This window comes from Nannospalax galili, unplaced genomic scaffold (assembly GCF_000622305.1).
Source record: "Nannospalax galili isolate Female #2095 unplaced genomic scaffold, S.galili_v1.0 scaffold106, whole genome shotgun sequence".
NCBI lineage: Eukaryota > Metazoa > Chordata > Mammalia > Rodentia > Spalacidae > Nannospalax > Nannospalax galili.
This window is the reverse complement of record NW_008354872.1, coordinates 121,355-183,110: the sequence shown is the minus strand read 5'-3', so window position 1 is coordinate 183,110 and position 61,756 is coordinate 121,355. Positions and strand designations below refer to the sequence as shown.

The window sequence follows — 61,756 nt, the reverse complement described above, 5'->3', positions numbered from 1 at the left end:
TATCACTATAGTTTTTTTTTAATTTTATTATTTTTATTTTCTGTGTATGAGTGTGTTGCCTGCATGTATATGAGTGCACCCGTATCATGCAATGCCTCAGAAGTCAGAAGAGGGCTTTGGATTCCCCTGGAACTGGAGTTAAGGATGGTTTGTAGCTGCCGTGTAGGTGCTGGGAATTGAACCCGGGTCCTCTGCAAGAGCAGTCAGTGCTCTTAACTGCTGAGCCATCTGTCCAGCCCCTTTCTTTTAATTTTATATTGGAGTTGCCAGATTGCTTTTGTCTTCAGGATTTCCCACAGAGGCCCAAGTCAGATGAGGATCAGATGCTCTTAGGCTTTCTCCTAAGTTCTGGATCCCTCCAGGAAAGATGTTGTCCTCAGAAATTTGGGGGTTGGACTGGCTTGGGAGCAGGGCCCAGGAAAGATGCTGGTCTCGGGCAGCTGGTTGCAGTGCCACCCAGAGATGCAAAGGGAGATTGGGTGGGAAGAGGCTCCAAGGGTTCCTGGGGACTGCAGGGATGAACTGGGTTGGTCTGGTTGCAAAGGATCAGGAAGGCCAGAGGTCAACCCTGGTGTCCAGGAAAGAGGCTAGTGGGTTGTGCAGTCCAGGGAAGCAGAGGTAGGTGAGGGCTGGATCAGGCCTAGAGGGCTCCTGGGTACCCAGAGAAGGAATTGGGTTGGTCTGGATACAAAGGATCAGGAAGCAGTGGTGGTTCCCTCGGTGTATGGGGTGCCAAGACAAGGAATGGGACAGTATCTAGGCTAGGAGAGATGGGTGGGGGAGATGGGAGGGTGAATGAGGCTGGGAGAGTCAAGTTGTGGAGGGCCCAATGGACTTACCCAGGAGAGAGGCTGGTGGGTTGTGCAGGCCCAGAGAAGCAGAGGGAGGTGAGGGTGGGACCAGGCCCAGAAGGCTCCTCTAAAATATTTTTTTAAGAATTAAAAAAAAAAAATCACTGGCAGGAGGTGTGAGGGGCAGTGCCCAGTCCACAGCAGGCCGGAGTGGCTAGCAGGTTTTGACTTCCTTGTGGGAGGATATCTGATCTTGAAAAATGACTCTTCGGACTCTTATTGAACACCTACTATGTGCCAAGTGTCAGCAGGGTGCCAGGGCTACAAAACAAATGAGGTCATGGCTCAAGCACTCACTCTTGCTAAGACATGGATAATCCTCAACAAAATTATACTAAAAAGCCGGTGTCTGATTACATGAGCTGGCCAAAGACAGCAAATGTATAGCAGTGGGAGTCAGGTGGGCTGGGGCTGAGGACTTCCAAGAGCAGGGGGATCTCTGTGATGGAGAATGTTCTGTCTTTTCTTTTAAATTTATTTCTTTTTTTATATATTTTATTTATTATTCTTATTTTATGTATATGAGTATACTGCCTGCATGTAGGTAGATCCACCCATGTCATGCAATGTCTGCAGAGGTCAGAAGAGGGCATTGGATCCCCTGGAAGTGGAGTTTATAAATGGTTGTTAGCCACTATATGAGTGCTGGGAGTCGAACCAGGTCTTCTGCAAGAGTTGTCAGTGCTCTTAACTGCTGAGTCATCTCTCAAGCCCTTCTTTTTATTTCTTTTTGTTTTATGTGTATCAATGTTTTGCCTGCATGTATGTAAGTGCACCTATATATTTTGCAATGCTCATGGAGGCCAGAAGAGGACATCAAATTCCCTGGAACTGGAGTTACAGGTGGTTGTTATCTGCCATGTGGGTGCTGAGTCCTTTGCAAGAGCAGCCAGTGCTCTTATCTGCTGAACCATCTCTCCAGCTCCATGGAAAATGTTCTAAAACTGGACTGCAGTGATCACTCATACAACCCCATAAATTCACTACAATTGTGAATTTATGTGAAGTTTATGGTGTGTACATTATATGTCAGTAAGTTTTTTTTTTTTTTAATCATGAAATCCTGCCTTGTCTATGGGAAAGTGGACTGTGGCCAAGGACAGGAATCTGAAGAACCTACATTTGACTTTGAGGTGGAGCCAGCATGGGCCAGCACTTGAGAGCAGGCAAAGAGAACAGGGGAGAGCCCTTTCCAGTGTGGAAATACAGGCTGCTCTCACAGCATGTTCTTTACTAGCCCCCAGGCTTTCTGCTCTGTTCTCACTTTGACCTATATTCATTCCCCTAGTGAAAGGAAGTGAGGCCTTTCAACCTGGCTGCCTAGCAAGAGGGAGGTGCCCTGGGTTAGAGAGCACCTGGTTCCAGCCATGACTTGATGATTAGGGAGCTATGGAGGAAGGTGGAGACTGGCAGGTGCCTGGGAGTTGACATAGTGCATCTGCCTCCAGCTCCTAATGACTGATGTGAGCACCTTTCAAGTACCAGACTATACTTCTTAGGTTCTAACTGTGCTGATCCTCCTATGGCCTCTGGACTGGAAGGGACAGCCTGGACCCTGCCAGTGTCTGCTCTGGTTAGTCTGTGCCACCCTGGTAGGTTTTTGTTTGCTTGTTTGTTTTGGAGATAGGTTTTGGTCGGGTTGCCCAGGTTGACACTGAACTTTTGCGTCTGTCTCCTGAGTAACTGAGACTATAGGTATATGCCACTTTACTCAGACTCTAGTGATTTTTGATGGTCAGTCCACAATTACCCAGTCTCAGGAGTCTGAGGTCTAGAGAGCAGTGGGCTGGAATGTAGTTCACAGGCTTATGGGTGGATTTAACCTCTGTTTCCAGCCTCTCCTTGGTGGGCATTCTCTCTTGGGGCTCTCTTGGGGTGGAACTCTTGAGGATGAGGCTGACTTAGGACACAGTCTAGCTCTCCTTAGATGGTGGAAATCTGGACTTGAGGCCCGGTTCTGACTTGGGGGGAATTACATTCCTCCTTATGAGGGCCAAGGTCTGTGTTTGCAACATGGGGCGTGGGAAGAGAGAGCTCGCCTGAGCGTTGATCTCCTTTGAATTAAGGCCTTTCCTTGGAGAGTTGGGTGGTTCCGACCTGCCCGGGAGCCTGGGACACCCTTGCCAGTGGGCAGTGCCCTGAAGGTGAGTCACTGGGAAGAAGACTGTTCCACTACGGAAGGAGGCCACCCACTGGGGCTTCATTATCCAGCACAATGTAAAGTAATTGCCTCCATTTAGCCAGTGCCTAATATGCACCTGGCATTGTGGGAGGCTCTTCCTCAGCTTTATCCCACTTAATCTTCCCAGCAGCATAGCAAAAGGTAGGTGGTATTACTCATGTTACCAAAGAAGAAACTGAGGCTCAGGGTGAGGTAGGCTGGTACACATTTCTTGCCTTCTGCTGGTTGGAATCTCAGTCTCACTCAAGACTCATCTCCCTCTCTGCCTCCCTGGGGCCATCTCTGCCCTGTGTCTGCCTGTCTGCCTATGTGCATGGATCCTGGACCTTGTCAGTTGCTGCACTAGATGAGGATCTCCTGGAAGGCAGGAAGTTGGTCCTACTGGGCTCTGTGGGTTGGGCTGATCTCCTGTCTCCAGCCTGGACCAAGATCCATAGGTAACAAAGTCACAAGGGTGAAAGTGAGTCCTGATCCCCACATCACCCTGTGAGGTTGACATGATGGCCCACTGAGAGTCATAAAGGAACAACCCAGCGAGCTTGAGAATGATATCACACTGCTGCAGGGGGATCTGGAATCAAACCCTGGCTTATATGGACCCAAAGCCCTGTTCTTTTCAGCAAGCCAGCACAGTTGTGATTTTTAGTCTTTTGATTTCTTTTATATGTTTTTTGGCGTACATATGCCACCTGTGAGATTAGTCAATAGTTTTCCTTTAAATCAGCTTGCTTTTCAATAAAGCATACACATTTATTCTTAAAAGAAACTTTAGGGGGCTTGGTGTGGTGACTCACACCTTTATTCCCAGAACTCGGGAGGCAGAGGCAGGTGGATTTCTGTGAGTTCAAGGCCAGCCTGGTCTACATAGTGAGTTCCAGGCCAGCTTGGGGGCTACAGGGACACCCTGTCTCAAAAAGACCAAAAAAAAAAAGAAAAAAAAGAAAGAAAGAAAGAAGGAAAAGAAAAAAAAGGGCTGGGAACCCACTATCATTAAACTGATGAACTATTGTATCAGCCAAGTTCATCTGTGTGCACCTGCTGTTGTTTTTAGTGGTGTGAGTTGATGCTCTGTGTGCAACTCCACACCCCACACTCTGCACCCTACATGCTCCACATGGCTCCTAGGGACTCTTTCAAGTCTCTTCTGTCTCCATCCTGTTTACTTGGCTTGCCATATGATGCTCAGAGTCCTGGAGGATGAATGTGGGAAGGGACACAGAGTATAATCATATCCCTGAATCTGAGAGAACCTGTGACATGTCCACAAGCAGGTGAGTCAATGAATACGTGGTCCAAGTTCTTTCTGACTGCTCACATTTCATTGACCAGAACCATCCACAGGGTGCAGCATTACTGCAAGGGGGGCAGGAAGTACAGGCTCCCAGATGCCCAAAAAGGAAAGAACTCAGTACCAGCATGCATTTAGAGGATCTCTACAACTCATTCCCAGGGGAAGAATAAATATGATTGCTCATCTATCCATGAGGAAACTGAAGACCACAGAATAAGTTGACTGAAGCCACACCAATGGACAGTGGTGGGCCAGGGGGCCAGGATTTGAAATCAGGCAGGCTAGTACTGCAGTTCATACTAAACAAACAAGGCCAGATGTGGTGGCACATGCCTTTAGTCCCAGCACTTGGAAGGCAGAGGCAGGCAGATCTCTGTGAATTTGAGGCTACCCTGGTCTAATAGTGAGTTCCAGGCTAGCTGGGGCTACAGGGAGACCCTGTCCCCAAAACACATAAAAACACCAATGAGAGTGTCTCATGTGTCAGCAATCTGTATTAGTTTCCAATAGACACTGAAATGGCTACACTTAGGGTGCACTGGGATAATGTGGGACAGTCTCCCCATATTAAGATTTCTGATGTAATCATGCCTGCAAAGACTCTTTTACCACTCAAAATAAGAGTCACAGGTGCCAGAGATTGGAATGCACACTTTTGGTACCATTCTGTAGCCCACCACACTACCTGGGAGAGCTCTTATCTGGATTCTAGTCATCCTTGCTCTGTCCCTTCCTCCAGGTCCTGACCCTCTTCTACACTGCAAGATAGCCATTTGGCCTGGTTTGTTTATTATGCTGGAATCTGAGCTCTGAGGGCGGAGAATGTGCCTGTTCCATCTTTCATTCCTATAGAGCTGGGCAAATACAAATAATATAGAAAGTGATGGAATGGAGTGAACTGAAAGCTCCTCTGAAAGACTCAGAACCTGCTGTGGGAAGGGAAGAGGCCACAAATGGCCTTCTGAGCATGAAGAGCAGGCAGGCAGCTATTCCCTGGGGATCCTGTAGGACCGCTCGCCTTGCCATTACCTCATGCCTGGGCACTGGGGAGGTGAGAGCTGAGGAGAAAGTTGGCAGGCCTCTCCCTAACACCTTTGATTCATTGACTCATTCAGTGAATGTTTATTGACTATCTCCACAGGTTAGTAACATCCTCAGCTGGGGAGCCATGGCCTCAGGAACCTCTTTTTGGTGCCATGTGGAAAGACTTCAGGCCACACCTACATGTTCAGCACACAGGCCAATTCTCAACCAGTGAGGAGGAACAGGAGGCTCTGGAGAGCTGGGCTCTAGTCCCAAGTCAGCTGATCCTTTTGACAAGTCACATCCACATGTATCTGTTACTGCATTTACTGTACTATTAAGTTGTGATGATGTATGGTTTCTACACAATCCTTCCAGCGGTGTCTTCCTCCAGGAAAAAGTGCCTTTGTCATCTTCATCTTAACATCCACTAGTTTTAAACATTTTTATTTTACGTGTATGAGTGTTTTTCCTGCATGAACGTAAGTGCACTACATGTGTGCAATGCCTGTGGAGGCCAGAAGAGGGCATTAAATCCCCTGGAACTGGATTTACAGATGGTTCTTAGCTACCACGAGGGTGCTGGGAGCTGAACCAGGGTCCTCTACAAGAGCAGCCAATGCTCTTAACTGCTGAGCCATCTCTGTAGCCCAACATTCACTATCTTTAAAGTTTTAAAATTACATTTATTTGTATATATGTATGTATGCATGTACATGTCAACGCATGCATGTGGAGGCCAGAAGACAACCTTCAACGGTTAGTTTTCATAGTCAGGTGTGGTGGGGTGCACACCTTTAATTTCAGCACTTGGGAGGCAGAGGCACGTGGATCTCTGTGAGTTCGAAGCCAGCCTGGTCTCCATAGTGAGTTTCAGGCCAGCCATCTGGGGCTACAAGGAGACCTTGCTGCAAAAAAGACCAAAAAAAAAAAAGAATCATTTCTCTCCTTCCACCATGAGAGTTCTGGGGGTTGAACTCAGGTGGTCAGGCTTGGCAGCAAGCAACTTTTCCTCCTGAGCCATCTCCCAGCATGGTATAATACCATAACTCCTCAGAGCAGTAATAACAGTGTGATGATGATAATGATGATAATAGGATAAGCTCCGTGCTTTTGGAGAGCCTTCCATGTGTCAGGCACTGTTTAATGTGCTTTCATGTTGCATCTCTTTTCATCGTCGCACTATCTATGAATTAAGGACCGTTAGCCACACTCTGCACACCAGGCACAGAGAGGTTTAATGACTTGCCCAAAGTTGCACAATGAGGAAGTGGCAAAGCCAGGATCCAATGGATTTAGAGTTCATGGTTTCAACCATGTGGCTTGAGTAATGGGATGGGTCATGGAATGAGGACACCCCCAGGGACTTTTTAACTCCCCAAATGACATCTCTACAGACTATACAATGGACATAGCTCTGGTGTGGCAATGTGGACCAGGGAATCCTGGGGCAGGGAGTGAATTTGAGTTCTGGTTTTACTACTTGACCTTGAGAAAGTTACTTCCTTGAATCTGTTTTCTCACAAGGCAAAAGGACACTCATACCTATTTGATAGAGAGGATATAATAAAATATATACTTTTTTTGGTCCTTATGAGACAGGGTTTCCTTGTAGCCCCAGCTGGCCTAGAACTCACTATGTAGACCGGGCTGGCCTCAAACTCTGCCAGACTCTGCCTCTCAAGTGCTGGGATTAAAGGCATGTGCCACCACACCCAGCAAAATATATATAATTTAAGAGAATAGTTTATGGAAAAGTGCCTGGCAAGCTCTCTCTCTCTCTACAGGTAACTAGAGATTGGTATCTAATTGTCAGAGAGTTAAACATTTCCTACAGCAGTTTTATGGAGGATCTAAGATGGTCAGCTTCTCAAGGATTAGTAAAATACCTATACATCTGTGTGCATATGTGTGTGTGCTTGTATGGTATGTGTGTGCATGCTGGTGTGTGCATATGTGGTATGTGTTTAATGTGTATGTGTGTTGAGTGTGTGTGTGTGCTTGTGTGAGGTATGTGCATGTGTTTTGTATATGCATGTGGAGTGTGGGCATGTGTGTCACATGTGCACGTGTTGTATATATGTGTGGTAAGTGTGTATGTGTGTAGTCTCACGCCAGTGGTTGGGGATGGGTGGGAACATATATTGGAATGAGCAGCAATCAGGGAGGGAACATATCCAAATTCCAGCTCTGCCATTACCTCCCTGTGTGATCTGGCAGGTCTGGCAGTTCACCAAGTCTTTGGGGTTCCAAGGTGAGGGGGTGGAATTTGAAGATCTCCAAGCATTGATGAATACTACCAGGCTCAAAATTCCCAAGTCAATTTCCTTAGTGAATGAGAATTCCTTCCATACCCATCCTTACCATAGAAGCAGCCTTTTCTTCTCCTAGCATTACTGGGCATTGGAACTGGGCACAGAAGATGTTCTGCCTTGGCATCTAGGCTCCTCCCCTCTTGAGCTGGCAAGGAGCTCCAAAAAGCCCAACTTACCCCAGCTAGGTTACTCTAGGCTTGTGGAGAACTAGTCAACAAACATTAAAAAAAACCCTCATAATTAGATAGCAAATAGATAGGCAAAATGAACACAATTTAAATATAATCTCACTACCCATAGATGATCACTATTAAAATTTTGGCAGATATCCTGTCACAAACTTTAACAGATTTCTTTTTTTCTATATCAGATTATTTTGAGACAGGGTCTCCCTATAGCCCCAGCTGGCCTGGAACTCACTATGTAGACCAGGCTGGCCTTGAACTCACAGAGGGCTACCCGCCTCTGCCTCTCAGGTGCTTCTATATCAATTTTTTTATTAAAATTATTTTTTGAGATAGGGTTTCATTATGTAGTTCAGGCTGGTCTGGAACTCATTATATAGCCCATGCTGACCTTGAATTTTTGGCACTCTTCCTTCCCCTGCCTCCTAAGTACTAGGACTACAGGCATGTACCACCATGCCCTACTCTCTATATGAATTTTAATTAAAAATTATATCCATATAGTTGTATCCAAAAAAAAATTCAGGGGAGCCTTTGCATTCCTACTTTGAGAGCAAATAGGAGGGGTACTTACTTAGGTTAGGGGTTTTGGAGGTCAGGAAGTCCTATGCAGAAAAATAGGTTACTATGTGAAAAATATGGATCCTTATATTTATAGACTAGTACCCCAGTCACCACTCATCAAAGAAGCTTCTTTTTCAACAGAGATTATTACAGAGTTCCACAGCTGGTCACACACAGTGTCTGTGAATTTCCCAAGCCTAAGTGGTACATCTACAATACAACTTCTACACCTAAGGCTCACAGAACATAGAACAAGGGGTAAAGAGAATACCAATGCATCTTTCAATTTTCATCAAGCCCCCTCATGCAACAGAGGGCCAGGAACACAAAAGGTCCAAATTAATGGACCAAATTTGGTTAATGACCAAAACATAGAGAATACGAGTCTGTAGAGTGTGGGCCCTTGGATAGGACTCATATTAAATTCTGCCCACCCAGGGTTCAGGGACCATTGCAGAAGAGGTGGGAGAAAGATTGTAAGAGTCAGGGAGGAGGCGCATGACTATATACCAATAGAGTCCTACAGGCTCCTGGGACCCTGTTCATATGAACCTACAGCAATGGTGTCAGCATGCATAAGACCCATCAAACTCAAGTAGACAAAAACCCAGCACAGAACTGTGGAAATGAACAGCAGGCTCCAATCTTAGGTGAAGAATTATTGGTAGCTGGTAACTGCTGGGTGAGGAAGAGCTGATCTTCTTAAAGGGAGGCACTCTAGATAGGTTCACTAGACCCCAGTGGATGAACTTGCACTAAGAAAATATCTGGGGACACTAACTTGACATGATAGGCCTTAACACAAATGACAGAATGTATCAATTCCAGTGTGGGGGGAGGGGAGGGGAGAGGAGGTGGGGCTATGGGCAGGTGCCAGTGAGGAAGAAGGTATAAGGTTGATTAATATGTTCTGTATGGGGGCTGGAGAGATGGCTCAGCAGTTAAGAGCATGAACTACTCTTACAGAGGACCTGGGTTCAAATCCCAGCACCCACATGGCAGCTAACTGTCCACAACACCAGTTCCAGGGGATCTGACGCCTTCTGACCTCTGAGGGAATTGCGCGACACAAGTACACTCACATACATGCAGGCAGTACATTCACACATAAAATAATAAAATATTTTTAAAAAGCAATGGACTAACAAATCTGCCAGGGGAAATTTCAAGGCAGCCCAATATTCTGGCTGTTGCATAATTAATTAAAAAAAAGATGTTCTGTATGAAATACACAAAAGTTCAATGAAAAAAAGAAAAAAAAGGCATCTTGTACAGAAGGTACAGCATGTGGGGCAGCATGTAAAGGTGCTTGCTATGCAAGCCCAGTGATCTGATTTTGATCCCTGGAACCTACCTAAAGGTAGGAGAGAACCAACTCCACCAAGTTGTCCTCTGACATCCACATATGCACTATGGCACATGCACTCACACATACAGTAATAAAACAAAAATGTTAAAAAGAGGGAATAGCACCTGGAAGACCCTGAGGCATGGCACCCAGGAGAGAAGTGAATTCCACGTGGCTACAATCTGGAGGGCAAAAAAGAGCAGTCGGAGAGATGAGCAGGAAACAGATGTGGAGTGTACCTATTTATTCAGGTTGTTGTAACAAAACACTGTAAACTGGGTGACTTACAAACAACAGAAATGAGTTCCTCACAGTTCTGAGGCTAGGGATTCAGTACCCAGTGCTGACAGACTGGCTAGCCTTTCTTGGTTCACACTTCGGTATTTATGTGTCCCATATGGAGGAAGAGGTTCTTTTATAAGGGCATTAGTCATCTTCCAAATGACCTCACTGCCTAATGCCATCACTTTGGGGATAGGAATTCAACAAGTAAATTCTAGGGGAATGTAATCATTCAGATCATAGCAGAATGACAAGATTTGTGTTTTAAAAAGTGTACTCTGGCTTCAGTGCGGAGTTTATTAGAGAAGCCAAGACTGGAGACCGCCGCTGTCTTCCACATGACTAACATAGAAGTGACGGGGCAGCAAGAGTGAAAGCGGGGGTCTGAAGGACATTAAAGGACAGGCCTTGGGGACTGTCTGGATAGTGGACAGGATGGCACTCCACCTTCCCTGACTAGTAGAGAACCCAGAGTAGTCCTATGGTTTTGGAACAGGAAGATGGCATGTTCAACTTGGGACATGTTGAATGTGAGGTTCCTGTGGGACCCCATTTGAATAAAAGTTTCAGTAAGTACTGAACCCACAAAGGAGAGGTCTGGGCTGCACATAGCTGCTGGGACCCAAAGTCTTTGGTAAGGATGCAGTCACGAATGAAGTCACCTTCATTAAAGGAGTCACACCAACTCTTGAAGGATGTGCAAAGCCACCAGAAAAGAAGGAAATCAGGGCACCTATTTGCGTGAAAGCCAAAGAAAGTGACATTCCAAAGAGGGCAGTGCCAGAGTCCAGTGCAGGTTTGTCCTTCAAATTTATTTATTTTGGTCTTTTTGAGACAGGGTCTCCTTGTAGCCCCAGCTGCCTGGAACTTGTTATGTAGACCAGGCTGGCCTTGAACTCCCGAGTGCTGGAATTAAAGGCATGCCACCACTACACCCAGCTTTTTTTTCGTCTTTTTGAGACAGTCTCCTTGTAGCCCCAGATGGCCTGGGACTCGATATTTAGACCAGGCTGGCCTCAATCACAAGTACTGGTATTAAAGGCGCCGGTCGTCAGGACGCCCGCATACCTCGAACTTTTTCAGGTATCATCCCATTTAAATTAACAGATTGATGAAGCCTGGACCATCATCACCCAATTACAGGAGATAAAAGCCAAGGTCAGAGAAGGGAGGCATAGCTCCAAGGTCATCCAAAAAGAATCAAGTGGCAGAAGCAGTTTGTACCCAGTCTTTTTGTAGGTTTTTTTCTCTTTTTTTTTTTGATAGTCACTCCCTGTAGTCCCAGCTGTCCTGGAGCTCTCTAGACAGGTTGGCCTCCATCTCACAGAGATCTGCCTGCCTCTGCTCTCTGAGTGCACATGCCCAGTCAGACTCCAGTCTCTTAAAGCTTTTTTTGGTTATATTTTGTTTTGTGTGCGAGTGTGTATGTGTGTCTAGCTGTCCCGCATGTATATAGGTCTCATGACCTCCTGCAGGAACCAGTTCTCTTCCACCATGAGGATTCCAGGGGCTGAATTTAGGTAGTCAGGCTGGACCACAGGCACCTCGCTCAGCATCCCCATCCCAATTCCAGTCTTGACGGGCAGCGCGGGGACCACGGCCAGCCAGGCGCACAGAACGTGAACGTGGCCTCCGCTGCCGTCCTAGGGCTCTCCGTGGTGTCTCTAATGCTCACAACAGCCAAGGCCGCGGACCCAGAGTTCAGGATCCTGTTCACCCCCGCTGGTGGCAGGTCCCGGCGAGGACGGAGGCGGGGAGGCCCGCGCAAGCTTGGCGGGCGAGACGTGAGAGCCCCTGCCCCGGGCCCCGCTCTCGCGGCCTTGCACAACCCGCCCGGAAAAGCGCCGCGTCTCAGGGCAATTACCGCTCTGCCGCCGCCGGGGCTGGTTGGGCCGAGGGCCAGAGGTCGAAGGACTCGCAACCACCCAGGGAGCGCCGGGCCGGCCGGGCCAGCGGCCACGAGCGCGCCCAGAGATTTCGCAAGGCCGGGAAGCAGGCCGGGGGCGGCGGCGCGGCGCAGTGTCGTCACGAGAAGCCACGCCCCCAGGGAGAAAGTGGTCCGCAGGCTGCGCAGTCGCGTCCCTTCCCTTCCCTTCCCTGCATCCTTTTCATTCTTGCTGCTCCTGTTTTCGCCTTTTCCGTGTCTGGCATATCTTCTCATCTGCCCCACTTCGTTTCTTCCATTCCTTTCCTTAGTTTTTCCTTCCTTTCTTCTCTCTCCCTTCTTTCCTTGTTTTCTTTTTCCCTTCCTCGTTCTAATCTTTTACAAAAAATTATTAATTTCATTTTTAATTCTAGAACTTGCCACCTTAACTAAGTTCTAAGTGTACAATAGAGGGGTGCTAAATATAGTCACACTGTTGAGCAGCAGAGCTCTAGAACTTTCTCATCTTGCAAAATAAGCCGTTCCCCTTGCCCACTTCCCCTCTCCCACAGCCCCTGCTGACCACCGTCCTATTTTCTGCATTTCAGTTCTTCCTTTTCCCTTTGGTGCCCGTCTTTTCCTTTCTCTTTTCTTCCCCTCCCTTTTTCTAATCTCTCTTTGGCTTCTGAAGAGCCCAGTGGCCCGCCCGTCTTTTCCTTCCTCTCTCTTTTCTTTCCTTCCCTTTTTCTAATCTCTCTTTGGCTTCTAAAGAGCCCAGCCCAGTGGCCCGGCTGCCCTGTTGGCAGCCCTCCGCAGCCCCTGTGGGCCGGGCCAAGAGGCCTGTCAACAAGGCTGTTAGAGGGCTGTGAATCATCTTCCCTCCCCCGTGTGTCAGGGCCAATGGGCGGCCCCTGGAAGCCTCACCTGGCTTTTCCTGGTAGACAGACGTGCCCTGCAAGAAACTCCTGCCAGCAGGAGTTAATTAGAGAGGACCTAATTCCAGTAGAGTCAGAGGGTCGGGTTGGGAGACCCTCTCTTCTCTGGGCCTTCCCCAAGCCTGGGGCTCCCCTGCAAGACAGTACTGATGGTGATGATAACATGGCCCTATAGAGAACCTTGCAGTGTACCAAGCATTCCCAGAGACATGAGCTCATTCTTGTTCTCACAACCATCCTGGGAGGTAGTAGGGCTTCTTGTTCCCATTTTACAGGTAAGCTGAGCCTCAGAGACGTGGCAGGATTTGCCTATGGCCACAAAGCTGCTAAGCTTCAGAGTTGGTAAGGTGGAAACCCAGATTAGTATCACCGAGGCAGAGAGAAAAGCGACCAGATGCAAGCTTAAAATGTTTTTAAGAAGTCATCCCTCCCTGTTCTGCTCCAGTAGCCCCTGTGCAGACCCCCTTGAAGGTAGACCCTGCTTGGCGGGTTTGAGCAAAGGATGGTGAAAAAGTGAATGGCGAAGAATAAGCGGAGAGGCATTTGATGGTACACATAACAAGTAAAAAGCTGGTATCCAGGCAACAAAAAGGCTTTTTAATAAAACAGTGTTGCCACCCAGATATCTCTAGCTATCTGGGGTTTTGGCTCTCCATACAGGGAATGTATTGGGAAGCTAGAGGACTTCTCAGTGAAGCTGGAGTTGTAGCTCTCCCTCCTGCTTGGGGCAGACATTCTGACCCAGGAACTGTTCACATAGTTTGAGTAGGTTCTGTTCCTGTCTCTGCCATATGTTGGTGTGAAAACTTTATTTTTAATTTTTTAAAATTATTTTTTATGTGTATGAATGTATGCCCGCATGCATGTAAATGCACCCATGTCGAATAGTGCTGGAGGAGGTCAGAAGAGGGTGTCGGATCCCCTTGAACTGGAGTTATGGATGGTTGTTAGCTGCCATGTGGGTACTGAGAATCAAACCTGGGTTCTCTGCAAGAGGAGGCAGTGCTCTAAACTGCTGAGCCATCTCTCTAGCCCCATAAAAACATTTTTTATATCATGGATAATTAAGGTCGATTAGTAATGTTCGTGTGTATCCAAACCCTCCTTTATTTCTGGGTACCCAAAGCCTGTACTCTCCTGGTCTCTTGAAAAAGTGTGGTCATGTGACTTTTCTAATCAATTTGATTAGAAGTGGTATTGATAGCATTGAATTGCTGGTGCTCAACTCTTCAGCTGTGCTTGAACCGAGGAGACCACATACTCCAGAATGCTCCAGTTTTATTGGCCTGGGCTCAGGGAGACCACAGTGAATAAAATAAGCAAATATTTTTGTCTTTTAAACTTTAATTTCTTCTTATTTTGTGTGTGTGTGTGTGTGTGTGTATACTCATGTCATGACATATGTATAGATTCGTCTCACCAGCACCCCTCGCCTCTGCAACTTTTCCTCCCTCCCTCCCTCCCTCCCTTCCTCCCTCCCTCCTTCCTTCCCTCCTTCCTTCCCTCTTTTCTTCCTTCCCTCCCTCCCTTCCTTTGTTCCTTCCTTCCCTCCTTCCTTCCCTCTTTTCTTCCTTCCCTCCCTCCCTTCCTTTGTTCCTTCCTTCCCTCCTTCCTTCCCTCTTTTCTTCCTTCCCTCCCTCCCTTCCTTTGTTCCTTCCTTCCTTCCCTTCTTCCTCTCCTTGTCCTTCTTTCCTTTTTTTTTTTTTTTTTGTGTGTGTGTGACAGGGTCTTCCTATAGCTCCAGCTGGCCTGGAACTATGTAGACCAGACTGGCTTTGGTCTCACAGAGATCTGCCTGCCTTTGTTGGGATTAAAGACATGCACCACCACTCTGAGACCAACTTTTCTTTTGACATATTTTATTTAGATAGCAGTCTGATCATACATGGTCCAAGAACATTCAAATAATAAATCAAATAGAATCAGATGTTAAATATTTGGTGTGTGTGTGTGTGTGTGTGTGTGTGTGTGTGTGTGTACATGCATGTGCCACGGTACAGGTGTGGAGGTCAGAGGACAACTTTTGGGAATCTGGTTTCTTCTGCCATATGAGCTCCAAGGATCAAACTCAGGTTGTCAGGCTTGGTGACAAGTGCCCTTACCCACTTTCTGGCCCAGAAGTAAATCTTGGTAGTATCAAGCTACTTGGCTTGGGCTATTTCTTAGGGTAGTTTGATCTATTCTGTTCTGATCAAGACTGTAATGAATACACTTCACCGAGTGCTTAGTAAGTTTTAAAAATATAATTCTGGGGCTGGAGAGATGGCTCAGCGGTTAAGAGCACTGACTGCTCTTGCAGAGGACCCAGGTTTGATTCCCAGCACCCACATGGCGGCTATGAATCATCCTTAACTCCAGTTCTAGGGGAATCCAAAGCCCTCTTCTGACCTCCACGGCATTTCACGACATGGGTGCACTCACATACATGTAGGCAATACACTCATACACATAAAATAATAAATAAAATATTTTTTAAAAATGTAACTGAACTTATGGAACAAACTGTAAAGTCTTTTTTAAAAGGAAAATATTTGTAATTATACAATATAGTTGAAAATATGTTTGAGAGGCTGGAGAAGTGGCTCGGTGGGTACAGTGCTTGCTATACAAACATGAGGACCTGAATTTGGATCCCCAGCACCCACATAAAAAGATGAATATGGAGGCACATGCCTGTAAGCCCAGCACTGGGGTAGGGAGCAGACACAGACAGATCTTGGGGACTCACTGACCAGCCAGTCTAGCTGAAATGGTGAGCTCTATGCCCAGTGAGAGATGCTGTCTCAAAAAATAAGTTGGAGATGCTATTGAGGAAGACATCCTGATGTCAACCTCTGGCATGCATGTAACACACACACACAAAATGTGTTTGATTTATATTATCTTCCATAAACATCTATCATGTACACTTTAAAAATGTTTGTAAGAGGGGCTGGAGAAATGGCTCAGCAGTTAAGAGCACTGGCTGCTCTTGCAGAGGACCTGGGTTCAGTTCCCAGCACTCATATGGTGGCTAATAACCATTTTTAACTCCAGTTCCAGGGAATCTGACAACTTCTGACCTCTGTGGGCATTGCATGACATAGGTGTACTCACATATACACAGGCAAAACAATTATACACATAAAATTTATAAATTAAGCCAGGCGTGGTGGCACATGCCTTTAATCCCAGCACTCAGGAGGCAGGGGCAGATCTCTGTGAGTTCAAGGCCATCCTGGTCTACATAGTGAGTTCCAGGCCAGCTGGGGCTACTGGGAGACACTGTCTCAAAAAGACCCCCAAAAAATTATAAATTAAAAAATGTTTGTGCTGGGCATGGTGGTGCATGCCTTTAATCCCAGCACTTGGGAGGCAGAGGCAGGTGGATCTCTGTGAGACTGAGGCCACCCTGGTTTATAAAGCAAGTTCCAGGCCTCAAAAAACAAAAAAAAAGGGGTTTTAAGAGCTCCACCAAGATAAAAATTTGGCATATGTATGCAGTGGGCAGCAGTCAACACAGAATACACAACTGGTCATAGTGTTGAGGAGAAGAGATTGAGTGCTCAGCTCTAAGTGGGGCATCTTTATCAACCCTTCCTCCTTTACTAACAGCAAGGTTCAGGGAGCATCACAGAAGAGGAGGCAGGAAGAATGTAAGAGCTGGAGGATGGGGAGGAGTGCTGTGAAACGCTGCCTTTAGGACAGGACATGATTATCGCCCTCATGAACTCACAGCAGCTCACTGCACAAGACCTGTACAAGATCAAGCCAGTCTCAACATCCCACAGAGATGGGGGAGATGCTCTCCAGCTCCACCCTTTACTGAGGAACTATTGGCTGTTGGTAGCTGTTGGGAGAGGGAGAATCATTCTTTGTTGAAGATGTGGTCATGCTCATATGAAGATGTGGTTTCCCATGCTCCACTGAATTGCCCCACATGTGGGCAGCACTAATTTGACTTAATAAGTTATCAAAAGAAAAAAGACATGAAGTTGGGAGGTGCTTATGTTGGGGGGGATATAGGGCAGTTGGATGAGGAAATGGGGGATAGACATGATCATATTTGTATACATGTATGAAATTCTTAAGAATAAAGAAAAAATTTAAAATTTGGCATATAGGAAACCATTGTCATAATAATAGTGAATCCGTTATTCACAAAAGTTTCCTGTTTCCTCAAGTTTTTTTCAGATTTGTCCTTGCTATGTAGTCCAGGATGGCTTCAAACTTGTAGTAATCCTCCTGCCTCAGAATTTTGAGTGCTGGGATTCCAAGTATGCACTGCCACCTCTGGCTCCTGGTTCCCCTTGAAGTCCTTCTCTTCCTGATCTCTGCCCCCCCATGTGGTCACCAAGCAACCACTGCTTTTGTCACCATAGCTTAGTTTGTCTTTCCAACAAATGGAATCTGGCAACATTTAACACAGTTTTGTCTGGCTTCTTGTTCAGTCAAATTCAGAGCCATTCAGATTATTGGACATGTCAATTTCTTATTCTATTCTTAAAAATATTATTTTTATTTTATATATGTGTGAGTATATTGCCTGCATGTATGTAAGTGTATCCATGTCATGAAATGCCTGTAGAGGCCAGAAGAGGATGTCAGATCCCTTGGAACTGGAGTTATAGACTGTTGTTAGCCACCATGTGGATGCTGGGAACCGAATTCAGGTCCTCTGCAAGAGCAGCCAGTGCTCTTAACCACTGAGCCATCTCTCCAGCTCTTTCTTTCCCTTAAACAATTTTTTTTAAATCTTTTTGAGACAGGGTCTCCCTATAGCCCCATCTGGACTGGAACTCAATATGTAGATCAGATTGGCCTTGAACTCACAGAGATTCACCTGCCTCTGCCTCCCGAGTGCTGGGATTAAAGGTGTGTGCCACACCTGCCCCTCCATTTTTTTTTCTTTTTTAAAAAAGACAAGTTCTCACTATGTAGTCCAAGCTTGCTTCAAACTTGCAGTCCCCCTGCCTGAGCCTCTCCAGTGCTTGGATTGTAGACATGCACAACCACACCCAACTATTTAACCATTTCAATGAGGTGTTTCTCAGTCTGGTTTTGAAAATTGTGATGAAACACACAAAGCACAAAATTTACCATTTTATCCATTTTAAAGTATGTGATTCAGCAGTGTCGAGTGCATTCACAATATTGTGCAGCCATCACTGCTACAATTCCAGAATATTCTTACCACTTCATTAGGAAACCCTGTAAGATGTCTCCCTCTGTTTCCTTCTCAGCCTGCTTCTGGCATCCATTGTTCTGTGTGTTCTGTCGCTTGCTGATCTGGTTATTCACAATGGAACATGGACTCTGGATGGCACAGTGAACAGACTGGCTTCTTCTCTCAGCACACTATTTCCTCTGTGCTGTGGCACCAGTTCTCCAACTCTCTCTGTGTCTGAATAGTGTTCTGTGGTAAGTACCACCACATTTTGCTCATCTGTTCACCAACTGATGAACATTTGGGTTATTTCTACCTTTTGGCTGCTGTGAAGAGTGCTGTGCTGAGGAATTGGATACAGCTTTTGCTTGAGCTCTGTTTTCAGTTGAGTGTGTTTCCAGGAATGGGATTTTGGTGTTTTGTGATTAATATTTTGAAGAGCCATCAAACATTCCCAGAAGTAAGGGCCCAAGGGTTCCGGTTCCTCCATATCTTTGCTAACACTTACTATTTTCTGCTTTTTGGATAGCACCCACCTTAATAGGTATGATGTAACTCATTGTGTTCTATTTTATTTTTGTTATCTTTATTTGTGAGAATTTCATATATGTATACAATGCAATATGATCAAATCTACCCCCTTTTCCCTCTTCCAACTCACCCCATAGCCCCCACAACATGTTCCCTTTCCAACTTCATGCCTCTTCCTCCTCCTTCTCCTCTTCCTCCTCCTCTTCCGTTATAACTCACTAAGTTCAGTTAATGTTTCCCATATGGGCATGAGTGTGGGGCCATCCATTGGAGCATGGGAAACCTACCAGTGGTCACACCCTCAAAAACAGTGATCCTAGGCTGGGCGTGGTGGTGCTCACCTTTAATCCCAGCACTCTGGAGGTAGAGGTAGGCAAACTGTGAGTTGAACCTAGCCTGGTCTACATAGCTAGTTACAGGCCAGATGTGGCTACAGGGAGACCCTGTCTCAAAAATACCAAAACAACAACAACAACAACAACAACAACAACAACAACAACAAAAACCACTCAGTGATCTCCCTCAGCATCTATTAACTACCAATAGTTCCTTGGTAAATGGTGGGGTCTGGGGAGTACCTCCTGATCTATGAAGAATGTTGACTGGCTTGGTCTTTGCAGGCAATCACAATGGCTATGAGTTCATGAGTACACCAGCCTTGTCATGCCCCAAAGACAGCATCTCACAGGCTCCATCCTCCAGCTCTTACATTGGTTTTGCCTCTTTTTCTTTAATGTTCCCTGAGCCCTGACCCACTACTAACCAACTACTTCCATCCTCTCCGACCCCCTAGGAAACCTCTGGTTTACTTTATATATTTCCCGGTTGTAGATATGTCAAATAAAGGAATCATGCAATATGTGGTCATTGGTTATTATTTTATTTTATTTTATTATTTTTATTTTATGTGTATGAGTGTATTGCCTGCATGTATGTAAGTACAATGCTTGTGGAGGTCAGAGGAGGGCATCGGATCCCCTGGAAATGGAGTTACAGATGGTTGTCAGCCACCACGCGGGTGCTGGGAATCGAACCTGGGTCCTCTGCAAGAGCAGTCAGTGCTCTTAATTGCTGAGCCATCTCCCCAGCCTCTGGTTATTATTTCTTTCATTCTCTCTCTCTCTCTCTCTCTCTCTCTCTCTCTCTCTCTCTCTTTCTTCTTCCTTCTTCTTCCTTCTTCCTTCTTCCTTCTTCTTCTCTCTCAAGGCACTCACATTTACTTTAAAATAATTCTGGAAACTATATTGGTCTTTTTGAGACAGGGTTTCCCTATAGCCCCAGCTGGCCTGGAACTCACTATGTAGAACAGGCTGGCCTCGAACTCACAGAGATCCACCTGCCTCTGCCTCCAAAGTGCTGGGATTAAAGGTGTGCGCCACCACATCTGGCTTCTTTGCATTCTTTACGTTATATTCTATGCATTTAAAAACATCATTTTAGGGGGCTGGAGAGATGGTTCAGTGACCAAGAGTACTTGTTCTTGTATAGGATCAGAGTTCTATTCCCAGCACCCATGTTGGGCAGCTTACAATTGCTGTAACTCCAGTTCCAGGGGATCCGATGTCCTCTTCTGACCTCCACGGACACTGCACTTTTGTGCACATACCTCCGCAGAGCACACACATGTACGCATAATTAAAGATGAAATAAGTCTTAACAAAGAAAACATTTAAAGAAGATGTCCGTAGACATCTGGAGGGGTCTCTGGCACAAAATATTGGATAGACATCCTTACACTATGATTCATTAAGATGTTGAATGTTGGTTCAATAGAAGTATTTTCTGTTCATTTATATTGGGAGACACAGTGTGAAACAGTGCTTAGTATCTTTCTCTGTTGGGCTGCTCAGAATCTGTTATCTGCCACCTTGCTTGGAGTAGGCCTGTGAGGGGCTATGAGACGTGCTTCTCAGATCTGATGCAGCACAAAGTATATGCTGCCTCCATTTGTTATTTAAAAGCCCTTCTAATAATACCAACTTCAATAAATTCTGCAAATAAAATGCTCCAAAACAAGAAAAAACCCTAAAACCCAAAACTCTAAAAAGGGCCAATTTGAATTGCTACATCCTTATGGGTATTTCTCAAACTATAATAAGAATAATAGGTGCTGAAGAGGTGACTCAGCAGTAAATAGCACTTAATGTTTTTGCAGAGGACCGAAGTTTGGTTCCTAGTGCCCACATGGCAGCTGACAACTATCTGTAACTCCAGTTCCAGGGGATCTGATGCCCTCTTCTGGCTACCTTGGGCACTACACAAACATGGTGCACATACATACATGCAAGCAAACACTCAGGCCAGAAGAGGGCATTGGATCCCCTGGAACTGGAGTTACACATGGTTGTTAGCCACCATGTCGGTGCTGGGAACAGAACTCAGGTCCTCAGTAAGAGCAGTCAGTGCTCTTAACCACTGAGCCATCTGTCCATGAGGGAAGAAATCAATACCACACAGCAACGTTTAAGTTTCCAGCCTCAGCTAGGCTCCTAATATCACTTTTTAGCATTCTTACTCCTTCAACATCTCCAGAAACTCTTACCATGAATCTGCTGCTTTCTTGTTTTCCTACCACGTATGTCTTGTTCTCTGACTGCTTTTTTAGATGTTATTTGTCTTGAGCTATTTGATTATGGTGTGCATGGTGTAGTTGGGATTTTACACACCCCTTTCTGTGCCTCTTATTCACAAAGTAGTTGAGATCATTAAATATGAAGTTCCTCAGACTCAATAATTCTGAGACTAGGGGACCAGTTCACTCTGGTTTGCCCTGAACTTTCCTAAATCTGACATTGCAAGTACCATGGTCTGGAGGATTCTTTTTAAAATTTTTTATTTATTTTTATTTTAAGTGTATGAGTGTATTGCCTGCATGTGTGTCAGTGCACCCATGCGTACAATGCCCAAGGAGGTCAGAAGAGGGTGTCAGATACCCTGGAACTGGAGTTAGGGCAGTTGTTAGCCACCATGAGGTGCTGGGAATCCAACCCAGGTCCTCTGCAAGAGCCCCTCCTGGAGAATTCTTCCATTGTGGGAAAACCAGGACTGTTGGTCACCCTACCTGATGCAGATCACACAGCTGTTGGGGACATTTCCATGAGACTGCTCCATGAGGAGCACTCGGCAGCAACCATGTCTGGAATGTCCTTTTTTTGGCCCTTGCACTTTTCTGCTTCACTCTTTCTTGCCTTTCACTGCTGCTCCTAGTAAAACAGCAGCCAGCAAGCCCTGTACCTCAGGCTCTGCTTCCAGGAGGAACTCAGGTAGCATCAAACAGTACCCTAGGTCTTGCTCTTATGATGCCCCTGGGTCTCATGGTGGTGGGAAGAGGCTTATGAATTATTGGAGAACATGGAAGTTTCTCAGAAATTCATGCGTGTGTGTATCTTATTTATTTTCATTTTATGTGTATGAGTGTATTGCCTGCACCCATGTTATACAGTGCCTGAGGAGGTCAGAAGAGGGTGTTGGATTCCCTGGAACTGGAGTTACTGACAGTTGTTAGCTGCCATGTGGGTGCTGGGAACCAAATTTAGGTCCTTTGCAAGAGCAGCCAGTGCTCTTAACCACTGAGCCATCTCTTCAGCCCCTCATGTATTTTTTAAAAAGATATAATGCAACTCTATCACTATGAAGTTTCTACATTATACAGGAAGTGATGTAACTACTTGATGGTAGAACGTAACTTAAAAATGAGCACTGTGATGCAACAGTTAATGAAAAGTGACAAATGATAAAGCAGTGTGGAAGTTCATGTTCTACATCCAACATGGAGGGATAATTTGCCTATTTCTTTAGTGTGTGTGTATGTGTATGTGTGTGTGTGTGTGTGTATTTAATTTTCTTATGAGTTCATGTTGTACGTTGGGCATATTTTCCCCTGGCCTGTTGACCCCTATTCCCCGCCCCCCACACCTCTCTCCTTCCCATTAATCCCCTTTCTTCCCCTAGACTATCTCATGTCTACTTCCACTGAATCTATACATACATAATTTTATGTGTCTATATAAAATTTAGGAACCACAAATCAGAAAAAATATGTTATTTTTCTTTCTTCTCTTAATATTTTATTTATTATTTTTACTTTATGTGTATGAGTGTATTGCCTGTAGGTAAGCGTACTCATGTCATGCAATGTCTGCAGAGGTCAGAAGAGGGCGTCGGATGCCCTGGAACTGTAGTTATGGGCAGTTTTAGCCACCATGTGGGTGCTGGGAATAGAACCTGGGTCCTCTGTAAGAGCAGCCAGCACTCTTAACCACTGAGCCATCTCTTGAACCGGTTATTTGTCTTTCTAAGACTGGCTTAAGTCACTTAATTTGGTTGTTTCAGTTGTGTCCATTTTCCCACAAACCAAATGAGTTTCTTCTTCTTTACGGATGAATAAAACACAGCATTTTCCCTTGCCCATTCTGCTGTTGATGGGCACCTAGGTTGGTTCTATAACTTAGCTACTGTGAATAGTGCTGCAGTAAACACTGATGTGCAAGTATCTCTGTGATGTGTTGACCTGGAGCCCAGAAGTGAGGTAGCTGGGCCATTCACATAAGGTTTTCCAAGGCCTTGTATTAGCTATTTTTGTGTTGCTGTGATCAAATTACCTGACACTGACCACTTAAGGAAAGAAAGACTTATTCTGACTCATGGTTTCAGAGGTTTTCAGTCTATCATGGTGGAGTTGATGGTGGCAGAAGTGAGAGGTGGAAAGCAGAGTGCGATGGAACCTGGGCCTGCTGTAGCCATCGAAGGCTCACCTCCAGTGACTACTGCCAGCTAGCCTCTACCTCCTAAAAGTTCCATGGCACCCCCAAAATAACTCACTAACTGGGGGGCAAGTGTCCAACAAATGAGTCTGTAGGAGATGGTTTGTACTCAAACCCTAACAGGCCTCATCTTCCATTCATCTTCATCTTAGCTGCGTCCCCATTGTCGCTTTTCTATCACCCACACTGTCTGGCTTCTATTACCCAATAGCTCTGTGCCATTTGCAGTTCCTGACACGTGCATGGTTCCAGCTATTGCTCATTCCTGGGACGTCTTACCCACCTTCTGACCCTCTGCACTCCATTTCCATTGCTTGATCATGTCTCCTCGCTGCATCATATGCTCCTGGCAGGCAGGGATTTCCTCCTGTCCTGCTGCACATCCCAGCACTTGTCACTCCCAGCTCCATTATGTATTTACTGAAGGAATGGATGGATCCTCCCAGTGACCGTGTGAGATCAGTTGTGGTGACATAATTTCCACTTAAACAATGACAAAATGGAGCCCTACAGAGGAAAGAAGTAATGCAGGGAGTCAGAGAGAGAGCCAGGTTCAATCCCTGGGCCCCACATGCTGGAAGGAAAACTGTCCTCTGACCTCCACAGTGCCCCCCATACATAAATGTAATAAAAAGAATTTAAAGTTTGAAAGCTATTGAAGAAGGTATGATATGGACCTCTGTCCACCACATGTATGTACACACATAGGCATGTGCATACACACACACACACACACACACACACACACACACACTCACACACAATTTTTTAAAACACTGTGTCCAGCGTTTATGGGTAAATGTAGCAGGGAATTCTCTGGTTAGCTTGCCTCCTTCCAGTAGTTAACTTTCCCTTCATGCTCAGCCTTCATCTCCTCTCCTCCCACTCCATCTCAGAGTGGCTTCTCCAGAGGTGAACAGCAAATGTGCAGAGAAACTCAAACGGTGGCCTCTCTTGACCCCAGAGTTGCTGCTGAAGCTGCTGTAGGAAGAGCTGATGGGGGACTGAGAGATTTCCAGTTGGGGCTTTCTAGTGTAGGAGGGCACTTGGCAGCATTCCCCAAAAAGGGATGGGGTAGGCCCGAAGAGCACCACTCCCACACAGGGCCCTTTGCAAGCCCAGCGGTTGACCTTCTGCTCTCTGCTGCCCAAGGAGTCGTGTCCACGTTCCTTGGCCTGTTTGTGGCCTTTCACTACCTGCCTTGCTGATCGCTCCTGCCCCCCACCCCGCCCCTTCAGCTAAGCAGATGACCTACCTATGGATCCCCACTCTACCCAGTGCTTTCTCCTCCTCCTGGGCTTCTCCCCACAAGTCTTGATGCTCAGCTCTTTCCTGTCTTTCAAGGGCGAGGTCCAATGTCATCTCCCAGGAAGTGGGGCACTCCTGTCCTCAAGTCTCCATAACCCATCTCTGCCTTTTCTGAGGTCCATACTTTACTGTCAGCCATACTTCACCGTTGTTTCGGTCCACATCTGCACAGCCCTAAGAGAAAGGCACCTCTGACTTACTCCACTCCTGCCAGTGCTCAGCGTGACACCTTAGTTTGTTGATTGATTGATTGTGGTACTGGGATGGAACCCAAGGCCTCACACATGCTAAGCACATGCGCTACCAAATCCCCAGCCCTTTGTTCTTGGCAGATGTTTAGTATGTTTGTATAGCTACTATGTTGAGTGCTATGAGGGTATGGCTAGCCTACTGAATCAGCACATTCCTCTGCCACTGGGTGATGACCATCTCAAAGCAACCCTGAACTTGAAGAGAAACTGCTCTTTGTTTTCCTACCCAGAGCTGGGACTGAGGATTCAGAGGCAACAAAGAGACCTCAACTTTGCTCTCAAGGGAGAAGAGTTTACAGACTAATGTTCTAGGTCCTGAGGAGGCTAGATGCCATACCCTGAAAGATCCTTTGGTCTCCATTGCTCCTCACCTGTTCCTCAACCACAGTATCACCCCTGAATGGGAGAACTAAAGAATGGGAGAACTAATGAATGGGAGAATCAGCTGATGGAGGAGGGATTTTGGTGTGATGAGTTTTTGCCCAATATGCTGACTTTAGCCCCTAACTCAAACATTAGGCATGCCTGATAAACAGTTTGTGGTATAAGTTGATGATTTCCAGTATAATTAGACGGACTTTTAAGGATCATTAGTTCCAATGTACATTTCATGGAAAAATAAACTCTCGAGAGATGACGCTATGCTAGATACCACACTGAGCACTTTACAGTCACCATCTACCTATATCTTTCCACAACAATGTAAAGTGAAAGTTATTCTTACTTTACAAATAGGGAGGACACACGGACACTAGAGAACTTGACCAAATTTGCACAGCTGGCAAGGTGCAGAACCATCTGTGTTCAGAGCCCGCTGCCTAGCCCTGTGCTCTCTTGCTTCTCATCACATCTGGAGGAAGCAGATCCACAGGAAGGCACTATCTTGTGTGGGACCCCAGACCCTGAGAGACAAGGTTGTCTGACTGTATCTTGAAGTGCCTTCATTCCTGGGTGTTTCAAGACAGCAGGCCACAAAGACATTGAAAAAATTTCAAGTGTTCCCTAAGAGCCACACGGATTCTCTTGTGTACAGGAAAGGAACCTCTCAAAGACCTAGCCAGGAAGAAAGATTTCATCTCCTGGGCAGGATTCACTTCCCATGGCGACGCCTGCTTGAGTCGCAGCTCTGGTATGAAGCCGGACTAGTTTAGGGCAGTGAGGCTGCAATCTCCATTGTGTCAGGTGGTGACAGTGTAATCCTCTCTAATAATTTTGTTCACTCTCCTAACTCCCTTCCATTAGGCACCTTGTGATTTCAGATGCCTCTTTAGGTTTCCAGTCCCATAAGTGCAGGGGGATTTGGTGAGGGGGGAGAGGGAAAACCTGTCTTCCTCAAATCACAAGTGGGTGCTCCACTGAAAACAGCCCACCCCATCTGGAACTCCTTTATTTATTTATTTATTTTTTTTGTCAGAGCTATTGGTGTTTATGCTTTGTGTGTGTGCGTGTGTGTGTGTGTGTGTGTGTGTGTGTGTGTCTGTGTCTGTGTCTGTGTCTGTGTCTGTGTGTCTACTCCTGGGTGTGCATGTGGAGGCCAGGGGAAGATGTCCTGGTGTGTCCTACCCCATTGCTCTCTGTCTTATACTCTTGAGACGTGGTCTCTCACTGGACCTGGAGCTAGGCTGGCAGCCAGCAAGCTCCAGAGATCCTCTTGTCTCTGTCCCCCAGCAATGGGGTTATAGGCAAGTTAGTGCTATCACACCCAGCTTTTCATGCAGATGCTAGGGATTTGAATTTAGGTCCTTGTGCTTGAGCAGCCAGTGCTTTTACTGAGCCATCTCCTCAGCCCTTGATAATGCTTTTAAATTAAAATTTAAATTATATAAAAGAAGAGATAGTAATATATTAAAAGTCCTCATTACTCTACTTCAACAAAATCAGTGTATAGTCAGTCTTTTGTTGTTGTTGTTTTTGAGATAGGATCTCATGATACCCTGGCTAGCTTATAACTCACTATGTAGACCAGGCTGGCCTCTGATTCACAAAGATTGACCTACTTCTGGCTCTCGATTGCTGGGATTAAAGGAATGCACCACTACATCTTGCAACAGCCTTGTTTTATTATATCCTGTTTACACCATGGAGTACCATTACCATCGGACTGTTTTATGTATCTGGAATATACATATCATATTTCCAAAGAAATCTTTTATTTAAAAAATGCCCGTAATACCCTACATGTGTATAGATCTAAAGTAATTTCTGAATATTGGGGAGGCTTATGAGGCCCCACTCCTAGCTGAGGAGTTACTGACAGTTAATGGCTGCTTGGGGAGGGAGAGTCATTTTTCTTTGTGAGTGTGGACACAGGTACATTGTCCATGCTGCAGTGTGTGACCACACATCCGGGAACATACAGGTAGCATTAATTGGACTCAGTGGCTTAAAAACAAAAAAGAGGGGACATGGAGTTTGGGCGGGGAGAGAGTACTATATATATGAAATTCTCAAAAAATAAAAATATTCCATAGTATATTGAAAATATCTTAAAAAATTTTTTTGGATGTATTTTTAAATTTTATCTGTATGAGTGTTTTGCCTGCATGTATGTAAGTGCACCACGTGTGTGCAGTACCATTGGAGGCCAGAGGAAGGCATCAAATCCCCTGGAACTGGAGTTATGAATGGTTGTTATCCACCATGCTGGGAACTGAATTCAGGTCCTCTGCAAGAGCAGCCAGTGTCCTTAACCACTGAGCCATCTCTCCAGCCCCCAAAATAATTTCTTTTTAAAATTTATTTATTTATTTATTTATTTATTTTTATGTGTATGAGTGTTTTTTTGCTGCATGTATATAAATGCACCCATGTCTTGAAATGCCCATAAAGGCCAGAAGAGAGGTTGAATTCCTGGAACTGGAGTATGAACAGTTGTTAGCTGCCATGTGGGTGCTGGGATGAACCCAGGTCCTCTGGAAGAGCAGCCAGTGGTCTTAACCACTGAACCATCTCTCCAGCCCCTGAAAATAAGTTCTTAATATCACCAAATATCTAGTCATTATTCAAATATAATGCATATCTCTTACCTGATGAACCATCTCCCCACCTGCTACTTTTTTCGGGGGGGGACAGAGTTTCATTATATAGCCCAGACTAGCCTCAAACTGGTAATCCTCCTGCCTCAACCCCTTGAGTGTTGGGATTACAGCAACACCAAGCCCAGCTTTCTTTCCCTGATTTTGAAACATTTATTTTTTGAAGAGACTTGGTTGTCTTGGGGAGCTGTTCTTGTTCTGGCTTTTATTGGTCAGATCCTCTGAGGAGATGAGTTTATCATTCTCCTCTGGTCCCTGGTAGTGACTCCCTGAAGTGTGGTATGATTCCAGAGCACTGAACTTGAGGGTGAGGAAGCTCTGGTGTGGTGTGCTGTTGTCCTGCATCAGGAAGCAATAGCTGTCGGGCCCACACTCACCCTGTCTTACTAAGATAGTGATCAATGGGCTGGGTGTTCTCAGTCTGGTTCATCCATTGTCATGCCAGCTTTTTGCCTAATGATTTTAGCAGTCTTAGTGTCCTTGTCCAGTGCTATTGTTTCCTCTGTCTAATTCTGAGCTTCCTTTTTTTTATTAGTTGTAATTAATTAATTGCTCTCATGGTGTGTTTAGTTAAAGCACAATTCTTAAGTAAGAGGAAAGTAGCTGGAGAGATGGTTCAGCAGTTAAGATCACTGGCTGCTCTCGCAGAGGACCTAGGTTCAGTTCCCAGCGCCCATATGGCAGCTAACAACTGTTCCTAACTCCAGTTCCAGGGGATCCCACGCCCTCTTCTGGCCCCTGTGGGCATTGCATGCACAAGTGCACTTACATACATGCAGACAAAACACTCATGCACACAAAATAAAATAAAAATAATAAAATATTTAAAACACAGGGAAAATCCTTCTCTGCCTCCCTCCTTCTCTCCCCTTCTTTCTTTGCTGAGGATTGAACCTAGGCCCTCCCACATGGTAGGTATCTTCTCTACCACTTGGCTCTACCCCAGCCCTCTTTACCTGTTTTTAGAGTTTGTCCTTCTTCCAAGGGGGAAGTGCCCCCTGGCCTCTTGGGATTGCTCTTGGCTTCTTCTTCCCTGCCAAGGGTCCTGGCCATCCTGTTAATTTTGGCTTGGGACTGGCTTCAGAAGGCACAGCCATGTTCCATATAGCCATGTTCCATGTGTCCACAGTCTCCTTCAGGCGAGTAAAATGTAGATGACCCTATTGTGAACAGGGTTGACAGCATGTCACCAAATTTCCGCAGTGTTGGAGTACTCATTGCCACTGCCTGTCAGCCCATTTCTGATGATGTCTCAAATCAAATACCTTCATTGGAAACACCTCAGAGAACTTGGCCTTGGCCTGCTTACACCTTTGATCTGTTCTGGGAGCCTGGCTTTCCCTGATCCTGAAGAAGTAGCCCAACAGGATGCACAGGGCTTTTGTGAATGGGACTCAGTGCATTCACTCACTCATAACACCCCAGTGGGGCACCCGTAATGACCCAGCCATGCCATATGCTTTATTAAACTGTTGCCCTACTCTTGTAGTTGCTTACGTTGTTTTGTATATTTATGAACAGTATTGTGTTTTTTGGCATGTGAAGGCTTCTTATTCTGGTGAATTTATCTCATAAGGTCAATTTTTAAGAGCACATTGACTTTGGATCTTGACGTATATTACCAATTTATTACCAGATTGCATTCCCAAACCAGTGAACAATTTCTGTTCCAGCAGCAGTGTTTTTTTTTTTCAGTTTTTTTTTCAGAGTTTCTGTACTATTAACAGCATTGAAAGTTATCATTTTAAAATTTATTTATTTATTTTTATTTCATGTTTATAACTGTCTTGCCTGCATGTATATAAGTGTACACATGTGTGTACTGTCCACAGAGGCCAGAAGAGAGCATTATATCTCCTGGAACTGGAGTTGCAGATGGTTGTTAGCTGCCATGTGGGTGCTGGGAACCTGGGTCTTCTGTAAGAACAGCCAGTGCTCTTAACCACTGAGCCATCTCCCAAGCCCCAACCTCACCTCACTTTTAAAAATAAGCAATGATAATGCCCATTCAATAAATGCTCTGTTTTTTGTTTTTTTTTCCCCTCAAGTAAGTTGTCACTTGAGCTAAATTCCAGCCCAAGGTTTCTCAGTAGCAGCACCACTGGCATTTTAGACCTGATAATTCGGTGTTGGGAAGGGCTGCTTTGTGCATTGTAGGATATTTAGAAATAGCCCTGTTTCCTACCCTAGTAGAAGCCAGTAACACTGCACCCCACCTCCAGACATGCTCAAACATCTCCAAGAGGTAGGGGCAAAATTGCTCTTGGTTGAGAACTACTGGTCTAGTCTTATACCCACAGTGACTATTTTTTATTTATTTATTTATTTGTTTGTTTTATTTTACTCTGTCTCTCACAATCTTTCTGCCCCCTCTTCCTCAGTGTTCCCTGAGCCATGGGTGGGTGAGGTTTAATATAGAAGTCCTGTCCAGGAACAGGCACTCTGCAACTCTTATTCTCTACACTTGGGCCAGTTGTGGCCTTCTGTGTGCACTACCCTCTGTTGCATGAGGAAGCTTCGCTGGTGAGAGTTGAGAGTTGTGTTAGTATTCGCTGTACCCCCTGTTCCACTATGTTCCGTGAGAGAGCTGGGCATCTCGCAGCATTTATTCTCTGTGTGTGACCAGTTGTGGAGCTCTGGAATAGTCCCCATCTGTTGCAAAAAGAAATTCCAGGGCTGGAGAGATGGCTCAGCGGTTAAGAGCACTGACTGCTCTTGCAGAGGATCCGGGTTCGATTCCCAGCACCCACATGGCGCCTACAAATCACCCTTAACTCCAGTTCCAGGGGAATCCGAAGCCCTCTTCTGACCTCTGCAGCATTGCACGACACGGGCGCACTTACATACCTGCAGGCAATACACTCATACACATAAAATAAAAATAACAAAAAAGTTTCTTTGATGAGTGGTGAATTGTATACTTGTCTATAAATATAAGGATCCATAGTTAGCTTACAGTAAGAAATTACATTTGTCTAGGCATGTGACAGAGGTAGGGTTTTCTCTAGGATTTATGACCTTTCCAACCATGTGTGTTTGGCTATGTTTACAGTGCCGCAGTGCGTTCCCTTCTATTGAGAGGGCTGTAAGTCCAATTAGATAGTTGTTGATTACAGCGACTCTTTAAAATTTTGGGGGGGGAATTTCATATTTAAGTACTGTATTTACATCATTGCCACCCCTCTCCCCTCCTCAACTCTTCCCACACCCCATACCCCACTCCCTCTTAATTTTGTAACCTCTTCTTTATTATTGTTGAATATACATATTCATTATTTCCATTATTGTATATTTTATATATATAATCTACTGAGTTCATTTAGTGGTGCATGTGTGTACACTTGTTTAGGGCTGACCACTTGGGATTATATAACATATCAGAGGGCTTCTCTCAGTAGCCATTGATTACTTGTAGCTCTTCATTTAGTGGTGGGGCCTTGTGAAATTTCCCGTCCTCATTGGCATGTCGACTGGTGTTACCATTATGCACGTCCTGTTTAGGCAACCATACTGTTGAGGCTTTGGCTTTGGTTTCCCTGTTGTGTCTAATTCTAGATGCAGATGTCCTGGTCTTCTGCTTCTTACAATCTTTCTGCTCTTCTTCTGTAATGTTTCCTGGGCCTTAGGTATAGGGATTGCATTGTAGATGGATCAGTTGGGGCCAGATGCCCTATCGTTGCTTATTCTTGTAGTTTGACCAGTTATGAAACTTTGTAATAGTCTCCATCTGTTCCAGAAAGAAGTTTCTTTGATGAGTGGTGAGAGCTACAGTTATCTGTGAATATAATATTTAGTATTTAGACTCCAATAAGAAATTGCATTACTTTAGTTCAGGCAAGTGGCAGTATTTGGTTGGTTTACAATACCAGGCATGGATTCTCTCTTATTGCTCAGGTTTTAAGTCCAATTAGCTATTGGTTACCTCGAGATAAAAGTGCCACTACTGCATTGCTAGAGATATTTTGCTGGCCTCTCATTGTGGTTTGTAGGCTTACATCTGGATAGGACTCCTGATTGCTTTTCTCCCTTGGCAGCTTGCATAGCACCTTCCAATACCATGAGAGCTGGTCCTCAGGGAGGAGGCCTCCAGGTCAGTTCCAGCTCAACTTCTCCAAATCCCATGTCTGAAGGAATAGTGTCTTTCCTTCAAGTTCTGGGAGGCAACTAAGGGCTGTGTCAATAGCCTAGATTGTCTGGGAATCTAGACAATCTGGGAATTTTCTTGGTCTACCCTGATCAACAGTTTGAAAGGAGGTGTCCCTTGCTTGGTATTGGGATTTTTGTTAGGTAGCCTTCACCGAGAGAGAGAGATGGAGAGAGAGAGAGAGACAGAGAGAGAGAGAGAGAGAGAGAGAGAGAGAGAGAGAGAGAGAGAGAGAGAGAGATCCTTAGTATTATCTTAGTATTATTTAGTTTTCCTTCCTCCCTTTTCCTTGTATTACCCTTCCTCCCCCCTCCCCAGTTAAAGTCCCCCCTCATTTTCCAGTTTCTCCCTGTGTCCTGTGTCGTACTATCATATAAGTGCACCATAGTTTCATTATCCATTCATCAGTTGAGGGACATTCAGGTTATTCCCATTTCCTAGCTATTGTGAGTAGAGTGGCAATGAATATGGCTGAGCAAGTATCTCTGTAGCAGGTTAGCAAGTCCTTGGGGTGTATGCCATGGAGTGGTGTATCTGGGCCTATGGTAGATCTACTTCAAGTGTTTGTGAGGTCTCCACACTGATTTCCATAATGGTCACACCAGTTTGCATTCCCACTACCAGTGAATGAGAGTTCTCCTTTCCCTGAATCCTTACCAACATTTGTTGGAGTTCTTTTCTTCATCTTAGCTATTCTGACTGGGGTAAAACAAAATCTTAAAGTAGTTTTAAGCATAGGAAGCACCCTACAAGATATAGGTGAAGGAGAGGACTTTCTGAATCCGACTCCATTCACTCAGTAACTGACAAGTAGGACCTAATCATTAAACTAAAAAGCTTCCATACAACAAAGGAAGCAATCAATCTGGTGAAGTGGAAGGCCACAGAGTGGGAGAGAATCTCTGTCAGCTATACATCTTGTAGAAGATTAATATCAGAAATATAAAGAACTCAAAAAACAAAGAATCAAGAATACAAATGACCCATTTTAAAAATAGGCTATGGATCTGAACAGAGTTCACAAAAGAAGAAATAAAAACGGCTAAGAAATATCATAAAAAGTGTTCAACATCCTTAGTAATTAGAAAAGCGGCTCTTATTTTTAATTTAAAAAAGAGGAAGAAGAAATCAAAGTCCTGTGAGATGGTAAGGTTTTTGCCATGGTAGCAAAGAGAGGCCTACCAGATCAAGGGGGAATAGGGTCCCGGAAGTGATGCATGTTGGTACATGCAGCTGTTGGCTCTTTTTCAGCTGCTGGAACAATGACAAATTCCACCAAATGATTTAGGATTTTACCCGTGTCATAGTCAGTAACTCTCTACCTAAGAATTCTCACGTATCTCATGAGATGATGAGACAGAGCGATGCCAATTAGCTTGATTTCTATAGCTTTAGATCTTTCTAGTGAGTGACTTGGAGCTTTGGGTTCAGTGAATGGAGACTGTGTCACTAAAAGACTCCCCACATGCCCTTCTAAACAGATATCCAAATAGGCAAAACTTGCTCAAATTAAAATAACAGATTCATTGTACAATAGTGTGCGTGAGATCAGGAAAAACCACGAAGAGTCAGCTTCGTTTTTGTCAGAGCTATGTGTGTTTGTCTGTATGTGTGTGTGGTGTATGTGTTCCTGTGGGTATGTATGCAGGTGCATGTGAATGCTCTATACTTTAAAAAAAAATTATGTTTCTTTTATGTGTATGAGTGTTTTGCCTGCATGTGTGTAAGTGTACCGTGTGTTTATCTGATGCTCCAGAGGTCAGAAGAAGACCGGAGATCCCCTGGAACTGGGGTTACTAAAGGTTGTTAGCCACCATGTGTGCTGGAACTGAACCCTGGTCCTCTGGAAGAACAGCCATTGCTCTTAATCACTGAGCCATCTCTCCAGCCCCTCCATTTTGTTATTTTGAGACAGGGTCTCTCACTAAATCCAGAGCTTACCAATTGGCAAGACTGGCTAGCCAATGAGCTCCATCTGCAGCACTGGGGTGACAGACATAAGCCTGGCTTTTATGTGAGTGTTGGGGATTTGAGCTCAAGTCCTTAGGCCAGTGCAACAGGCACTTTACTGACTGAGCCATCTTCCCAGCTCCATATTTTTTAAGTTTAAATTTTGTGTGTTATTCGTTTGCATATTTTAAAAAGTCAAAGCTACCAGATTTGATACTAAACAAGCAAACAAGAGCTGCCCTTCTGCTCCCTTTCTCTCATTCCCTCAACTGTGAAAGTACTTTTTCCCTAAACTCTTGATGGATTCCTTTGGTATGTTTCTTCATATCTCTATATAACAAGATCAAATTGCTATTTGATTTTTAAAATGTTATAGTATGTATTAAATATACATTATAATGGGTTTCACTATGACACTTTCATTCAGGTATATAATGTGTTTCAATCATATTCTTAATTTTTAAATTAAGGTTTTATATTAAAAATTATTGAATGACAGAACTGGAGAGATGGCTCAGCAGTTAAGCACATTGGCTGCTCTTGCATAGGACCTGGGTTCGATTTCCAGCACCCACATGGCAGCTAATACCCATCTGTAACTCCAGTTCCACGGGCTCCAACTCCCTCTTCTGACCGCTGCAGGCATTGCATGACAGATACAAGTGCACTTACATACATACATACAGGCAATACATTCAAACTCACAAAATAAAAATAATAAAATATTTTGAAAAATTATTGAGTGTTAACAGGTATTTTCACGTAGTTGACTTGTTATACAATTAAGATGTTAGGGAAAGTATGCTTAAGAGGGAATGGAATATGCAAATAAATGAGAACGAAGAATTGGCCTTGATTTTTAAGTATTTGTTAGAAACCTTGGCAATAAAGATAAATTGTTTAAAAAAATAAAATTAAGGTTGTTTGACAAGTATTGAATTTTAAGGTCTGTGATGTGTTGCTTTGATCATTGTTAAATTGATTACCACGATCAAGCTAATTAACATATACACTGGCCTCACAGTCACCTTTGTCACCTTTATGTGTGTGTGTGTGTGTGTGTGTGTGTGTGTGTGTGTGCTTTAGAGCACTTGGAATGTTCTTTCTTTGAAAATTTAAAGCATATAATAAAGTATTTACTATAGTTCCCATGCTGAACATTGGGTCTCCAGAACTAACTGGTCTTACCACTTAAAGTTTATACCTTTGACCAATTCTCTCTTTTTGCACCCAACCCCCTCCAGTCCCTGGCAACAACTCTCTATTCTCTATTACTAGACATTCAACTTTATCCAGATTCCACATATAGGTGAGATCTTGTAGTACATGTCTTTCTGGATTTCATATATTTCACTGAACATAATGCTTTCCAAGTGGTTGCAAGTGGCAGAAATTGCTTCCTTTTTTGAAGGTTGAATTGCAGTGGAGCAATGCCACATTACAATACTGCCTGAACAAAGGAAGCCTGACTCTTAGTAGCCATTAAACCTAAGAGTGAGAAACTGGGCATGGCAACACATGCCTTTAATCCCAGCACTCAGGAGGCAGAGGTGGGCAGATCACTGTAAGATTGAGGTCAATCTGGTCTACATATGAGTTCCAGGACAGCTGGGGCTACAGGAGACTCTGTCTCAAAAAATTCAAACTAACCAACCAAACACTCCCACACCCCACCACAATCCTCCCAAAACAAAAAAAAGTGTGAGCCTGCTCTATTTTGAGAACTTATTCCTTCAGGTTTCTCTCAGAACTGTTCTCTCAAAGGCCTTGCTGTGTATTTCGAGGATTCTCCCTTTCTAACCCCTACTGACCCAGAACAGCACACACAACTATAAACAGATGCTATCAATCTAATTCTATCTATTGTTTGCAGCATAAACAGGATAATTTATTGTTCCCTGCTTTCAGTGCTTGATATTTTCACAACACACACACACACACACACACTCACATACATATACACACACTATTCTGGGGTGGGGCAAGGAGGGATCATGAAGGATTAAAGCCGTATGTTTAGCTTACAAAAGGAGCCCAATGTCTAGGAAGCTTGTTTACATTGTAAGCAAGCTGAGATAATGTCCCAGAAAAGAATTCTTACACCAAACAATAGTTGTGTGTATTATATTTTTATTATCCATTCATAGGTTGAAAATACTTTGGTTGTTTACACATTTTTTATGTGTATGAGTATATTGCTTGCATGTGTGTATGTGCACCCATGTTGTGCAATGTCCATGGAGGTCAGAAGAGGGCATTGGGTTCCCCTGTAAGTGGAACTGAGTACAATGACCTGCCATGTGGGTGCTGGGAATCAAACCTGAGTCCTCTGTAAGAGTGGCCAGTGCTCTTAACTGCTGAGCCATCTCCCCAGCACTGACTTTGACCATTTTTTTTGTTTTTGTTTTTGGTCTTTTTGATACAGGGTCTCCCTGTAGCCCCAGCTGATCTGGAACTTGCTATGTAGACCAGGCTGGCCTTGAACTCACAGAGATCCACCTGCCTCTGCCTCCTGAGTGATGGGATTAAAGGTGTGCACCACCACGCCCAGCAAGTATTTTTTATAATATATATATATTTTTACTCAATGTGTATGACTTTATTGCTTGCATGTGTGTAAGTGCACCTGTGTCATGCAGTGCCTGTGGAGGTTAGAAGAGGGGGTTGGATCCCCTGGAACTGGAGTTATGGATGATTGTTAGCCACCATGTGGATGCTGGGAATTGAACCCGAGTCTTTTTGCAGGAGCAGCCAGTGCTGTTAACTGCTGAGCCATCTCTCCAGCCCAACTTTGACCATTTTTTATTTAATTAAATTAAATTAATTAATTAATTAAAATTTTTTTGGTCTTTTTGAGACAGGGTCTCCCTGTAGCCCCAGCTGTCCTGGAACTCACTATATAGACCAGGTTGGCCTTGACCATTTTTTAAAAAAATTTTATTTATTATTTTTATTTTGTGTGTACGCGTGTATTGCCTGCATGTAGGTGAGCGCACCCATGTTGTGCAATGCCTGCAGAGGACAGAAGGGGCTGCCAGATCCCCTGGGACTGGAGTTACAGACAGTTGTTAGCTGCCATGTAGGTGCTGGGATTTGAACCCGGGTCTTCTGCAAGAACAACCAGTGTTCTTAACTGCTGAGCCATTTCTCCAGCCCCGGACTTTGACCATTTTAAAGTTTATTTATCTTTTTGTTTTTGCCATTGAGCTACATGACTTCCCAAATGTTCTGAGCACTAACTCCTTATGAGGTAAGAGTTGCAAGATTTCGTCCTCATCCAGAAGGTCCCTTTTCCTTTTTCTGATTGCGTCTTTGCTGTGTAGAGCTTAGTTTAATATGCTTCTGATGATTGCACTCTTCCGTGTTTGAGTCTACTTAGTTTTTCAGATTTTAGATTTACCACAGTGGGAAGAAGAAGATGGAGTTTTCCTTTCCACCCACGTCTACATTTATCTGCATCTTTCCTATTCTGTATCTTTCCAATAAAATCATAGCATTATGCCAGTTAGATCAATAATCATTAGTATTAATTACATAACTTTACACCCGAACCAGTCCAATACTCCTCCTTTCACTTTTCACTTTCTTTTGAGTTTGGAGGAAATACTCATGTTTGTTTATATTTGCCTTATCTTCAAAAACTGCTTTTCATCCATTCTATCCCAATGCTCTGTCTCAGCATTTGCTTATGAATCGAGAAGGTTCCTCTTCCCTCAGTCCATTACAGTCTAGATCTTTGTCCGACTTGTATGTGGCTGTTGCCCTGGGATTCTCTGATTATCAACACTCTAGAAATTCCCTCAGTCTTTCTCTATGTTTCATGCCCAACTCCTGTATCCATCTTTCTGGGTTTCTCCTTTCTTGAGGAGTATGTAGACTTCAAGTAACTTTCCGAAAAAGGAAGTTTCTGGGAATGAGACAGGATCGAGGCTAGAGTAGTGAAGGGAGGCATTTGCTTCAGATGCAAAATTTAAGGGGCCATTAAAATATCAGTTATCAAGACAAGTACTATTTTGTTTTATTTTATTTTTTGGTCCTGGGGATTGAGCTCATGCACATCTATGCAAGTGCTCTACCGCTGAGCTATATCTCCAGCCTGTGATAAATAATATTTTAACATAGCACTTTCTGAAAACCATAGTGAATGCAAAATATCCATGCTGAACAAAATATCAAAGTTTTAAATATGAAATCAGGATTACTGATTTTTCCTTTTTTCTTAGTCTGATGCTTACAAGATCCATGCACTTTTTTCCTTTTCCAAATGACAATGATATGCCCTTGAATTTGCCTTTTATATTCTTTAATACTATTTATTTATTTATTTTGGTCTTTTTGAGACAGGGTCTCCCTCTAGCTCCAGCTGACCTGGAACTTGCAATGTAGACCAGTCTGGCCTTGAACTCACAGAGATTCACCTGCCTCTGCCTCCCAAGTGCTGGAATCAAAGGTGTGCGCCATCACGCCCAGCTTTATTTATTATTTTTATTTTATATGCTTGCGTGTATTGCCTGCATGTATGTAAGAGCACCCATGTCGTGCAATGCCCATGGAGGACAGAAGAGGGTGTTGAATCCCCTGGAACTGGAATTAGGAATGGTTGTTAGCCACCATGTGGTTGCTGGGATTCGAACGCAGTTCTTCTGCAAGAACAGCCAGTGCTCTTAACCACTGAGCCATCTCTTCAGTCCCTAATTTGCCTTTTAAAAAGTCCATTCTTTTAGTCATGAGCAATGGACATGGGTGGAGGTTATTATGGTCTGGTAACAGGTTAGGAAATGGAAGCCAAGAGAGGGGAAAGGACCTGCCTAAAGTCACACAGCAAGTCCAGGAGGGACAGAGCTTTTGAAACACAAATCTAGCATTGTACCCAAATATACTATATCTGGAACATTCTTTGGAATATGCACTGGTGAACAGCACAAGAATGTGCTCTAAAGAGGGGGAGCTTCTGGGACGTTTGTCATGTCATTTTAGATGCACTTGAGTAAATCACTGCACAAAGTTTGGTCCAGTACCCAGCACCTGGCAGACTGAGTACAAACGCAGCAATCCTAAGCCTCAGCGTGTGAGGAGAGTATGTCTCCACATCCTCTGATCCCAGCAGTACAGGTTACACATACCCCTCCATGGGCTTAAGCTTGCCTCATCGACAGGTGAGCAGCGACAAGTAGATAATCCCCTTCCACGTCTTATAGTGCCTCCCTGGCTGGCAGAGACCAGTCCCACCTTAATCCTTCCATGGCAGATCTCTTCTTACTCTCATGGGGAACCTGGCCTGAAGCCAAAATCATTCTCAATTTTCACTGTAATGAACTCTACAGTATAGAAAGGATGCTGCATTCAGAAATGACCAGAATAATCCCTGTCCAATGAGGGAAGGAAGGAAGGGCTTCTGACACAGACAGGAGGATGAGAGGAGAGGAGATGGAGACAGCTTGATAAATTCTCTGGAGTGCGGGGAGAGTACCTGTATCTCCAGCTCTTCTGCAGAGGGATTTGTCCCCTGACCCAAGAGGGGTCTGCTGTGCTCCTTTGCAACACCCAAAGGTTCCTAACCCTCATCCTCAGTTTAAATCCCCCGGCTCTTGAAGGCCAAAGGTCTGACAATTTTCAGTTACATGGGAGTCTCTTGAATGGTGCCAGGACTGACTGGGCTCAACCCTGAGAAAAGAGTGGTTGCTGTGTGGACTCATGACCCAGAAGTCCTGCTGTAGCTGTGGAGCCTAGGGGCGGAGAGAGCAGCGGGGCTAGAGTCCCTGGTGTCATTCAGGTTACAGAAAGCACAAAGCTCTGGAGTTGGAGGAACAGGATCTAGAATCGCCTGGGAGACAGATCTCTGTAAAGGAGTTTCAAGATTTGGTTAAATGAGGTAGAAAGACCCATCCTAACTGTGGGTGGTACCATTCCACCCACTGGGATCCCAGACCAAACAAAAAGGAGAAAGCAAGCTGAGCACCAGCTTTCATATCTCTGCTTCCTGACTGCAGAGGCAATGTGAGCAGCTGCTTGCTCCTGATGTCATGATGGACTGTACCCCTAAACTGTGAGCCAAATAAATCCTTCTTTATGTACGTTGCTTTTGTCAGGTATTTCACAGCAGCAACGAGAAAACTAGCTCATCGCTACGCCAAAGAGGAGCTGCAAAGAACTTCCTTTAAGCAAAATTCTGGAGGCTCTCAATTTTATGAGAAAAGAAAAAAGATTGATGTACAAGAAGATAAGACACCGTGAGAGACAACATCCTATAACTTTGATTACAGGGCATTGTTATGTTTGTTTTATTGTTTGTTATGGTTGTCAATCCCTTACTATGCCTATTTATATGTTAAACTTTATCATACATGTATATACAGGGAAAGCATAGTACATACAAGGTTTGGTAATACCTGTGGTTTCAGGCAACCCCCGGGGGTCTTGTGGTATAACACCCCTAGATAAGGGAGGGCGTCTCTCTGTTCTGATGTTCATCTGTCTTGTGGCACTAATTTAAGGAAGAACTTGGGGTCTCAGTGAAGTGGAAGTCATGGGTCTGTGGATCCCAGGGTCCTGCCTGACTTGACTGTGATTTGATTCAAGCATCCTCCTTCTCTCTCTGAACCTCAGTCTCTTCTTCCCAAGGCCACGAGTTGGAAGTGCATTCTGCCACACGAATCAGGGATGGTCATGGTGAAAACACGTTTTATGGAAATGTTTTGGTCCAGCCCTTGGTGACAAAAGGGAGAAAGACCATTAGAGGAGCTTCCAGGGTGACAGGAGAGCCCAGCCTCCCAAGCAGCTGGGCCACTCCTGTTGGCTGGGTCCAAGCAAAACCTCTGCTTTGTTTGACTTGGCCCCTTGAGCCTTGTTTAGTCTGCAGAGCGGAGCTTATCCTGCTCTTTGTTACAGGCCATTAGTGCACACATAATCCCTGGGGGCTTCCAGCTGCCTGCCTTCTCTAGGAATTCAGGGAGGGCGGCAGAGGAAGCTCAGTTCTTAAGAGCCAGCAAGGTAGCTCAGCTGAGAACCTCTGGCCTGTATTCTGGCTGCGTGACTCTGGACCTATCCCTCCCCTCCGAGGGCCTCAAACCTGCCATCTTTGCACCAAAAGGGTTAGCTCCAATGTCCTCAAAGCCACTCCAACTCTGTGAGGATGGAAATAGGCTCCTGCCTGGCTCCTCCCTCTCAGGCCTCCTTGGCCCCTCTGTCATTTCTCCCTCAATCTGTAAGCAATTTGTAGCGTCTGCTGGATGTTCACTGATCCCTTCCCTGCCCTGAGCCTGGGGCCAATCTCTCATTCCTTTAACCTCCTGCTTGTAAACCAGTACTAATGATAGCTAGTAAATTGCCCTGTGTCTCTAGGGATTAACTAATCTGTGGTTTTTAAGTGTTCCCACTGAAGATGATTTCTTCTTGCTCTGACTCTCTTACTGCTGGACCATCTCAGGATGAGAGTGTGACCTCCATCACCTCCACTGCACAGATGGAGAGCTGAAACCAAGGAGGGAAAGGAAAAACCTAAGACTGTACAGCTGTCTAAAGGGAGCAGAAGTCAGGGCCATGGGCCTGAGCTTCATGCTCCTCCCCCTGCCCAGTGCTCCAGGGTCCAGGCTAGGGAGGTCCTTGGACCAGGATGGATGGTACACTACAAGGTTCTTGCACCCAGGGCCTGGCTCACAGGGTCCTGCAGCTTGGCTTTCAGGGTAGGAAATTTGGCTTTTGCCAGACATAGGTGGGTGACAGGGCTGGCATCTAGCTTCCTGGATGATGCTGGGCATATCACCTGTCACCCTGCTTCCTACTAATTTTTGTTTTTTGAGACAAAAAGCCTATAAATCTATAGTCTGGAAATCGCTATGTAGACCAGGCTGGCCTCCATCTCACAGAGATCCATCTGCCTCTATCTCTCAAGTGTTAGGATTAAAGGTGTGTGCCACCACATCCAACTTAAAATTAATTAATTTATTATTTATATTTTCTGTGTATGAGAATCCTCAGTGTAAAACTATTCCTAACAGAAACTTGTGGGTCTGACCAGCTCACTGTGGGACGGCAACACTATGAAAACAAACTGAGCCTTGGATGTGTCCTGTCTATGGCCATGCTGTTGTCGAGCTGGTGCGGGCTCCTGTGCTGCTGTTAAGTGCTGTGCACAGTCCTGGGTGCTCCTGGCCTCCCCCATAGCCTTCCTGCTGGCTGTGTTTGACACACGAGGAACTGGGGGTATGGAAGAGGCTCAGAGTTGGGTGGCCTAAGGTCATCCAGTGGGTTGTGACTGAAATTTAAGCCCATTTCTTTTGCCCTTAAGACCGGTGTGCACAGTCAGATTCCGAACTCTTCTAATCCTCCCATGGATCAGTGCAGCAGGCAGCAGAGCAGGTTAGATGATTCCTTAGGAGAGGTGGCATGGCACTGGAGGAAAAGGGCATAGAGTACGGGGCCTGTTCCAGGCTCTGTGGTTTGCCAACTGGGTGACCTTGGATAAATGTCTTCACCCCTCTAGGCTCTGATTTACTCTCTGTGATGGTGAATGTTGTCAACTTGACAGAATCTAGAATCACCTGGGAGATGGACCTCTGGGCATGCCTGTGGGGGATTACCTTGATTATGTGAATTGATGTGGAAAGACCCATTTAATTGTGGGTGGGACCACTCCCTGGGCAGGAGATCACAGACTATATAAAACACCCATACTGGCTTTGAGAAGACCTCTGTTCCGCTTTGAAGATTGTGTGTGAGTATATGTGTATGCATGTGTATGTGTGTTTGAGTGTGTGTGTGTATGTGTGTGTGTGTGTGTGTGTGTGTGTATGATGTTTGGAAGCCTATGGGAAGAATGAGTAGGTGTTTTTATTTAAAAACAGTAGAGACACATTGATAAAGGCTGTCCTTTGGATGCTCATGCTGATGTCATAATCAGGCCAGGGGCATACACCGGGGAAATACACCAGTGCAGGGTTATTGCGTACCATGACCACTGAATGCCAGACCTGTGGGTCGGGGTTGAGTTTTTCCTAACTGGTAGAGGCTTGCCTGGTGAAAGATAGCCAAAGGCCTTTCTTTCTCAAAAGAAGGAAAATGAGAGTGATCTTCAAGACAAGGATGGGAAGTCCCCTGTGGAGGGCGTGCTTCTTTGTTTTAAACTCTTGGAAGTATTTATTTGCAATCCAGTTTTAAGCCTGCAATTCCCTGTTGTTTTCCCTGTGTGTCAGCAGTGACTGATAGGCTTATCCACCATTGTGGGTAGACTGTAGGGTGTTGAGGGTGCACTGAGGTAGGAAACTGGTCTGGTCTCCTTAACAACTTTGACAGGCTGAGGCCCTGCATTGGTAATCTCCTCATGGAGCCAATGACAGAGTAAAGCAAGCAGAAGCCCAGCACGGAGCTGGGCATGGTGGATGGTGGAGGCTTGGACATCTGTTCTTCAGCCCCTCACAGGGCTCTAAATAGTTCCCATTTGGGCCCTGTTGTGGTTTGAGTGCCAACAGTCCCTTGTGGAATCCTGGGTTCATGTGTTTAAACACTTGTTCCTCAGCCAGTAGTGGTGTTTTGAAGCACTGTGTAATCTTCAGAAGGTGGAGCCTCACTGAGGAAGTGTGTCATTGGGCGTGAACCTTGAGGTTTTATAGCTGGCTCCATTTTCTGTCCATTCTCTGCTTCCTGACTGTGGGTAGAATGTGACCAGCTACCTCACACTCCTACCGCCATGCCTTCCCCACTGTGATGAACTGTAACCCTTCTTTTTTTGTTTTGTTTCATTTTTGGTCTTTTTGAGACAGGGTCTCCCTGTAGCCCCAGCTGGCCTGAACTCTCTATGTAGACCAGGCTGGCCTTGAACTCAGAGATCCGCCTGCCTCTGCCTCCCAAGTGCTGGGATTAAAGGTGTGCGCCACCACGCCCAGCTCTGTAACCCTTCTTAAACTGTTAGCTCAACTGAACCAGTCCTTCTTTAAGTTATTTTTTTCAGGTATTTCGTCACAGCACCAAAAAGCACATGCCCACATTAGGGTTATAATAAGGTTTGGTGTGGAGGGTGCAGTGGAATGTTGGGAGGGGATGGGCCCAGGATCTAAGCCGCTACACTCACCATTCAGCAGTTCTTTTGCTCTTGGGAGCCCTTCCAAAGCCACCTGCTGGGGTGGGCCCCACTTCCCCTGAGGGGTCTGAGCTGAGGCCAAGGTGCCTGCAGACTGTGGCTTTTCAGGAGGAGCAGTGGGAGGCTTAGGGACTTAGTGCAGCCGTTGAGAAAATAAAGCTATTTAAGTGGTAAGCATTATATTTTGATCCACAAGCCTGTTTCCAAACCTCCCTTGAAGACACCAGCAAGCAAAGCCTGGCAGATTTTGTGATTTTTTTTTTTTCTCTAAAAGTCTGGCAAAATCACTTGATTGCATATGACTTGGGAGGCCATCTGCTATGCTGGATGCTGTCTGTCATTCACCATCTCGGAAGCCTTCTGGGTTCAAGGGGAAGGGTGGCTCTTTTTTTTTTTTTTAAAGATTTCTTTGATTGTCTTTTCTTTTTTGAAAAATATTTTAATTTATTATTTTTATTTTATTTGTGTGTGTATTGCCTGCATGTAGGTAAGTGCACCCGTGTCGTGCATTACCCATGGAGGACAGAAGAGGCTGTTGGATCCCCTGGAACTGGAGTTATGGACAGTTGTTAGCTGCCATGTGGGTGCTGGGATTTGAACCCAGGTCTTCTGCAAGAACAGTCAGTGTTTTTAACTTCTGAGCCATCTCTCCGGCCTCATGGGTGGCTCTTTAATCCCCTTCCTTTGCTTTGGCATTCAGGGCTCTTTTTCAAGAATTGGTCCTAATTGGCCATCTCACACATAGCTCCAGCTATGTAGTCTATTAAAAAAAATCAAAGTGGGGTCTGGAGAGATGGCTCAGCAGTTGGGAGCACTGGCTGTTCTTGCAAGAGACCCAGATTCAAATCCCAGCACCCAGAGGGGGACTGACAACCGTCTATAACTCTAGTTCTAGGGGGATCCAACACCCTCTTATGTCCTCTACAGGCATTGCATGACATGGGTACACTTGCATACATGTAGGCATAACATAACACTTATACACATAAAAAATAAATAAATAAAAGTGTCTATTTTTTTAAACCTAGGGATCCATGATTATCCCTGCTTCACCATCTGCCTTAAAGACTCTATTGCTGTCCCTATCCCAATTTTACCTCTGCCTTGTTTTTTTAAAAAAAATATTTTATTGATTTGTTTATATTTCATGTGTATGAGTGTATTGCCTGCATGTAGGTAAGTGCACCCATGTCGTGCAATGCCTGTGGAGGACAGAAGAGGCCATCAGATCCCCTGGAACTGGAGTTATGGACAGTTGTTAGCTGCCATGTGGGTTCTGGGATTCAAACCCAGGTCTTCTACAAGAACAACCAGTGCTCTTAACTGGTGAGCCATCTCTCCAGCTCCGATCTCTGCCTGGTTTTTTTAAAGCCAGGGAAAATGCCAACCATTGCCTCAGAACTTGCTAGAACTTGGGCGGAAGTCATCAGAGGCCTGGACTTGAATTTCAGCTCCATCACTAACAACTGTAACTTCAGAGAAGTAACTTAATCTCCCCAACCTGTAGCTGCAGGTAGAAGAAGTAATTCCCACCTCATGATGTGGCCAAGCTGCTTATAAACAGCCCTTCTCTCTCTTTCCTTTCCCAGGAGAGTGGACAGTTCAAAGATGGACTTGGCTTTAATCCAGAAAGGCTCCCTCTGCATTCTTCCTCTAGTTCCCACAGCCCAAGACCCATCAGACAGCCCTGGTAGGGTCCCCATCCTTCCCTTCTTTCCATACACCAGCCACCTTCTAATACAGCGCATCACTGGCTGACTTGTAAGCCAATTTTCTTTTCCCTCTACCAGAAAATGACTTTCAGGAGGACAGGGAATTTTGTCTGTTCATTTTTCTCTGGTGCCCAGGGAAGTGCCCAGAGTAGAGCAGTAGGCACTCAGTAAGTATTTGTAAAATGGCTACAGGAGGGAAAGATCTTCATTTCCTGAGTCCCAGAGGCCACTGAGAGCTGTCCCAGGTGTTGCCCTGCCCTGCTCTTTCCTGGCTCCTTCCTGTCCTTCTAGAAGCTCCTTGGACTGACCTCAGCCTGCTAACTACTGTCAGATACTCCATATCTTGTGCCTACTAGGTCCTCAGATGCTGAGTCAGCCAATCAGAGGGCAATGAGGAGCCACCAAGACAGAAGAAGAAGGGTATGGAGACCCTAAGAACCCAGCTTTAGAGGGTCCCCAGGAAAAAGGCAAATTCCTTGACCTGTGTCACAAAATACATTCTGTTCTGCACTGTCCCTTCAACACTTTTTATTGTCCACTTTTTGAGATGGGATCTTATCACATAGCCTGGGCTGGCCTTGAACTTGCAGTGATAATCTGTTTCCAATCCCAGCTGTGTCCCTGACAGCTGTGTGATTCTGAGTAAATCATTTCCCCTCCCCAAGTCTCCATTTCTTATCCCTAAAATACAGATGGCAGCATAGCTGTACCAGGGCTGTTGCCCCATTGTGGTTACATACAATGATAACTGGATTCCTGGTACTTGGCAAGGTGGTGAATAAATGGTACCCACATCAATGATGATACCAATCACCATCTCTTCTGATTCAGCTTCTGATTCCCAAGGCCACTGTCTGGTTTCATTTTTAGGATAGCTTTTTATGGAGGGAAGGGACTTAGAAGAGACACACTAAGCCACTTGACCAGGTCACTCAACCCTGGACTACACTGAAATGATTCCAGAGCTCTTCTTGCATGAATTTGTGTGGGTGTTGTATGTGTGTGTATATATCAGATGACTTCCTTATTTTTTTTGGTCTTTTTTATTTTATTTATTTATTTATTTATTTTTGGTCTTTTTGAGATAGGGTCTCCCTGTAGCCCCAGCTGTCCTGAAACTCACTATGTAGACCAGGCTGGCCTTGAACTCACAGAGATCTGCCTGCCTCTGCCTCCCAAGCGCTAGGATTAAAGGCGTACGCCACCATGCCCGGCAGTTGGCCTTTTTTAAAGATAGGGTCTCCTTGTAGCCCCAGTTGGCCTGGAACTCACTATGTAGACCAGGCTGGCTTTGAACTCACAGAGATTCACCTGCCTCTGCAGTGTTGGGATTAAAGGCGTGCACCACCATCTCCTTAGCTCTCTGCATGTCCCTCTTTAGAACCCTGTCATGCTCTGCTTTGAATTTTGTTTACTTGAGCTCAAATCTTTGCAAACTATAAAGGGCAAACATCAGGTCCAATTCAATTCCCTAGAACCCCTAGGGTAGAGAGCAGGCAGTTAGAAAAATGTTCATTGAATTGAGTAAATGTGTCCAGTTCACTGTTCAATTTGGTGAAAACTTGATTGCTCCACATTGGCCCCTCTTGGCAGGGCCAAAGGCAAGCTCCAGAGAGGTGAGGCCACTTGGGAGGAAGCAGCCATGGACCCACTGGAGTGGGTGTCTGACCCTATTGAGAGACAAGTCAAGTGTGCCCTGGAGCCCTGACTCTCTTAGTCACCTGTTGACCTTTTTCTCCTGGCCCCTGCTTGAATACCTAGTGACCTGTAGCCTGAGTTTGCAGCACTGCTGGGAACAGCCATGTGCAAGATTTCCTGGGGTCTGCAAGTTTGACTCCCTGAAGTAGCCCTAGGGCTTGATTGCCATCTCTGAGTCTTTTGGAAGCAGTTGGCAGCCAGGTCGAGTCCAGGGACATAGCCAGCTGGTCCTTTGGGGCTAGATGGGCCTTTGTTAGTCAGTCACTCCGGGGGAATTGGATTTCCTGAGTGTCTGAAGAGTTGAGGTATTTCTCTCATTTCGTTAGTCCTGAGTACCACTTGTCTTACATCTCCTGCCTTCTGAGTCTAAGATGTACAGAAAGGGAAGGGCCCATGGAAAGAGTGGGAGAGCTTGAGCTTTGTTCCAGTACTGTTCGCATAGTGCTTCTCATTGGGAGGATCTTGAGGTTGAGAGAAGCATCCTGGGGTGTAGCAGAGGAGGTCCCTTCTTTCCCATCAAAGAGAAATAGCCCAGTTGAGTGTGAAGATCATTGTATCGGGAGACTTCTGTGACCCTCGACAGCTGCCCAACCTCACCTTTGTAATGGAGATCGCATATACTCCGCTGGCCACCTCCCTCTGTTGGGAGAGCCAATGATTTCTTAAATGTCAAAGTATCTAGGAAGACTTTACACCAAGAGGAGGAAGAGCTGACTGCGATCCAAACCTCAGCCACCTACACTTTAAACCATTAAGTGAACCAATGTCTTAAGTAGTGGCTGTATAAACACTATACTGGAACCACAGAGACACACAGACATATATCCAAAGAATTAAAGCTGTAGGGCTCTGGGCCTTTTGCTGTGTACAAATCCCAAATACAACTCTTAGATGCCATTGCTATCCTTACCCAGGAGGCCGCAACTTGGAATAGGTTTCCTGAGGGCTTAGAAGAAGGTACATCAAGGCAGAGAGGGTTCTGTCACTGAGGGTCTGCTGTGAACTGGCTGCCATGTACATGTGGCAACAGCTCCTGAGAGGCAGGCAGCCCATTCTACACAGGAGGCAACTGAGGCTCAGCAAAGGGAAGCAGCAGAGGTAAACCAGACCTTTGGATTCATCAACTCAGTCGTCCTTCCCTTCTTTGACTCCACAAATACTTGCTAAGTTCACATCCAGGTGCAGGGATTAGATTTTAGTCTGCCCTCCTCTGCTTCCTCCTCTCTGGGTCTTTCCCTTCTCATAGGAGACATGTCAGAGGGAATCAAATGGAGCTGGGTGTAGGCTGGATGGATTGGTTGGCATCAGGAAGTCAGGGAAGAGACTGCTGGAACTTGGCAAAGGAAGAGGTAGCTGCCCCTCAACAGTATCACTTTATGTTTCTTGAGATCCTCGCTCACTTAATTAGGGACTTTGTAAGGCTGAGTGATGCTTCTTTTTAGAAGTGAGAAGATTTTTGTGGTGAGGTGAGCTTGGTGGATATTGATGTGGCAAAGTCCCTGTGAAGGAAAGAGCAGGGTGCATACTGGGAAACACATTAGGTATGGAATCAGGAGTCTTGGGTTTAGTTCTTGTTCAAAAACCTTTTGACCAAGTGACCTTGGACAAGCCACTTGGTCTCTTCAAATACCCTCTGTCTTATCTGCAGGGGAAGAAATGTGAAGTGTTGAACAACTCCCTGGATAAAAAATTGGACAGTTGTCATAAAGAGTAGTCCATAAATCTTATCTAAAAGGCATGTGGGGGTGGGGAGGGGAGTGCTTCACGGCTACCATCACATGGAAAGAAAGCCCGTCTATCAAAGCTCTCCTTAAAAGTCCTCTTATTTACAGTGACAGACAATTACAGGTGCCATTGCTCAAACCTCAACCCTTCTTTGAGCTAGATTAAAATGACCCCTGCAGATATATTGGCAGCTTCTTTTGCGCTAGGAATTACTCAGTCTTGTTCTGTGTTTAGGGACCTTTGGAGATTGTGCAGCTCCAGGCTCATGAATTCCAATGATAATACGATAATAATTTTATTAATGAACACTCATTGAGCCCTCACATGTGCCAGGCACTGAGCTAGGCACCATGCCTACATTTTTCTCATTAAATTGCTTCATCATCCCTGTGAAGTGGGCATTAGCATGAGGCTCATTTCTACACAGGAAGCAGAGGCACTGTGGGAACAAACAGCTTGCTGCATGGGCTTTAGTGGGAAGCAGAATCTTCTGATGCCTCACACGCAGAGTATAATAAGCGAGTGCCCACAGAGGAGTGGAAAGCGTAAGGGGAGAGACAGTGATGTTGAGACCCAGAGGCTAGCCACAGAGGGAAGCAACAATTTGAGGCATGGATTACATGTGCCAGTGAACATGTAGGACAGATACCACATGGGAGCCATGGGTACTGCCGGACAGGAGGTCCCTAGGCAAGGAAGGAGCTTGACAGGAACATATAGTGGTTCCTCCTCACCCTTACCTTTTGAACACTTGCCAGTACCTTCTGTATGTAGCCTGTCACCTGGGAGCCAGCCAGCAGGGGAGGGGGGAGCTAGGAGATGCGGTCTGCTGGGTCAGTCTCCCAGACAGAAAAGGGCAAGGCTAGGGCTGGGGGCTAGGAAATGCTCCTTGACTTGGAGTCACGACACTAATCAGATGTAAACCTTGGTCCAAATGCTTAACAGAACCAAGAAGTTCTCATAAGGAGGGCAGGAAGGGACTGTGGTGAACAAGTTCCCTATGTCCAGCCAGAGAGGGCTGCTGCCATGGTCACATTCTACCCATCTCTCCACTTCCAACTCTTCTTGTCATCTGGGAAGATAGACCTAGTGTTACCAAATCTTTCAGTTTTTTAGGAGAAGCTGAAAATCTGAATTTCAATGTGTTGCCTCCCATTCATGAATACCAGCAAACAATTCCACTTTAAATCATAATAGTGAGCCAGGTATGGTGGCGCACGCCTTTAGTCCCAGCACTCACGAGGCAGAGGCAGGTGGATCTCTGTGAGTTCAAGGCCAGCCTAGTCTACATAGCGAGTTCCAGGTCAACTGGGGCTACAGGCAGACCCTATCTCAAAAGACCCCCCCAAAAAATCACAATAGTGAGTGGATCAACTGTGGAACATCCACACAATGGAATATTATTCAGCAATTAAAAAAGTCAAGTCACAGAGATATGGGGGAATCTTAACTGCATATTAGAAAGTGAGAGAAACTAATTGGAACAAGCTACAAGCTAGATGATTCCACACGTGTGATACTCTGGAAAAGGCAAGACTGTAGACATAGTAAAAGGAGCAGGGGCTTCCGGGAGTCTGGGAAGAAGTGAGTACACTAGATGTGCATGAGAGAGATTTAGGACAGCCAAACTATTCTGTGTGTGGAGGTGATCATAAATGCAGGACTTCTATCACACCCACAGTTACCTCTAGTTCAAATTGTGAACCCTCAGGGCCAGGATTTAGCTCAATGAAACAGCACTTGCCTAGCACAACCCAGGCTGTGGGTTAAATCCTTAACACCATCAAAAAACAAAACAAAACAAAACCAGAAAACCAACCCTAACATGAATAAATTATGGGTTTTACTTAATATTGTATCAGTGTTGGTTCATCAATTGTAATGGGTGTACCAAATAATAAAAGACAATAATAAGAGAAACTTGGGGTGGGAAGGAATATGAAAACTCACTCTGCTTTCTGATTGATTTTTCTATAAATTTATAGATCCCCTAAAAATAAAATCTATTTTTAGTTAATTAGCATGAAAAGAAGTGGTTTAAATATGGCATTTTCATATTATGCATATATGGGAGGAATTGGGGAAGTCTGGGACACTTCTGTTGTATATATATCTATCTATAGATAGATAGATAGATAGATAGATAGATAGATAGATTTAACATGAAAATATATATTAAAACTATATTGAGCCAGGCGTGGTGGCTCACACCAGCACTCACCAGGCAGATCTCAGTGAGATTGGGGCCATCCTGGTCTACATAGTGAGTTCTGACTACAGGGAGACCCTATCTTTAAAATAATAATTTTTTAAAAACACATTGAAGCTGGACATGATGGTATACATCTGTGATCCCAGCACTTGGGAGGTGGAGGCAAGATCAGGCCAGCCTCAGCTATACAGTAAGTTTGAGGACAGCCTGGGCTACATAAGACCCTGAGTCAAAACACAAAAACCCAGGACCAGCAAAGTGGCTCATTGGGTAAAGGCACTTGCCACCAAATCTGACAACCTGAGTTCAGTCCTTGGAACTCATATGATGGTAGGAGAGAAGTGACTCCTACAATTTGTCCTCTGACCTCCATATGAATATTGTGGCATGAGCATTCTCTCTCTCTCTCTTTCTAAATAAGTAAATAAATAAATAAGTAAATAAATAAGTAAGTAAATGAAAAAAAATTATCCCAAAACAAATCTCCATCTAATCAATCAATCCATCAAATAAACATAAAACCCCAAAGGACACAGCCTGCTAGATCCAGTTGCTAGCCTGTGACACTGGTTAATGCAACTCCCTTCTTTTATAGATAGGGAAAATGAGAACCAGAGAAGGGAAGGGGTGCTACCATTCTGAACACAGAGCACGCAGAGCTTCTCAAGTCAAGATGCAGAGTGGGGTGTCTTCTCAATGAAGGGAGATCACCCCGCACCCCCAGGAAAGCCTGCTGCTGGTGAAGAGGAGGCAGTGGGGATAAAGGCCTGCAGTGAGCCTTGCCTCCCTCCCACCCAGCTGGCCTCTCATGAGATGCCCTGGTGGGTAGTAAGAGCCTTTAAGAGCCTTGATGCTCTTATGCCTGAATTTATTTAGTCAGAGAGTAGGTGCCCTCCCAGCCTGACTGGCTCCAACTCACTGAGCTGGATACAGAGAGGAGTGGACTTGTGTCCCTTGAATGTGCCTCAGGACAGGAGAAGACTGAGAGGGCAGGGGTTAGCACGTTTGTACCTGGGCTTTCTTTTAACCATTAAGGGTCTGGTTATAATGTTTATAGACACTGTCCTCTAGTTAATAAATGCATTTCCCTCAGGAGTGCAGGTTAGTATCCAAAAACTGCTTTCATGGATTGCGGGCTGAGCAATCAGATAAGCAAAGTGAGGCTAATAGGAATGAGGCTACTCACTATGAGAGGAAGTCAAGTCAGAAGTGAGCAGGGGAGGAGGCTGGAGAGATGGCTCAGTGGTTAAGAGCACTGGCTGTTCTTCCAGAGGACCAGGTTTGATTCCCAGCACCCACATGGTGGCTAACAACCATCTGTAACTCCAGTTCCAGGGGATCTGACACCCTTTTCTGGCCTCTGTGGGGCATTGCATGCGTGTAGTGCATTTATACACATGCAGGCAAAACATTCATACACATACAATTAAAAGAAAAAAGAGAACGGGAAAGACTAAGGTGGATCTTGTGTGGTGAGGTTAGAGTTAGAAACAATGATCTCAGTCATGGTCATTTTAATGTATACAGGTAGACCTGGAAATATGTGTGTGTACAGGAGAAGGCACACTTACATACATATACATATATGAACACATACACAGTATATATGTACCTGTTGAGCATCTATTGTCTAAATGCTTGGGACCAGAAATGTTTCAGATTTTGGAGTTTAATTTTTTTTTGTATTTGTATATAGTTTACCAGCTGAGCATCCCTGCTCCAAAAATCCAAACTAAAATACTCCAAAGTCTGAAAATTTTGTGTCCTCGGTACTGAAAACATTATGGGTTTAGGAGCAGTTCAGATTTGGTCTTTGAAATTAGGGACATACACATTTCCTTGTTCTTCCTACCTTGAGGGCCGAAGCTGTGACCCTCCAGTGGCAATGAGCACACCCAGTTTCTGGGCCTTGGCCCCTAAGTGCCATTCTCCATTCAGAGAAACCCGGACTGTGGGAGAATCGGTTGGTTCTAGGACAGACTCAAGGGAAATGATGATCTTAGAGTCTAAGGAAGCATTTATTAAAACTCAAGGAAGAGGCATGTCAAAACCACGAAGAGTCAACAGGAAAGAGCTCCCAAAGGCTAGAGGCAAGCAACGAACAGTTACAGAATTAGATTATAATCCAGAAAACAAAGGAAATATGGATATAAACAAAAACAAATAAATGGATAAGAAAGCATAGATAAATTTCACATGTGCACATGTAGAGGTCAGAGGTCAATGTTGGTGTCTTCCTCTATTGAGCTCCATCTTATTTTATGGGGGAAGAAGCTTTTTGAGACAGGGTCTCCCTGTAGCCCCAGCTGGCCTAGAACTCACAGAGATCCGCCTGCCTCTGCCTTCTGAGTGCTGGGATTAAAGGCGCGCGCCACCACACCTGGCTTCCATCTTATTTTTTGAGAAAGGATCTCTCACTGAACCTGGAACTCACCAATTTGCCTAGAGTGGCTGGCCAGTGAACCCCAAGGATCTCCTGTCTCCCCCTCCCCAGCATTGAGATTATAGGCATGAGCCACTGCACCCATCTTTTTACATGGGTGCTGGAGATTGAACTCAGGTCCTCATCCTTGCATGGAAAACACTGAGCCATCTCCCCAACTCCATGGTCATCTCCACAACTCCAGATAAATCTGTTTTCACAGAGGACTTGAGGACAGTAAATAAAGACTATTGAAAGCAATAGAAAGTCGCCACTGGAATGCCACATCAGTAACTGCATAAGCCCCTGATCACGATAAAATTGGTGGGTGAAACTTTAAGGAGAAGCAGGATATTTGTATAGCATCAAAGACACCCAAATGTTTATTAGTCATATGGTGATTTAACAGATCCAAGGACTCTTTTAATGCTTTGACATTCCTACCTCTGGGAGATGGGGCTTAATTCCTCACTCCTTGAGTGGCTTACCCTGAACTTGATGGTTCTCTTTTCTGAGTAGAGAGTGGAAAGGGAAAAGCAGTTCTTGTCAGTGGACAAGCCAGGCAGAACCACTCCAACCAAATGACTAAATGAAATATCACCAGTCACAGCATAAGCACCACAGACACCGACACAGGAAGGGAGCTTTGGGACAGTTCTTCCCCAAATCTATCAGCTCCTCCCAGTCAAGACAGACAGAAGATCAGACAGAGCCAAGACAGGACACTCTATAAAACCCTTTAGGCAGTACTCTTCTGAAGTGTGAGAGTCCTGAGAACCTGTCCTGAAGTGAAGGACAGTAAGGTGACCAAAGCTACAGGAAGTTTGACAGAAAAAGGGCGTTAGTGGGAAAGCTGGTGGGATCTGCAGTTTGGTGGCATAGCAATGTTAGTTTCTTGGGTTTGATCATCACGCAACTGCTATGTAAGATGCGTGTGTCGGGGCACTGGGCCAACTATCTGATCTGACTTTGCAACTCTTTGAAGCAAAAAAAGGCTTTCAAATTAAAAAGTTAAAGAGAATAGTTTTAGGGGCTGGAGAGATGGCTCAGTGGTTAAGAACGCTGGTTGTTCTTGCAGAAGACCCAGGTTTGAATCCCAGGACCCACAGGGCGGCTAACAACTGTATATAACTCCAGTTCCAGGGGATCTGACAGCCTCTTCTGACCTCCGCCGGCATTGCACCACATGGGTGCACTTACCTACATGCAGGCAATACATACATACACATAAAATAAAATAAAAATAAATAAATAAAAATTTAAAAAAAGGATAGTTTTAGTTGCACAAACAGGTTGTTAGCCACCAACAAGGACGTGTCTGTGTCAGTGAGATTTTGCTGCACTCTATGGTTTAACACATCAACCGTCAAAATAGGGCCTGTGCACTCAGGTGCCATTAACATGACTCTGTGGTGACTGTCTTAATAAAGAGGTTGAACTCAGATAACGTCCATTGCACAGGTAAGGGAACTAAGATACAGATCCTCCTACCATATCCCACTCAATGAAAGGGGAGACTAAGGTCTAGAGAGCAGAAAGGTCTGCCCCTGGTCATGTAGCACATTGAGGAGCCAAGCCAGGCTAGAACTTCTGGGTCCTCATCCTTAAACCAGGGCATCTGCAGACAAAGTTTAAATGTAGTCTAGTCTACATTTAAGATGTAGACTAGATGGTGAAGGAGAGTCTTTGTCATCTTTCCCCCACCTCCTTCTCACCTTTGAGTTAAGCAATAAAGCTGAAAAGATCCTTCAACAAACAAATCCCTCCTCATTATGGAATCCGCAGGTCCAGAGCTCTCAGGAAGCCTGAAAGGCAGGCTCCTGAGGAAGAGAGCTGTTTGGACATGCCTGTCCGGGCACCCTCTTCCTGGCTCCCTCTGAGATGGCTGAGTGCCTGCCTCTGGAGCAGCAGAAGAGTGGACATTCAAGTTCCTAGACCTCCTGGGGAAGGGCCAGCCTGGGCAATGGAAAACAAGCTTCCAGGAAGGCTCCTTGACAGAGGCTCAGCCCATACTTCCCTTTTCAAGGTTGGCTTCATTCTGGATGTTGACAAGTGTTCCAGAGAACTCACTGTTGATAGGGAAAGGGACCTGTTGGGGTCAAGTAGGTGACAAGACACTATCTCCAGGCCAGAGGATGAATCTAGAAAAAATGAGCCTTTTTCTCTCCACATGAAAAGTGAAACCCATTGTGTCTCAAAACTATGGTTGAACTGGGATAGGAGGAAATGCTTTTGCTTCTGAAATTGGGAAGCAGAACTTGGTGAGGTTTGCCTGTACCAAGAGATGGTATTGTTGTAGCAAAGGAAGATTTTTGCTCAAGTCCTGAAAGGGAGAGTGAAGACCCCTGGCCCAGGCCATCTCATTAGAGAGTTGACAGAGAGCAGGCCCTCCATTTGCATAAATGAAATATTAAAGCTTTTTGTTTGAGAGTCCTGCATCTCAGGGGAAAGGAATGTGATCATTGCAGTCGTTAACCTTCCCCCCAAAAAGTGTGGTTAGCACCATCCATGATCGTCTCATTTTGATCCTGCGGGTTCCCAGAAAATGTCTTGTTTCTTCTCCAGGGCCCTGTGGACGAGGAGGGAGATGGTATTGACAAGACTGCATACCTATGATGTCAGAGCGCAGTTTCAGCTCTTGGCTGATGAGCTCTTAAGATTAGAAGTTAAAAGCTTGACACACAAGCTTGAGGACTTGAGTTCAGAGCCCTACAACCCACGTAGAAGCTGGGGGTGGTAGTACACAGTCTGCAATCTGAGTGCTCCTATGGCGAGATAGGGGGTAGAAACAGGAAAACCTCCCCCCAATCTCTCAGGCCTGCCAGTCTAGTCTACACAGCAGTGAACAACAAAGAGACCGTCTCAAAGAACATGGAAGGTGAGGACTGACACGACGGTTGTCCCCTGACCTCCACACATTCACATGGCACATACGACTAGAAGCTACCGTGTAACACAGGGAACGATTTCAAGGATCATTTCATGCCAAGCAGGGTTTGGCTCCTGGTCCTGCTTGGAAGCTGCTGGCTGACCTTCAAAGAGCTGGTAAACCCCTCTGACCCTTTGGTTTCTCTTCTTTAAGTGGGGATAAAGATTCGTACTCAGCGAGTAGAGGTCCAGCAGATGGGGGACGGGCTGAGGGATTGTCCTAAGCATCCTGGAATATCTTCATTTGCTCTTGAACAATTTCGTTTTCCAGGAATGTGTGGATCAAGGATATCTTCTTACTTTTCTTCAGATAAACAGGAACTTTCTTGCTGCTGTCTTTTAATAATTGCTGCAGGATCCACGGAAGCTTGTTTCAATGTCTGCTCTCAAAACAGCCGGCAGATTAACCAGAACTTTCTACCCTGTGCAAGTTAATCACCTATTCTGTGTAGTAACTACCAGCCTTTTAATTGACTAATTAATTGTGAAATGAATTGTTTAATGAGGATTTGTTCTCCCAGAATGTAAGCTTTCTGAAGGTGGGGACAGTATGAACAGCATGTCTGTTGTGTTCACTGTTATGTCCTTCATACCAGGACTGGAGTGTGTGTGTGTGTGTGTGTGTGTGTGTGTGTGTGTGTTCATGCACATACACATCACATGCAATCTAAGTGTTGCTATTTTTCTTTGCCAGCAAATCTCATCCCTTGAGGACACCAATATTTTCAGAATCAGCTGACGCTTAAAGCCGGTCCTGTAGCTGGTGTAGAGGAGAACAGAGGTTTGGGTAAAGGCTGTATTTAGTTGCTCATATGATCACTATTTCTTAAAATTAAGCGGTGTGGCCGCTTGTCCTCTGTTCCGGTCCTTGGAACTGAGCAAGGTGTGCAAATTTGGTGGCTTTGCCATCCTTAGGTTTACTCCCTGCGGGATCACGAGGACATTCCTGGCCTGCCCGGCTGGAGAATGACTTCTTGTCGGTTCGAGTGAAGAAAGCGGAAGAGAGCCTCTTCGAACTTCATCTGTTGAGGCAAAGGGCTGCTGGACGTGCAGGCATAGAACGTCCTTCTACCCGACACCAGAGAATTAAGTTTTGGTGGCTTTGCCATCCTTAGGTTTACTCCCTGCGGGATCACGAGGACATTCCTGGCCTGCCCGGCTGGAGAATGACTTCTTGTCGGTTCGAGTGAAGAAAGCGGAAGAGAGCCTCTTCGAACTTCATCTGTTGAGGCAAAGGGCTGCTGGACGTGCAGGCATAGAACGTCCTTCTACCCGACACCAGAGAATTAAGTGCAAAAGAATTGCTTTGGTTGGAGAAAAAAAAACCATATATATATATATATACACCCTATCTTTTTTTTTAAATTTTATGTATATGAGTGCTTTGCTTGCATGTATATGCATGGCCTAGTACCCGCGGGAGCTAGAAGAGGACATTGGATCCCCTGGAACTGGAGTTAGGGACAGTTGTTAGCCGCCATGTGGGTTCTGGGAACCGAACCTGTGTCCTCTGCAAGAGCAGCCAGTGCGCTTAGCTGCTGAGCCATCTCTCCAGCCCGTGCCATTATTTCTTTAGCTCTATCAGGAGGTGGCAGTCGGGAAGGAGCCGGATGCTGCCTGTGCTCTTGAGGGTCTTCTGGCCAGGTGAGGAGCCAGATTCCTACACGGGCACTGCGGAGAAGGATAGCCTGAGCCTGGATTCTGGGTCCGGCTACACTTTGCTCTTACTCTGCGGCCTTGGACAAACTTCTCTCTGGGGAGCAGTTCCATTTGGTAGGATCTGTAGAAATGTGTGACTTTGTGGTTCCTGCCTGTTAGTTCTCATAAAAAGTGTTCCTTTCTGCCCGAAGCCTGAGCGGCCTCTACAGGAGGGTGTGTGAATTCCACCTGCAGCTTGGAGGGAAGACCTGTCTTGGCCCTGGGGGCGGAGTCAGCCACCTACTTCCTCTCTTTCCTGTCTGTGCAACCGAGGAGAGCAGCTGCCTTAGAATCCCCTGTGTACAGCATGGAGGCGCCAGGCTCCTTATTGTCACCGTCCTGTGGTCTTACCTGGTTAACCTTTCACAAATTGTCCAGCAGAGCCTCAGTATTCTGTGGGATGCCAATAGGATTCAACACGAATGGGACAGAATTTCAAAACCTTGTGTGTTTGAATACTTGGTCCTCAGGTGATGGTGCTGTACAAGGCTGTGGAACTTTTTGGATAAGGGGCTTGGTCGGCAGAGGAGGTCTGGAGGGCAGGCTAGAGGGTTATAGCCTGGCCCAGGTTCCACCCAAGCCCCCTCTGCTTCTTGGTGCATCAAGCTGGAAGCAAGTAGGTTCAATTTCCTGCCGCCACAGCTGTGCGCTTCTGTTGCTGATGTGCCTTCTCACTAGGGTGAGCTGTATCCTCAAACCATGAGCCAAAATAAATCCCTTAAGTTGTTTTTGTCAGATATTTGGTTGTAGTGACATAAAAGTGCATCAAGCTCATGGTTCTGAAACCTGAGAAAATTGAGCAGGCGGTTGTGGCTTAGTAGGGTCACTTGAGAGGAGTTGAAAGTTGAAGGGTGAGCCTGGAGAAGTGGAGTTGGAGGTGTCAGAGAAGCCCTGATGCCAGGACAAAGGACTTGAGCTTCACTTCTGAACAACCAGAATTATGCTGGAGGCATCTGTATGCCAAAGTGCCCCCAAGATGCTGCCTCTTGCCCTTCCTTACCACAGCTGCTCTGGCAAGGGCATCCAGGCCAGGAGACATGGATATGAAGTTGACTTCCCATAAAAAGAACAGAATCACAACCGCAGAGTGTTTGACCCACAGGCAGCAGGGAGGGTCCAGGGAGACATAGTGCTTCGGCGGGCACATTAGGGTGAAGTCCTACTATGTGCCAGCCCTATGTTTAGTACTGGGGAAGATTGAGACAAGAAATACATGACTGCCTTTGAGGGGCTCCCGGTCTGCTGGTTATAATGTGTCAACCTTAGTACAGCGGTGAAGTTCAGACCACCAGTGGGTCTTTCACCTGCTGTGAGGTGAGGGACAGCCAGAAAGTTTCCTTGAAGGAATGACTTCCCAGCTGAGTCTGGGAGACACAGATGGATGTAGCGGATGAAGAAGGAAGGAAGAAATCTCCAGGCAGAGGAAATAGCATGTGTGAAGTGGAAGAGAAGAGAAATGTCACCTTCTGCACGGGTGAGTGGCTAGTGGGATTATTAGGATAGTTGGTCCTCCCTCCCTCCCTCCCCTTCTTTTCTCTTTTCTTTCTTTTTCTTTCCTTCTCTTTCTTTCTTCACTCCCCTTCTCCCTCCCTCCCTCCCTCCCTTTTTCCTGTGGTGTGGGGAATTGAACACTGGACCTCCTGTACACCAGGCCTCCAGTCTATCACTGAACTACATCCCCAGTTCTGTTATTAGGACTTTAAATCTGAGCTATATTATAGAGGACCTAATGGACACATTGGGATCAATGCTTGCATTTAACAGAGAACACAGGGTAAAGTGAAGCCCTAAATGGAGAATTCCAGGAATTAGCTGGCAGAAAACTTTTTTGTGTCCCCTGACACAAAAAAGCAGCCTGGTCTCCCTGGTTGTCTGTGATAGGTTATAGCAGTGGTGTTGGGGAGACCACAGGCTCTGCCCTGTGTACCAGGCTTTGCTGTGGAGTCTGCAGACTGACGGAAGATTCAACCTGGAAAGCCAGGGATTTAGAATGGAATCCATGGCATGCTCCGCATGGCTGACTGGGAGAGGAGGTTCCCAGAAGAAACACAGAGAGACCTTTGCCCTCCTCCTGCACTTAGGCGAAATGCAGAATTAGCATAGGGCCCCTGAGTGATCCAGCTATTGTGGCTTCAAGTCTGGCTTCAGGGTCCAATCTGCCATAGTGCAGGAGGCTTAAGGCATGCTGCCGGGGAGGCCAGGTGGTAAGCCTTGGCTGGCCACTGCCCAGGCTTTGGGGTCTGGCTTGGAAATGGGTTCCTTTGTTACCAAAAGAAAGGGCCCCCTGGAGGCAGATACTCCCATAGCCTGCCACCCCTGAGTGATGTCTCAGCCTTCTTCTCCAGCCCCCTGCAGCCTGAGCTGGGCAGTTGAAGCCTCTCACTGGGAGTCCTCTCAGGTAGAGAGGGGAGGCTGAGAGGCACTAGGCCTGAATCAGGGCCTGACTTTGCCTCTGATTTAAGGGGTACCCATGGATGAGTACCTTCATTTCTTTGAGTCTCAGTTTTCCAGAAATTGTCTTGCCCTATGTATTTCAATACAGATGATCATGTGTGGAAGGGTTTGTGGTGACAAGGTGTCATTATCGTCATGAAAATAAACAGCCAAGGAGCCCAGAAGAGCCTAGAAGTGACTGGGCACATGGACCATACACATTGCCTTGTTACATGTAATCTTGAGACATTATCACCAAGCTTTAAGGCATAGTAATGCACTTTTAATTATGTTTCCAAAATTAGTTTTATTTGGTCTGACAAGATGGCTCAGTGGATAAAGGTGCTTACTACCAAGCCTGATGACCTGAGTTTCACGCATCCCTGAGTCCTACTTGGTAGAAGGAGAGAACCAGTTTTCAAAAGCGGGGTCCCTGCGGACGGCCGGGAAGCGCGGGGCCCATCCCCGCCACGGGCTCGGATGGGAGGTGGCGGGAGGAGCGACCTGGGATGTTCAGTCTGATGGCCAACTGCTGCAACTTGTTCAAGTGCTGGCGGGAGCCTGTTAGGTAGGCTGGGGAGCGGGATGCCCCAGGGCCGGGCAGGGCCGGGCACCGCCTCTTCACTCTGCGCCGCTGAGTTGGCCTGGCCCAAGGGATGCTGTCCTTCCCCATGGGACTTGTCCAGGAGGGAGAGGTTGAACCTGTAGCCTTTGTCTGCTTGACTACGTTCTGATCAGAACTACCTACTTATGTAGTTTAAATTAGTCTAAATTTCTTTAGAGAGAGAGAGAGAGAGAGAGAGAGAGAGAGAGAGAGAGAATAAAAATGTAATAAAATAGTCTTATCTTATAAAGGAACATACTGAGATATTTGGGGGCTACACT

General features: G+C 45.5%; 1 protein-coding gene across 1 annotated transcript; it reads right to left on the bottom strand.

Annotated features, from left to right (window-relative positions):
• Positions 1-10,958: 10,958 nt before the first annotated feature.
• Positions 10,959-29,027, bottom strand: LOC115067520. The gene is made up of 3 exons (XM_029555457.1): positions 28,831-29,027; positions 23,564-23,787; positions 10,959-12,301 (listed from the first exon to the last, which is right to left on the bottom strand). The coding sequence occupies exons 2-3, from the start codon at positions 23,618-23,620 to the stop codon at positions 11,591-11,593; spliced, it is 768 nt and encodes a 255-aa protein (XP_029411317.1). The 5' UTR covers positions 23,621-23,787; positions 28,831-29,027; the 3' UTR covers positions 10,959-11,590.
• Positions 29,028-61,756: the final 32,729 nt, after the last annotated feature.

What these genes read in the sequence shown, in the direction of transcription:
- LOC115067520 (XM_029555457.1), bottom strand. Translation starts at nt 23,620, where the DNA reads ATGATGCAGCGAGGAGACATGATCAAGCAATGGAAATGGAGTGCAGAG. An exon ending in GGAGTGCAGAGGGTCAGAAG is followed by an intron (nt 12,302 to 23,563) that starts GTGGGTAAGACG and finishes TTTTTGTAAAAG; the next exon opens with ATTAGAACGAGGAAGGGAAA.